The sequence below is a fragment of the Silene latifolia genome, chromosome 11, assembly GCF_048544455.1.
Source record: "Silene latifolia isolate original U9 population chromosome 11, ASM4854445v1, whole genome shotgun sequence".
NCBI lineage: Eukaryota > Viridiplantae > Streptophyta > Magnoliopsida > Caryophyllales > Caryophyllaceae > Silene > Silene latifolia.
In genome coordinates this window covers 75,053,886-75,125,974 of record NC_133536.1, presented here as the reverse complement: position 1 = coordinate 75,125,974, position 72,089 = coordinate 75,053,886, and the positions used below count along the sequence as shown (strand labels likewise).

At 37.7% G+C, this 72,089-nt stretch overlaps 1 protein-coding gene across 1 annotated transcript; it reads right to left on the bottom strand.

Moving 5' to 3' along the window:
* Positions 1-28,577: 28,577 nt before the first annotated feature.
* On the bottom strand, positions 28,578-37,992 carry LOC141613560 (uncharacterized). Its single transcript, XM_074432297.1, has 3 exons — positions 37,227-37,992; positions 35,632-37,090; positions 28,578-28,587 (listed from the first exon to the last, which is right to left on the bottom strand). The coding sequence occupies exons 1-3, from the start codon at positions 37,990-37,992 to the stop codon at positions 28,578-28,580; spliced, it is 2,235 nt and encodes a 744-aa protein (XP_074288398.1).
* Between the last annotated feature and the right edge of the window lie 34,097 nt (positions 37,993-72,089).

Below are 72,089 nucleotides of genomic sequence, written 5' to 3'. Positions count from 1 at the left end.
GTGAGACAAACAAATCAACACAAACAATTCTAATTCATGCGAATTCATGCAATTCTAATTAATTAAACCTAATTAATTAAACTAACATGTGAACAAGCAACCAAATTAAATCATACAAATATGCATAATATAATTTAAACAAACAAATCTCATGTTCATGCATTCATCTCATAAATCATGCTAAAATAAGAATTAAAACTAAACAAATTATTTAATTCAATTAATCATAAATTAACAAAACAATATAAAGATGCAAACTTTAATTATAAACATACTAATTAAACATAAAAAGCATTAAATAAACATAAATCTAAACATACCAGAATAAATCTAGCATAATTAACGATAATCATGTGAAAACAATTCATATAACAATATAAATCGTCTAATTCCTAACAGAAATTAATCCACACAATCAGGGCCTTCCATCGGCATATTCAATAATACATAATCTCGTTCTCCTCCATAATTATCAACAATAAAATAATTACCGCTACAATTGCATAATTAATACGATAATTAAATTAAAAGCAATAAAAATAATAATTAAAAAGGAGAAAGAGAATATTTGGCACCCTCGGCTTACATGTATCTCGGATACAAGCTTCTTGGTATGTCTACATAGGTTTTCAAATCAACAATCGAAATCAAACTTTGAACCACACAAACACGTTTCACGTGTAAAACCAATTTTGCGCAACGAACTTCAAACAATCACCACGGCTTCAATACTAAACGATTTTTCAAACCGAAAGATGTTTTGGAATTCTTGAATGACAAAGTTTTAACATTTGGCAATAAACCAGACTAAAAACACTATTAAAACATTTAAAAATGAAGCAAACTAGAGCTGGTCAGAAACTTCTGAAAACTGTGCATGGTAAAGTATCGAGCAATTTAATGCTCAAAACGTTACCAAGGGAGTTTCTTTAACGCACGAATCAATCAAGGGCACTACCTAAATTGTGTATGTCAAATTTGGTGAATTGTAATGTAGGTTTGATGGGGTTTCGAGGTGGTTTTTCGAGAGCTGCACGGGATGCTCTGTTTTCTGGGTTTTGGGTTGTCTCGAGGTTGAAGATGAAGATTTATACGGTTTTATGGGTGCGTGAGGCTATGTCTGCATTAGGTTTCTTTAGTCTATTATGGAGGAAGGCAATGAGAGCTTATATAGGTAGAGGAACTAGGGTTTGAGTCGTTTAGAAAGTAGGAAAGTCATATAACTCGATTTAAGAAAGCGATGATCTTTCTCTCTATCTTTTCATACGATTTATCTATCTTTTCTTGCTGGCTATGGAACTATATAAGATATCGGAATTACTTTTTCACATACGGATTTTACTCTTTCACATACATTTTGTCATTAACTTTCCATCTGATACCCTTGTAAACTCAAACATAATTAAATTAAATCTTATCTTTACCTTTCTCCTAAAACCTAATTTAATTACTCTAAGAACTCAATATTAACTCATTAATCAATAAAAAAAATTTAATTAATTATTGAATATGACTAATATCATTCGTTGCTATTTTCTATCAATTATTAAGAATTGTTTAATGTAATATGAAAGAATCCCTACCCTTTAAAAAGCCCCAACTTAAGCGACTGTAGCAATGAATAGTGGTTGAGCAAGTTATCCCCCTACCGTTGGATCCTCCTTAAAGATCTCCTCCCTCCATTTGTCCTTCAATTCACAGCCACAATCTAACCCCTTTACCCTGCCATTTCTCTTCACCGCTTATTCCTTTCCGTACTGGGTTTCTCGCGCAAATGGCGATTTCTATCAGCACAGCCTAGGTATTTACTTAGATTACAGATCTTCTATTTTTTGGTGATTGTTACACTTATTGCGTTCTTTTACCGTTGTAATTTATTGTTGTGTTGTTAACGTTTTGTCTATTGTGATTTTAGTCTTCAGATTTTAATTTAGAAGTTAGGAATTGTGAACTAATCATTTCATGTGCAGTTAGGAGTTCTGATTTGAACATTTCGTCTGCGATCTGGTTGTTTTACTTCCCGATCTGCCGTTCTCTTGTTTAATTATTGTTGTTATTATTTAATTATTGGTTTAGCTGTTGTAACTATACCGCTACTGCGATTGTGTTTGCTTTAATTACCGTTATTATGATTTAGGGTACTCTTGTTGATATATAGCCTTGGCGTTGAATTAATTTAAGGAGAACCGTTTACGGCGTGTGTCCAATGTTTGATTCTGCTGGGTGGTGTTTAATTTGTTCGTTTATTGGTTTGTGTACTCAGGGAATTCGGGGTGTTCCTGTGATGTTGCTTTGGCTCAACAGTTGTTAGAGAGTTTTCCTTTCTTAGTCATTTTGTTACTTGAATTTAAAAACTTTGAGTTTTAATTGCGCTTGATCGCTGTAGAGGTGGTTTCTAATTATTCATCTGTTTGTGTGGGGTATGTTGACAATTGTGTTCTAATTTTGACTGAACATCAAGTTAGTTGTTTATTTGTCCATTTCGTTTCACTTACCGTGTTGATTTGTGCCTTTTTTTTTCAGTGTGGGTTGTTTTGTTTTTTTTGGGTAATTTGTAATGATTAGTGTGCTTGGACTTCTGCAGGTGTGACCTGGGGTTGGCCCGTGGATTGTATATCGCAGATTCCTTCGGTGTAGCTGCCTCTAAAATGTTGTTGGCAGTTATTTCGGGTGAATGTGTTTTCTTTTTGGGTGTGTGCTGGTTTCAGGCTCGAGTTTTTGGTTGGGTGGTTATTATCCTAACTCTACTTGGTGGCGCTTTCCTTTGTTATTGTTTTCATTCCAAGTTTAGAAAAGGTATATTATCATAGGATTTTTCTATTTGCTTGCACGAGTGAGTTCTGTGTATACTAGGTCCTTTCAAGTCATAGTCCATGTTTATTCGTTCGTTGTGTACATTATTTGGTTTTCAGGAAACCACTTTTTGTTCTTCTCATTTATATTTTAATGTGTCGTGGATTACTAGGAAGGCTACAAGCTAGGCTTGGATTCTTGAACACGAGCTTGCCCTGCTTTTGACTTCGCCCTCATCTTAAAGGTTATTAGCGGTTCCAGCAACATTTTTTTAATGTTTTCACCTATGCTTACTGTACTCCATAACTAATGTGCTTGTTATACTCGTTGGCAATTTCCCAGAGCCCGCCTTTAGCAGGTCAGATTTCAGCGTGCCTCCCCTTGAAGGTGATTTACGCTTGCCCTCCTTGATTTCTGTTTTAACGTAACTACTTCCTTACCTATTAATATTTGCTGTAGTACAGGACTATCGTTCGGGTCACTGTTATTTCCGAAAGCCTCCAGTAGTTTAATCACACCTGCTTTCTGTCCTAAGCCTAAAGTTGGTTTTCCTTCGTCAAGATGGTTCTTATCAGTGACAACAATGACTTGGTTGCTGGTTTACTTTGGGCTATTAGGTGCGTTTAAAATTTTACATCTAAACCCAATGCTCGTGTTGGATTGTTCATAGGGTTACTTTATTACGTGACTGATTCTCATTTTGAAGCTTTATTTACAAATGACCTAGGCGTACTGTCGTCTACTGATATTTGGGATTCAATTAGGGTATAGGCTATGACTTCCAGTTTCCTTTTTTGGGGTTTCTTCTTTTTCTTTACCGGCTTTTCTTTCTATGCCTAAAATTTTACAGTTGAATTTCCTTCCTAGGTCCAATAGATTCTTAGCAGTGAAGCCAATATTTCTTTTCATATTTAAACCATGCTTACTGTGAATTCTGAATTGTGTCTCCTGTTGTCCTTGAAGGGCGTTGGTAGCCTCGCGCCTTATGTTTGGTGATTATCAAACTCCTCTTCCTTGGAGGTACCTTCAGTTTACTTATTTTCGCATGAGGCTTATGAACAATTCTGTTTACAAATTGTCTTTTATAATATGTTCTGGAATGCTTATACAACTGAATTACGTCTTCGTTTGTTCATTCTAAGTCATTGCCTGTGTTGAGCATAATTTCTTTGTTGCTAATTTGCCTATTTGAGTGCTTAATGTTGGTGGCCTTAGGTAACCTGTGAATATTCCTGGGCCATTGGTGGAGCATTTGTGTTTGGGATTTTGCTTTTTTCTTTTTAGAACCTCTCGGGTCTCTAGGGGTACTGCTAAGTGTCTAGCTGGTTACCACTTTCCGTTAGTTTAGTTTAAGTTAACACTGTTAGGAGTTAGTGAGGGTGTTGGGTTTAATCTTGAGGCATATGTTTTAATTGGAGCAATTTAGTTAGTTTAGTAGTCTACGACTGACATGCAAGTTTTAGAGTTTAAGGGGAAATAAGCGGCACTTAAGGGAAACTAAATTGCTTGAACTCAAACTAAACTAACGGATTAAACCATATGCCTCACTGCTAAACTGCTTGTTCTCGTGTGTGTACTTAAAGGTGAAAGGGGTAAGTTGATTTTCACACAAATACACCAAGGGAAATTTCTGTTTTTTTGTTTCTTCGTGTCTTGAATTACGAAGTGCTCGCACGGGTTTAAAAAAACATTTAAGTTATGAAATTGTCGTGGAGCTTGCATTGAACCACTATTCTTCGTTTACTCACGCACTGCCACGATCCCAAACTACTCGCTTACTTACCTTAGGGCAGCTACACAGTGCCTAACTTAATTCACTAGCCCGATAAGCTGCAGCGTTGGATTCATTTGCTTCACTTCTCCAAAAATTACCCACAAATAATTCGTTTTCTTTTGTGGATCTTAGGTTTGAAGGAGAGTTTGGTACGGCACGCTGTGTTGCGCACTTTCTGGAGTGAACTGCACCAAAGGCCTAGAAGTCATGGATGCTCATACATGTTAGTCAGGCCTACATTTTTGCGATGTTCATTTGATTGGCTTAACCTTTAAAGCGAAAAAAAAATGTTAAAATCCTGTTCCCAAAGTTTACCTCTTCAGTATTGCGCAGTTATTCTCAATTGGAAATGTGGCGCCGCATCCAGGGAGAACACTGTAGGCCATTGCACTTAGACGCCTCCGAGCCTAAACCACTGCACGACAGTAAGTATACAAACCTGTGTTTGCCTTGCTTTGCATCCCCCCCCTCCCCGCCAATATTTGTGTTATTACCCTACACGCGCACCGAAGAACAATAACCACCACACACATGTATGTGTTCGTTCCTCATTTTGTCCGAACATGAAACCACCTTTTAAACAGAGAAACAAAAGGACAACAAAGAAAAACAGTACAGGCTTCGTAGACTTCGTTAGTCTTGGAATGGACTATTTAGCAATGACTGTGTATGTAAGTGTAAATATACATATGTGTATGAATATAGATTTACGGCCCTTTCGCTATGACGCCGCTCCACGTGTACTTTAGAAAGACCTGCCAACCACGGCAGACCATTAGAAACATCTGAGAAAGCAATCGCCGTCCTGCAAGCTTCAGGGTCAGCAGTACGACCTTTGGAAGTTTGAAGTACACACAGTTCTTGTAGGCTATGTGTAGTGGCCATGCAGTTAGCCGTACGCTTTCAGCAACGCCAGGCGACCATAAACGCATCGACATGTGTCCTAATATTAGTCGAATTGGTAAAAAATACCACCACTTCAATATCAATCCAAATAAAAAGGGAACAAAAAGAACAAGCACACCAGGAAACTGAAAATATATTACATTTGTACTGATCAATTAAACGCGGCGAATCGTTTGTGCGTGGCTATTGCAGTGACAGAATAGACTGATCAGTGGCCTACAAACAAGGGGACCGAAAAACGCGCCAGCTTTGAACCGGTAATTTTCCACAGCTTTGCAACGGTGCACTAAATAGCGTGGTCCATTATTTAACACCATCAGTAAACATTTAGGTTGTTTTTTAGTCCCAAAAAAAAACCGCGGAAACGGGTTAGTAAACGTAATTAAACTGGCAAGTTACGATAAATAAATACTCGTCCGTTGCAAGTATGACCAAATTAAAGAGGACACTTAAACTGTCTTGGGTATTAATAGGCCCATAATTAAATAACAAAAAAGCAAAAAAAAAAAAAGGCACAAACTCCAAAATATAAATGGATAATCAGAGTAGGAAAGCATAACGTCAGGAAATCTAAGGAACTGAAAGGACTATACTGTTCAAGTTGTTGCTATTCCTTGCATGATATCATAAGTAACTCATTGACATGATTACTAATTAATGAGCTTGTCCCCTACTCTACTATATAAATAACCCCCCACCATTTCCTAAACTGCCATCACCATAACCCTGTTTAAACCATCACTACAACTCAGAAATTCCTACCACCACAACACCTCCTTCATATGGAGCCTTATACATGCACACGCCCTTTCTACCTAGATGAAGGTGACAAAGCCCAGTTCATTGCAGGCTACATTGGATGGAAGGAAGGTCAAATCAATTGCAAAGAGATCTTTACCAAAGTTGTTGTTGAGAAAGCTGTGGCAGAGTACGGTGAAACACCGCACCATCCAGCACTTGGTTTAAGGAAGGTTATGTCAAATGTATTTGATCGACTGGGCCAGCCTGAGAAACGGAATGTGGCTGAGGTTTGTAAGGCGTGGGCTAGGTTATTTCTTGTGGGTACCAAAACATCGAAGGTGCTTGTTGATTATAACAAGCAATTAGTGACAGAAAATGTTGAGGGTCTAATCACGGCTCAACGTGGACAGAAGGTGGTCCAAATGTATTGCGTGTGTACGGCTTTTGCTAATGATGGGGATAAATCAGAGTTTCATCGCCAACTAGAAAATGGGTGGTCAAGTGAGGAAGAGATGGAGGACAGGGAGGACTTATATGGGTGGGCTACTGAAGAATCGGGCAGTGAGGGGTACTATGATTCCGATTGTTAGGTTCTTAACAAATGCTTGATACTGGTGGTCGACTACTCTAATCTTGGTCATCTAATATAAGTAATAGTATGTTTTATAGTTTGGAGTCTAAGGTCTTCTTATGGCATATGTAAATTATAGTGTGGTGTTAGCGGCGCGTAGGAACCCTGTGCTAGAAGTGTCTATTTTGTCCTCAAAACTTTAGTTTCCCGCGTTCTAACATTTAGGTCGCTCGTGCTCTAGAAAGCACGGTTTCCTTTATTTTGGCAGTTTAGCTGTGCTGGTGACGGTTGTAAATTATGGTGTGGTGGTTGTTGTCTTCAGATTCCCCGTGGGCTTAACCTGGAATCTAGAGTCTAATATTTTGTACACCGTCAGCAACCCTTGTGTGCTATCGTTCTATAAATATTGTGGTTTTATGTTTTGCATAACTTGCCTGCCCATTTATCACTCTTTATTACTGCATTTGTTCTTGCTATAGTTTATGCTTACTGAATGGTGCAGGGCCGTAGTGCCTTATGATATTACGACCCATCTTTTAAAGTGCGAGCATACTACTATGTGCGTTCCTGAGTTTGCCATACCTGGATTTTGTGGATCTGATTGCATTGTACTTAACATGTATGCTGGTTTAGGCAAATGCACTATCTGAAACTTCTTACAGATTGGCTACTCCATTAGCTTTAACGTACACCCCTTGCATTGTCTTTGTGTTTTTTCATCATTCAAAACTTTCGTTTATGGAAAAACAGAAACTTTGCTGCCACGCATGAACCTTGCCATACACACAGTACACCCTCATACCTGTGTCTGCTGCACATTGTGCACCACTGCCAAAGTGAAACTGTTTATTTTAAATTACCACAAAACCCTGGTAACGCCGTTTGTACATGGCTTTTTTAAGCCATGCCACTTTAGACATAGCAATTGCCGCAGGTAGCGACAAGTTTCGCTTTACATTCCAACATTCCCGCTTCTGCACTTGATGTGCCTCACTACCCCTCCCTAAAATGAAAATTTGGCAGGGATGTAAAACTTCTAATATAGTACTGGCTACGTTACTACTTCGGTAGTCAGCATACAGTCCAGAATGATAAGTTACGTTCCACATCCCTCCCTACATCCCCACACATCAACACAGCCCGAGCTACGTACCTTAAAAGCTTGGCATGTTTATTATCAGCCCCAAAAATGGCTTATTAATACCAATCCGGCAACGTGACTGCAGAGCCTACTAAACATCCCCGCCCCCACAACCCAATACGCGCATGATGCCTCTACCCTCACTAAACTACCAATTAGGGTGGGTATTCCCTTACTAGCGTGTATGCAACTACATTCTACAGTCGTACAAAACCTAAGAAGTACTTGCGGACTTGTCATTCTAGATGGTGGGCACGTTGCGATATTACTATTTTTCCTATTAATACTACTACGGATAATATTTTTATCATTATTGTTGTTGTTGTAGTTCTTATTATTACTATTATTACTATAATAATCAGGATTATTTTTCTTTTTGCCATGCTTGAGTTAATTACTATTAGTCTTATTATTACTATTAATATTAACAACAATATTATTACGATTACTATTATTATGGGTATTATTATTTAGGCTATTATTATTATTACTATTTTTATTACTATTATTATTATTTAAATTAAACTTATTCTCAATCTTACTCTTATTATTATTATTATTATGACTATTTATTATTATTATTATTATTATTATTATTATTATTATTATTATTATTATTATTATTATTATTATTATTATTATTTTTATTTTTATTTGTATTATTATTATTATTATTATTATTATTATTATTATTATTATTATTATTATTATTATTATTATTATTATTATTATTATTATTATTATTATTATTATTATTTATATTATCATCATCGCCATTAAGACTATTACTACTATTTTTATTTTGTTTTAACTCAATTACCCCTACTATTATTATTGCTATTATGTTTTTTTACGTCTATTAGTTTGTTTGCAAATATACTCTACACATATGTCATTGGTGTGTCAACTTCACAAGGTTTGCATAACTTTAGCTCTGGCCCTACGTTGCTGAAAGACCACCTACATACAACTCCTAATAGTAATATCGCCGCACCGTCTCGCAACCGAAACAAGACGGTCTTGGCCACAACAATAGAACCGCTTCTCCGACTTAGTTTTCAAGCACAACCCGACAATTAAATAAATCTATAACAAAAAAAAAGCAGCACAGAAATAGAGGTCAATAAACAATTGCTGAAAAAAAAAGGAAAACACATCCCCAAAAAGGGGGCCCGATCTCAGGAATACAAGTACCATAGCAATTACATTAGAACTAGATCACACACAGCACTAAACAATGAAAGGGAAGAAAGTACCATTGTCATTACATTACAACTACATACACACCAACTACATACACACCAACAGTACACTACAGTGACGCTAACCCCTGAATTGAGTAAGAAAAGAATGGGTTGCAAACAATAGCTTGACTTTCCGTTAAACAAGAGTGCAAATAATGCCATTGATAAGACATAATAGGCCATTTTACTTTAAAGCCTAACAACTATTAGCACATCAAATTGCCCATAATTTCAGAAAATCTATTAAGAAGGGTCTTCTTATACAATGTTACAAGCAATCTTTAGTAGGCAAAATGAGTCCATTCTGCACTGCTTCCGTCTACAAGTGGAAATTGTTATTGAAAAAAAAAATGAAGTCTGCTATGATCTCAAACGATCACACGGGTCAAACTGTTCTCATCGCTGCCCCGACTTAACTAATTATTTGCGCGTGCTTAAAATACATGCTTTATTGTACCTGATTATTAGTTGCACGTTTTCATGTGCCAATGCATTTTACATCTATATGCGGTAGTATCCTGGACAAGTCTCGTGTTTAAAGCAATACCACAGATTAGCGGACATGTACGCAATTTGTATCAATAGGCCCGAATCAAAATGAAACTATTAAACACATCTATTCCATGTTAATCTGTACTTTGCGAACATAAAAAAAAAGAATTACAGTTTTTTCCTTTTGTTGAACAACAAAATTCTTATTTACATTCTATGCCTAATATTACATTGTACTTGATATATATATATATATATATATATATATATATATATATATGCATGTGTATAAGTATGAGTGCCTATCCTTTCAATTAATTTGTGTACTAATACTCTGCCTCACCAAAGGTGTGTTATACCTATGTGATTAAATCTTATTATTTGCCTTGCATTAATCAATATATACAGATTAACATATGCACTTCTGAATACTTTAACAAGACTTTATATCCTGCATTAAAAGTCACATTTTGGTGTGTCTTCGTGTTATTTGTTGTGCATATTATAGTTTCCTTATAAGTTGAATGTGTCTCCGTGTTATCTGTCGTGTTATCTGTTATGTGTTAACAAGACTTTATAGCCTGCATTATCTATTACTTGTAGAATGTCTGAAAGCGATACATAACAGAGAAAGACATCTGAAAACTGCACAAACTTGTCTACGCGTTTATGTGTGTAGCGTGCTTAACGTCTAACTAAGAATGTAAGAATATTAATAGTTACGGCTGCATAAAACCCACAATCTAAACTGATTTACTTAAACCCTCTTGTCTGTGAACTGTAGTAGTAAACTAACTTGTACTTAGAGTTTAGGAAGGTTCATAATATGTACCCAAACAGGCCAGTTTAATCTATTGGAACACCACACTTGATTTGGGCCTATAGGATTTCCACTAAAATGTGCATCTGGGATGAAATCTGAGCTTTGTCACGATGGCCATTCGTACCGCGCCTTCAAGAATAATGTCACTATATTCGTTCCAGACCAAAAAAAAAAATAATTCGGCAAAATACTTGACTGCAGCCCCACAGCTAAAAGAATGTTATATACCCCATTTGCGTATGAGCACCAAATTGTTCCACACAATAACCTGTTTGTTAACTTTGTAATTTGAACTTTATAGTTTTACAAAAAAAACTGGCACAATCAAATTACTTTGAAGTGAACTAATAAAATCACAGGTCATAGGTCTTGGACCCATACAAGTTGTGGTTCCGTTTCAACCCCTGCTAGAACAGGTAGCAGAATGCCTTTCTTTCTCAAGCCCTGAATATCGTTATGTGGGCACAAGCAGTAATAGCGTCTACCTTTCAGTCCGCCAAGAGGGTGCACCAGTTGCCTACATATACACTGCCGGCCCGGCCTTGATGCCTGAGGAGTCGTGTGAGCACGCAGCTATGCAGGCTGTACACGATCTGATGGTCAAGTACAATGTAACTGTCAAGGACTTCACCCACACCAAGAGGGTAATGTCTCAGAGGATGGGTGGCCTTTACAGTTTGAAATGTCTAGAGTTAGAAGGCCTTATGAAGGGCAATACAAAGCTCCCACTGAATGAGGAACTTCAGGTTGCCTTACCGGGTCCAAAGAAGGTGGTAACCCTTGACTACGTAACACTGTTACAACACCTGACTCAGAAATTCCCCATTCACTGCACCACATTGCAATCCCTACGCCATGCTCAAGAACCGTACACTGCATTTATTACCGTGTCCCTTCCTGGCGTGATTAGTGGGAAAAAGGATATAGTGAGTGACTGTTTCAAATTTCCTGAATCTGCAAAACATGATGCAGCTCAGAAAGTAATTGAATATGTTACCCCAATACTTAACATTGAGATCATAGATGCAAACTATGATACTCCCGCCACTAATCGTTTCATTCTTGACTGTGCACTAGAGCGAGAAACCTATCTTGCTTCAAAGGCAAGGCTAACAGGCATAGCAGAAGAGTTTGAGCCATCATGCGTACTCCTTGAGGAAGGAGCCACAACTCCACGTGCCAAAGCTTTCAAGATCCCTACACCTAATGGCCCGCCTCCACCTCCTAAAAAGCTGAAACTGTGTTCAACCTGCAAACACAAATCCCATGTCCGACCTGCAAAAGCAAATCCCCCCCCCCCCAAGTACTTTAGAGTTTCTAAACATGTGGAAGAGATGTTCGACCGTTTCAAAAAAGGATAATTGCATGCTATGTTAGAAATAGCATGAGAGAAGGGGGGTGAAGTCTGCAAAATGTTTGGTTTTGACACCGGGTACTATTCCGGATGTTAGTGTAGTTGACTACTTGTTTTTGCTTTATGTAGGCGGTAACTTGATGACACTATAAGAGTGTGCCTTGCTTTATGTATTTTGGCCGTTAAGGTTAGTTAGTGTTCTGTGTTTAGGGCAGTATGTCTTCCCAGTACTCAGTGTACTACTGTTGTTTAAAAATAAATTCTGTTGGAACCCGATTACTGCGTACAATTCACCTGGTATATTTGTTCCTAAATGCGATTTATTAAAGCACCCTTGGCCATAAATAAAAGGCACACAACCGCTGATAAACCACAATGAACACACGACAACCGCTAGGAATTAAACCTAAACACAGAGCAGGTCGAGGAGTGCAACTACAAAAGAAAAAAGAATACAAATAACTCCATTAACCATTCAAGTATAGTGGCTACAAATGCGGCCTGGGCTGCTTTAGGCTCCCCTCACCGAACAAAAAAAAATAAAATAAAATAAAATAAACATGGTCACTTTACAAGTTAGGTCACTCTAAAACCAGACAATCAAAAGTAGGTTAGTAACATTAACTAGCTATAGCTGGTTAGGTTAACAGAAAAAATTATTCTCCCTGAGGTTTCTTTGTTAAGGAAGGTTGTGGTTGATGCAGCTAAACTCCATAACTGTTATGTGTTGTGTTCCTTGTATATATGTTGCATTTCAGAAAATGCATTCTGCACTTATAGTTTGGTTGTCAGTCGTAGTTACGCCACTATGCCTATTCTCCCGGTCTGCTATTTGACCATTAGAGCCAACTCAAAGACAGCTGCTCCTGAAAGATAATTTCTTTAATACCTAGCTTTGAGAGCCTTATGTGTCACTAGAATCGTACGATGCTTAATGGATGGGTGTCTGGAATGTTTGCAACTATACCTACACCCCCCAACCCACATACACATGCTCTCACCACCAACACTATCTAATTGTATTGACCAAATCCTTTATATTGAAGAACAATAACACTACTATTAACACAGGTCCTAATCCCTGCGCAGGCCTGCCTGCCATCTGAGATTTGCAGGCCAGGAGGTCAACCACCTGTAGCAGTTATGCGCGCAAAGCGTTCACGAGCAACATTCCTACAGCCTGGTAGTCACAAAGCTGGGTATAGACTGAACCCTACGTGCCTTTAGACTTTTAGTTTATTGTTACAGGTTAACCCTTACTATCTCTTGCAGCAACAAACCTGAGACCCCGCCACAACGGCGGCCCAGTAAGAGGCAGAAAGCCCAAGCCAACCGATTACGTATGTTCTATTAACACTCTAAAATAATGTACCTGTGAATAGTTCTTACACACAACAAACAAAAAAACTCATCAGCTTTAGCATGCGTGATTAACAGGGTTACCGCTGGCACATGTTGGCAATCCATTGCCTATAGAACCACTGAAGTTGCCAGGAGCTCAAGCTTGTACTAAATGCCAAGCCAAAAAGTTTGCATATGAGACGGCTTTCTCCTGCTGTGCTGATGGGGCTATTCAATTGCCAACAAATGAATACCCTCTAGAGCTGGTTAGACTTTATACTTCTCCTGATGAGGACGCAGTACATTTCCGAACGTTTGTAAGGATGTACAACAACCTCTTTGCATTCAGCTCCATAGGCGGAACCTTTAAAGCAACCACCTGCAATGGCATTTATGTTTTTCAACTTCATGGTCAGATGTATCATCACATCCCCACATTGCTTCCGAACGACGGTCGGCCAAAATACCTTCAGCTCTACTTCTATGATGGTCAGCATGAAGCATTGAACAGAGCAGGCTGCTTCCCAGAGGTGAGGCCGGATATAGTTAACATCCTAATGCAAATTACCGAGAGAAATCCTCACGCACGATTTTTCAGATCTCTAAGAGAATTACCCGTAAACGAGAATACCCAGACACTACTAAACAAAAATACCACACTTGATCAACGGGTGTATAATGCACCCACGTCAGATGAGGTAGCTGTTATTTGGAGTGACAATTCGTCCTCAAGCGAATCCACCACTCCGCACATAACTGTTACTGCAAAAGATAACCAGGCACACAGAATTATGCACTATTATGGCTGTTATGATCCCTTACAATACCCATTGCTATTCCCATCTGGCGAGTGCGGATGGGTACAGGGCCTACGGAAGATCAATACAAGTGTGTGTGAAGGAGCAGTAAATAGACCGCCTGCCAGGAATCCCTTACAACTGCCACACACAGTTGAAGGCCTGTTAGAAGATGAATTATGCCGTATGTGAGCATAGGAGCATTGTTTAAGTAACTATGCATAGTCTAATTTACAGTGTAGCATGCCCACATACGCACATGACTAATATGTGGTGAACATTTTGTAAACAGGTGCAGAACAAGGTTATGGTCCTAAGGATAAGGTTATATCATGCCGCCAATATTACAACTACAAGTTACAGAATCGCCCTGGAAATATGCTATTAACAGGCGGTCGGTGTCTCCAACAATACATAGTTGACATGTACGTTAAGATTGAGAACACAAGGCTCGATTATTTCAGAAACAATAAAGAGACAATAAGAGCTGAATTATACCAAGGAATAATTGACACTGTTGGAAATGGAGAATGTCGCGCAACAAAAGTAGGGAAGCGGGTCATTTTACCTCCAACTTTTTTGGGTGGTCCTCGAGACATGAAAAAGAGATATCTTAATTCAATGGCCCTGGTACACAGATTTGGGAAACCTGATCTCTTTATCACAATGACGTGCAACGCTGGCTGGCCTGAAATTAAAGACCAGCTAGCTCCAGGAGAGGAGGCGCAAAACCGTCCAGATTTGGTGGCCAGAGTTTTCCGGGCCAAACTCCTAGCCCTTAAGAAACAAATTGTTGAGAAACACATCTTTGGAGAGGTGGCTGCTTATGTGTACGTTGTTGAATTCCAGAAAAGAGGCTTACCTCATGTTCATTTCCTCATAATACTTAAGGATGGATATAGGCTGAAATGCCCTGCTGATTTCGACAAATTTGTGTGTGCTGAAATTCCAAGCACGAGTAATCCTGCCTTACGCAAGACTGTGCTTAAACACATGATGCATGGCCCGTGTGGCAAGTTAAATCCGAAATGCTCGTGTATGAAGCATGCAAAAACTCCTGATAAGTGCAAATATGAATATCCGAAATCCTTTTCAACTGCCACTACAACCAATATTGCTGGGTACCCGGAGTATAGAAGGCGGAACACGGGTGACACAACCCTGATTCGGAAACACAAACTGGATAACAGATGGGTAATCCCTTATAAACCGTACTTACTTGACCTTTTCGACTGCCACTTGAATGTCGAAGTATGTTCAACAATGCATGCAGTTAAGTATATATACAAGTATATATACAAAGGCCACGACAAAATCTCTTTTAGTGTCACAGATAGTGATGAGCCTAAAACTATCGATGAAATTTCACAATTTCAGTCAGGGAGATGGGTATCTCCCTGTGAAGCAGCATGGCGAATCTTTGGTTTCGATCTATTTGAGACCCACCCACCAGTAATGCCCCTCCAAGTGCAACTACCCAACATGCAAACGATACGCCTAAGGCCTACTGATAACTTGGCTAATATTATCGCTGATGAAAAGAAAGCACGGACTCCACTTACTGAGTTTTTCAGGAAAAGTGCGGCTAAAGGCTGCCCGAAACTTTTATATGGCGAATTTACAGAACACTTTCGATGGGACAGCGAGACTAGAACTTGGGAAGAACGCAGAAACAAGGTTGTCGTCATTGGCAGGCTTGTTTTTGTAGCACCAGCTGAAGGCGAGAGGTTCTTCCTCAGGCTACTACTCTTGCACATCCGTGGACCAACGTCATTTGAAGCTTTAAAGACTGTGAAAGGATACATGTGTGCAACGTTCCAAGATGCAGCCTTACGACATGGTCTCCTAGAAGAGGAAGACGCAGCTGATTTATGCATGGCGGAGGCGTGTGCAGTACAAATGCCTGCAGCACTTCGGCGCCTATTCTCGACCCTGCTCATTTTTTCACATCCAAAAGATCCATGTTTGCTATGGGAAAAACATTATGCGTCATTTTCAGAAGACTTTAGTCACAAATACCCAAACCAGCCCCAAAAAATATGCCAAATGACAGCAAGGGCAGTGGAGCGGTACTTGGAAGCAATGGGAAAAAACATGGCAGCATTTGGTTTAGACCACCTAGATACATGCATCGATGATGAGTTAAGACGTACCAGAGATATAGTTGATGCACTTGATACACCAATTCCTGAGGACTGTAAATTGTGTAAGGCACAGCTTAATCCCGCCCAAAGAGAAGCGTTCACAACAATTATGGAACATGTTCAGGGGGGTAAACCTGGCGCGTTCTTCGTTGACGGTCCAGGTGGCACTGGTAAAACGTTCCTATACAACGCGCTCTACGCTGAAGTACGTCTTACGGGACAGATCGTTCTGCCAACAGCATCATTAGGCATTGCGGCTGCAAACATTCCTTCTGGGAGGAAAACCCATTCACGGTTCAAGATTCCTCTTGAATGTGAGGTCTCGCTAGCATGTGACGTTCCGGAGCAAAGTAGCTTGGCTGCATTGATTATAGCTACAAGCTTGATAATATGGGACGAGGCCTCAATGTCCAAACGGCAGAATATCGAGTCTCTTTACCTTCTCCTTAGGGATTTGTGTGACCCAGAACAGTTCTTTGGGGTAAGGTTGTCGTCTTCGGGGGAGATTTCCGACAAACTCTACCAATTCTACCCCGGAAATCCCCAAAGAGAAGTCGTTGAAGCCAGTTTGGTGAGTTCCCCTCTTTGGCCGCAGCTAATCAAATTCAGACTGACTGAAAACATCCGTGCTCAGACTGACCCTGAATTTGCGCGCTTCTTGCTTTCACTAGGCAATGGACAGTTGCAGTCCAAAGAGCATGAATATATTGAACTTCCTGCTGGACTTGTGAAGACATTGGAGGCGGGTAATGCAAACCCAATCAATGACCTGGCATCATTCGCATTTCCAGAACTCGACAATAACACCACATTGGATTCAAGCATTTTTTCTAACCGGGCGGTGCTAACACCATTGAATGACGATGTAGATGCCATGAACAGCGTACTCATTGACAAATTTCCAGGCCAAGCTGTAACCTACACAAGTCATGACACAATGTTAGATGACAACTGTGCAGTATACCCAGCTGAGTTCATCAACAAGCTTAACCATGGTGGAATGAGTCCCCACGAGCTTGTTCTCAAGGAAAACTGTCCGGTCATTTTGATCCGGAACCTCCAACCATCAATTGGTTTATGCAATGGCACCCGCCTGATTTGCAAGCAATTCTTGCCAAACTCGATTGAATGTGTAATAATGACCGGCCAGCATACAGGGGATCACGTGTTCATACCCCGTATCAAACTCCGGCCAGGTCCGTCAACTAACTATCCATTTCAATTTCAAAGGAACCAGTTTCCTTTGAAACTCAGCTTTGCAATGACGGTAAACAAATGTCAAGGTCAAACTTTAAGCCAGGTAGCTGTGTACCTACCGCGACCATGCTTCTCTCACGGCCAGCTTTATGTCGCACTATCTAGAGCTAGGAAAGCAAGTCAAGTTACCGTCTTTGCAGCTCCAGGCCCAGAATCAGTTCCGCCAACATTTATCAAAAACGTAGTGTCTTACGATGCACTTACTCTTGCTGGAATTATTTAGCAAAGTTATCAGTTCAAGGTAAACAAATATTACTCACTTCTTACACCTTCACATTCTCAAATCCCGTATTCCAGAGATTATAATAAATCGCACCAAATATGTGGTTGGGGCTACGACATTTGTAGGTTAAAGAAGACTAGGCGTAGCGACTATGATGTCCAATTTTCTTAGCTGCAGGATATGTGGTGGCCATGCAGTGTACAGATAAGATGGCTACATAAGGCCTGGTAGGCTTAATTTCCCACGTCCAACCGTCGTTACCGGTGCCCGCCCAATTGCAGCGTAACGCATATACTCTGTGCTACTAACTATTTTAAAAAGTTTGTTTAGTTATCCTTCGAATGTTTTAGTTTTTCTACCAAATGTTGATATTTAACTAGCTTACCCAGGATATGTTTTTTTTAGGCGGGGATGCTAGCACGCCAAACAAACGATGGCTAATCTCGTAGCGTAGTTAACCCAATCCACTTATTTCTATCTTAATAATTCCGCAAGTACCACGGAATCAAACTCCTTAAGTAATAGTCACTGGAAGAACAACAAAAACCCGAGCAACAACGGGCAAATAATAGGAAAAAGAACTAAATACACAAATAACAAAAAAACAAACTTATGCCCTAGGAAATTGCCTGTACTAAACTTCTTAAAAGAAAGACTAGGCCGTGTGAACAATAGCGAAATAAGAATATCTATTGAGGGCCATAGCTTGTTTGGATTGGAAAATGAGCCGTATTAAAGTCAGCAAACCTGCAATGACAATTCAACAATTCAGATGTTTAAATAAAAGACGATTAAGTAATTGCTTAGATATATTAGATTACATATATAACTTATAACTAAAAGCACTAAACATCTATCGAATTAAATTTGAAAAACAAAACACACAAAATATGAGTTATAGCGTTCATACATATTGCTAAAAAAAAGACAAAGTAAAAAGGAAAGAACAAAGAAAATGATTTGAATATGCGATATATCAATCCAGTACGAACCCCAAGAAAACCAACAAACACCAATTAGTTATAAATTAATCGTCGTCTGAACTACATCTCATCGTTTCCAATATAATCCTTCGTACACATACTAATTGTCCCGTATGGACTATGACACGGGAATTTAAAATTGCAATTACATAAAAAACTATATAGTGCTTCCTTCGTCCTGGTCAATTGTTGTCCTATGGTTTTGGCACAAAGACCAAGAAAAGAATAAGAGGCCAATTACTAAATGACAAGTTGAACAAATTTAGGATGAATGATCAAATTACTCATCAAATTCAATCTTAAAATAGAAAGGACAACAAATGACTGAGACACCCTAAAATGGAAAAGGACAACAAATTGATACGAAATTTGAATAGTTGAATGATTAGAATATTACTGTTTCGTTGTGATAGAGGTGATTTGTCCCATAAATTAATACACAAACAGGAAAAAAAAATATTTAGCTTCTATGAGGCTGGACAATTTGATAATTCATCCTAAATTTGATCATTATTCTGAATATGAGGAAGTAATAAAAAACAAAAACAAAAAAAAAGTTAAAAGCACATGCAAAACACTGTACAACAAAAAAACCCTTAATACACTCAATAGTCTATTGTCACAACTCTACTTTATGTACTCCCTACAGTACCAGCCATACCCTATGTGCCAAACAAATAAATAAAAGTGTACAACTTACCACTTCTCAATTATTCCCTCCAGAATACAAGATCACACCTTATTTTGCAGAGCAAGTTTGGGAAATTTGCAGATAGGCTTCGCTGGTATACCATTTTCCTAAAACGGCGGTATATTCTAGGTACGCTCTTCAAACTATTAACCTCTCCTTATATTATTTGCACATTTAGATTCCAAACAAATTCTGGCAAATCCGTCAGAATATACATGCTACTAGAATTTAATGGCGTTTGTGTATTGAATGTTACTAAGTTTCAGTTGTGATTAAACAGAGATACTTGTATGTTACAGTAGTTGAGCTCTTCAACTGTTTTCACTCACTCTGCATTTGTTAACTTTATGGATGCATTTCTTATGTTAATAAAAGAAAACAAATTTCTAGCACCCCCATCAATGAATGAAAATTATGAAATTTTAGGCGTATTTGGAAGGACAGACCCACAATAGAAAAGTACTTGTTACTTAATCCAATGTAATTGTGGTAATAATAGTACATTATAGTAATGGTTCAAGTTTATGTGGTAAATATCGCAACTATAGTTGTGATCTGAACTGCAGTTCCCTTCAAGTTTTAAGAATGTTCACTTGGTAATTTTAACACAAAAAAATAATAGTCTGGAAGGTATAGACAAGAAGGAGTATATTGGAGTTTATTGTACAGTTATTTGAGAATGTCATTTCTTACATATTTTATGTTAGCTATTGAACAGGGGAATATTATGGCAGACGGTAGGGTGTACTTAGACTCTCTCAACAGTATCAGTACGAATTATAAGGTGAAAGTCAAGGTTGTTCAGAAGGGGAAGCCCCAAAGGTCTGCAAGAGATGTTCAGTACCAAACTGTGGTCCTGCAAGATGATAAGGCAAGAACTTTTAAATACCAACACCGTGCTTTTTCAGAAATGTCGATTTACTACACAACTTTTATTAACAACCAGTGTTACCTTTGGTAGATGGTATGCTAGATACGCCTATATGGCATGTTTGTTTTGATGAATATCTTTTATGTGTTAACACAACCTTAATTGCTCATTGATTATGTTTTAAAGACCTGCGTTTTCACTACTGTTTTAAGATTTTCTGTTATTTGGTTTCCTGTAACGAAAAAATGAAGGGTGTGTTTAATGTAACATGACATATATTTGCGCTCGTAAACACGTACTATAAACATTGCGCTAATCCTGTATCTGTAGGCCTAATTTGTTTTGAAATATCTTCCATGGGTTACCCCCTATATGTTTACTTATATGTGCTTGCCAACTTAAAGCCCAACGTCTGCAGGGAAATAAAATGCGGGGCACATTGTTTGGGGATCAAGTATCGGGGCACGTAGACGCCCTTGTCTCTAACGGGGTTTATGAGATTGCAAATGCTCCCATAAGAACATTGCCAGAACAGTATAGGCGGGATTCAACTGAACTGCCGTACACAATGGGTTTTGGCCTTCAGACATTCATTCACCCACTATCTACACCGGAGGCATGCCTGCCAGAATACCTATGTGTCTCTCAAGTACCAAAGACGGCCACGCCATACGACATATTTGGTAAACTTTAGTTATGAGCAGTCGGTCACGTGCGATTCTTTAATAGTACATTTGCATTCATTTTTGTAATGAACCTTTCAGATGTGATTGGAACACTACTATATGTGGAACCGCTTGCGCGGGAGGTAACCACTAAACAAGGCCGTAAGAACAATGTCAGAGAAATGATCATCACTGACCACGGGTACTTTTTAAATAAAATTCCTTAGATAGGTAGAACTCTTACCCCACCTTCGTACTGACAATAATATACATCAAACAGGACTGATCAGCCAATTGTGGTGTCGGCGTGGAATGAACTATCTGATAACGACTGTGCACAACTTGCATCCTTGGTCACCTCATTACCAGTTATAGGGTTCACAGGTTTAAGGGTGTCCCCTTTCAGAGGTATTATTTACCTAGCGTCATATTTAAAATCAAACAACAAAATTCTTTGCCCGGACCTTATAATTGCTTGTTATCGGAACCTGCAGGTTTCTCGTTGACAAGCACCATGTCAACACTTATTGAAGCGAGCCCTGTAGGGCCTAAGGTAGATCACCTTAAAGAATGGTATGACACCTTTACTAGAACACCTGTTACATTTATTACAAGTCACTGTCATTTGAGCTTGCCCGAAACGTGCTTTAAACGTGCTATTGTTTGCTGCAGGGTTAGCCGCATCATGGGCTTCCTAACTGATCTACAAGCAAGGGTTACTAAAGTGAGAGATCCTAATACGCAAGCTCCTATTGTGAAACTCAACTATCTGAAAAACAAAAAGGTATTAACAAAACAAGACACAACTAATAACACTGAAATTATGGTACTCAACGCTTAAATAGACATTACCTAATACAACTAGGCAAACAATCCCCACACTACAACTGCTGTGTAATCATTTAGTTACAAATTAATAAAGCTGCTATCTAAAACACCTCCGTCAAAGGTGCATGTGTAAAAAACACTGATGTGTAAGTTAAACAGGCGAAGAACACGCTTCAGAATGAGCGCTACCGACTGAACGTAGCCGTACCTGTTCCAGAACTACAAAAGGTTAACGCATATTTAGGATGCTCCCACTGTGGCAAAAGGACTGAGTATGTATCTGGTAAAACTTTCAAGTGTGAGACATGTACCAAAGACAATGTGGTGTCTGAGCCAAGGTCAACTACCCCCCTTTCATAACAATATACATCCCACATACGTGCATCTCATCCATTTTTTACCTCTTTACCTTGTAATGCAGGATCACGTTCAATTGTGAAATATCTGATGGCACAGACCAATTGGAAATAACGACATTTACTTCAGACACTGAGACTCTGTTTCAGATGTCTGCAGCAGATATATTCCACCTTAAGCACTCGGTATGCAACTCATTTCAGTAGAAACATTTTCCGTATTAAATTGCACCTAGACGTACCGTCCATCTTTAGTTGTATCTGTTATAACACTATTATTAACAAATCCTTAAGCATGTTCCCCAACGGTGCTCCTTAACACATCCCTCTTAAGCTTTACTTCTCTTATTTCTTAAAGGAGGACTCCATAACATTTGGTAGAGTTTCCGAATGCCTGAAAAAAAACTCTTTCATAGTTGAGGTTTCACCAAAGACAGCACTGTCAAGAAACAACACATTGCAGTGGGCTTTACGCCGAGTCGTTCCTCGCCCTCCCCAAAGTGTGCTTGTTGAACAGATGGCACAATCGGCGCCCAAAGGAGCAGAAATAGCCGTTACTGCTGTTCAGCCGACTCCATCAGTAGCAAGACAGTTGGATTTTGGAGAATCAGTGCAACAACCCTCGGACCTCACACTGATTGAAATAGAAGTCAGTTCTGATTATCCACCTTTACGAAAACTTCCTGCCTCAATGACCCCAATTTCTGACACTGAACCATTGCCTACTGTTACTAATGAAGATAAAACAGGCCTCCCACAAACTGTTGTTTCTACTACAGCACCATCGCCTATAACTGTAATACTCCGTATTTATGAGTCTCGGGGTACTCTATCGAGTAGGCCTTACTCTGTCGAGTAAGGGTGAGTTGCGTTTTAAAATAGTTTATGACCTGTTGGGTACTCGATCGAGTCACTATGATACTCGATCGAGTAAGGGGGCACTCGATCGAGTACCTTAGCTACTCGATCGAGTAGCCGGTTTACGGGGAGTTATTTCTCGGGTTTTGTTAATTATGCGATTAAGGTATATAATCTTTTCCGTCATCATTCTAAACACTTTTCACAACCTAATTTTCTGTCAAAGAGAGAAAGCAAGTACGTTCATCCCTTTAATCGCATTGTTAGCAAATCCCGGAGATTGGAAGGTCGGTTTTCATCGTTTGTTATACCGTTGAGATCCTTGCGTCGAGGGTAAGATTTATGTACCCTTTTTACTGTTTTTCCTTTAAGTTGGTTAAACCCTAATATGGGGATTTGGGGGTTTTTGTGTAGATTGTGATTTGGTAGTGTTTATATGTTGTATGATAGGAGGAGGTTTTGTAGAAGAGGCTTTTTGATACAGCTGTAGAGACCGTCTGATAGTTGTGCTTTCCAGGTAGGATTTCCTACTCAGTATTAGTCCCATAATGGGATGATTGTTGATGTGTTGAGATTGATTGTTTAATATCGTAATTGTATTGTGACGACTGTGATTGTGATTTTGATTGTTTGTCTCTGGATCTCGAGATGCGTTCTCGGCTGAGTGGAGTCACTTGCGGGAGTGGCTTCACGCCCTAGTTTCGCCTCCTGTGGAACCCGCCACAGGAGGGATGTGCACATTAATGGACAGGGTTATCGCTCGGTATGATGAGTGTGGCTTAGGTGGGAACGGCTGCGGTCCCCCACTGGCGCGTAGGGTCCAAAGGTGGACGATCGGTGATTGAGATTGTTGGGATTGGTGTGATTGTGTGTGTGTGACGGTTAAGTCAATGTTCATTTATCGTATTGTTGATATATATAAGTTGTGTGATTAGTACTGACCCCGGTTGTTGTTTTGTAAAACTGCGGTGATCCATTCGGGGATGGTGAGCAAAGAATTGAGCGAGTTTGTTTGAGTTGAGTCACCGGATAGTGGGATGTGCCACCGTCTGACAATAGAAGTCTTCCGCTGTAGTTTTATTAGTTTTATAACTTTTCAGTTAACTCAGTAGACAGTTGGTTTGAAAATTTGTACCCGTATTTTGGGATTTGGTTTCAGTTGTACTTTTCACTAAAGTTATATCATTTAAAGTTGTTTCGTTATTGTCTTATGAATATCACGCCTCGGGTAACCGAGATGGTAGCATCCTTATACCTGAGTGGTCCTGGTAAGGCACTTGGAGTTTGGAGGTGTTACAATAACACTTTCCCCCAAAGCTGCTCAAGCTGGAATTACTGAAATTACTCCTGCACCAGCCACGCCTATTCTCAAAGCACCTCAAATGGAAAAGAAAACTGCTGCCACACCAGAAACCCCTGCGCAGAGCACTCCAAAGCGCACCAATGCTAAGCAAGCTGTTATGCCTCCTTCTAAAAAAAATAAGGGGGTCGCCAGTTCGGCGGTAAACAATTAGACCACTTCTGTGGAAACACCCGTTGTTTGCATACAGCATAGTTGTAAATATTAGCTATGTTTCCTTTTCCTACCGACCAGTACTGTACGGCGCACCTCCTTGCCACTTCTACTACACGGTGTGGTTTGCTAAAAGGCTATAGGGCGCCTACAGTCTTTTGGGAACACTTTTGAATATCTAGCAATGTGTTCCACCCAAAAGCACAGTTCTACCGCTTTTAGGTTCTAATGGCCACAATACATGTGGACTTTTGGAAATTATGAATAAACCACTTATTATTAATAAAAAAAACCCTTATGTATGGAACAACCTCTAAAACCTATTTACACAATGAAGTGCTACTAATCCTTTGACTACTTACTATAATCGCGTGCTCTCTATGAGGCTTACACTACTGTCTGCCGAACAGTGCGTACTTCTGCTTAGATGCCGACCACCTTTCATGGGTGGTGCTGTAATAATCTTGAACTCCTTCTGGTTTCCTTGTGTGGTCGTTACATTAACATTTGGGCACAAATGGTACCTTAATTACAACGCACTTCTAAAATGCCTGCAACAAACCCGTCCTATGATAACTAATGAACATTTCTGAACCACTAGGCCAATTGTTGTATGTACACAGACATAGTTAAGCCCGCAATATTTAGGTTCATGTCACATTTTTTTGACTAAGTAACGTGATCGCCTATCACGTAACTAATTCTCTACAGACACAGAGCAGAACAAACCAACTCATCCCATCCTATCTAAAGCATACCTACATCTAACCAGCAAGTTGGAACCTAACTGTAGGTATTCCCTTCATAACACAATCCCCTAAAATAAGAAGGTTATATGCAAAGCTCAACAAGTGGCCTTACTACCATAATTGTTGGCGTCACAATCCCCTCAAATAAGCAAATTATATGCAATACTCAACAACTGACATGCTAAAAGCAAATTCTAGAGAAACCATGAAGTCACCTTATAGGACACCCCTGCCTACATCCTAGATTGTATTCCCCACAAATATCTTGCAAATATTTCAATACATTTAACCAAGACAAAATTTGTAAAGTAATACCAAAACTATCCTTTAAATTGTTTGTCTTAAGCAACAAACATATATATATATATATATATATATATATATATATATATATATATATATATATATATATATATATATATATATATATATATATATATATATATATATATATACACACCTTGTATAGCATTAGCATTAGAAATCAAAACTTTATTAAACTGCTAAAAAACCAAAAAACTTAAAACAGTGTCCCTGGAACCAGCCATTTGTTATTGCCGCCTGAAGGTGTACCATGTTAGCTCTGTCGTTTGGTGTTAAAGCATAATAGTAGTTCAGCACGATCCGTTTATAGCGGAGTATAACAAACTAATTACGCTTTCCCAAACCGCCAACAACATCCTTTGCATAATTGCATACCTATATCATAAAAGCAACATAACTAGCGTATAATTAGATATGCTTATACTGTCGTCTTTCAACAATTGTTTGTTACTATGTTTGGATAACTACTATCCTTAATTGTTTGTCTTACACTACCTAATCTATGCAGCTCACCATGAGACCTCGACGAAAGTACATCAGGGAACTCTCGGGACCCACTGGTCCGTACACCATTAGAGCAAAAGTCATTGAGAAAACAAATGTACATTCTGAACCAGATGGCCAGGGCTTGGAGCTACAAATAATCACATTCCAAGATGAGGAGGTAACTTTAAGAAATTTAGAGCTGGTTTTAAATATTATACATTGTCTTAGGAACAGAAATTGTCGTAATAGAATGCAATATACTATCTTATTCTTAAGAGCATAAAAAAATATACTAGAGATTTACAAGATTCCTTAATAGTAAAACAAGACCTCGTTAATTATGTCGTTGTTAAGAAACAAAATTAAATAAGTAGACCAGCGTGGTTTTGAACAAAAGCGACAAACCATATAGATGCGACTTATTCGGTAATGAAATGTTTACCTAGATGCAATAGAAGCAAAATCAATAGTCTACACTACCTCAAAATTAGAAACGTTGAGAGTTGTGCACCCTAACGTTGAACTTATAATTATGTATAAACTATGTTTAGAACACGTTTGGCAGGTTCTTCAATTTAGAAATCTGCTAAAGTAGTGTGTAGCAAATGCTAAACACAACTAAAATTCCGGATAAACATACACAATACACACAACCTTGCCCAGATTTTAGTATTTATTCGGCAAAACAAGTTTACTAACTATGTTACATTTTGTAAAATACAATAAAACGGTTCCTTTGCTGCAGGGTACTAAGATGCGCACATTCCTACACGAAGATGAGCTTGAAATATTTGAGGACATGATCCATGACGACATGGAATACGATATCTCTACTGTCAAGCTAAAGTTAGACATCGATGTGTCTTCGAAAAGTCCTACTTGACAGATGTTCAACATGTATTTCAACATAAACACCATTGTCCAACCCGTATCTGCTGAAGAAATTCCTGCGACTTCTAATTACGTATTAATTGGATCAATACCCAGAAAGGTTAAACTGGAAGATCGCTATAGTAAGGCATAGTAAACTGTAATTTACAATGTCCTTAAATCGTATAACACCCCCCCCCCCCCCCCCTCTCACCGTCTTTAACTAAATCTTCAATTTTAGACGTGTTAGGAGTTGTTATCTATGTTGACCGACGCTGCCATACTACTGCCAACCAACGGGACACAGCAGATGTTTGTGAAGTTCTGATTGTTGATCACAGGTCAGAACAATCCTAAATTAAAGATAACCTACAAACTTTTGGGTAAAGAATCTGTATGAAACCATTTATTCTCACTCGCAGTTTCCATGTGCAGTCATGAACAGGTTCTAATATTAACAGCCTGGTCGGGGATGCCTTTGAAAGAGTGTTGTTCATTGCATTCCATAGCAACAAATTTTCCTGTTGTTGCTTTTACAGCTCTAATGCCGAGCTATCAGAAAGGTAATTCTGTTATCAAATTAAATCGATTTAACATCAGTAACAGCAACTATACATGAACAAAATAACAACGCCATTACCTTTAGGCTTTTCCCTTTCGACAACGCATTCAACATTCGTCATCTTAGATCCTCCAGGACAAGAGGCCGACTCACTTAGGACTTGGTAAGAGCTGTTGCATTACAAAATTTTAACTTAACCCTATTTCAGACACTGCTAACTAAGCGGTATTTACAGGGCCATGGAAAACAAAACCCTGCTTCATGCAAAGAGACAGCATGTCTACGATACTCGTCTTCCGGGAATTACGCGTGCCATCACAACAATTGAAGCGCTCCTCAAAAAGGGGGTACGTGTAATATACATCCTACATACAGAGCAAAATGTGTTATGGCCTCGTACTGCGTTACAAGACTTGGCGAACAAATTATGAGCACAGTCATATTCTGGGCATTTTATCCAGTAGAAATTGCTGACAACAACTTAATATCTTAAAAATACAGGCAAACAACACTTTACAAGAGGAGCAACACTGGCTACATGTGAAGCTGCATTAGTTTGATCCACAGGATGTCCACTTATACCTTGGTTGTAGTAACTGCGGCACCAGCAACGCTGAAGAAATAGGTGATGCATATATGTACCCTGGCTGCCTACAGGAAAACGTCATTTCCACTCCGAGGTATTAATGTAACAACCCAAAGACCCAATATCAGAGATTAAAACATTACCTCCATAATGTTTTGTGTATACAGGATGGCAGCAACTTTTGAAGTGGCAGACGATACTGGAGTGTACACTCTATCTGCATACACTGAAAATATGGAAAGTTGTTTGGAATTGAAAGCTCCCACCCTATACTCTATGATTCCACAGGTATTAGCCGTTTTTTTGTTGGGCAATACATGTAGAAATCCAGCAGGCCTATAGAGTTTTCACTTTAGACTTTAGCTAAACATTCATGCACACTCTTTAAATGCAGGACAGACAGTCCTACCTCGAATACATTGCATGTAGATTTAAGCAGAACAAACTGTACGTGCAAGTCGTACCAACTGCAGCTCTCAAGAGTTGAAGTGGGTGCTCCAGAAAATCTCTCTAATCTAGACGACATATATTCAAGTAACATTTTGAAGAATTTTGGATCAGATTTGTTGCCAGTACACACTACGAAGTATAAGCAAAAAAAAAACGTTTCGGGTTAAGTGCCCTTGAGACAGTTCTACAAATATCTGCAGTAGCAGGAAGAACAAACTGATCAAATCAGATTTTAGCGGGTGATTAGAACAAAAAACTACTAGACTACCCCGTGTTTGGGTGTATAACTATATAGCTTTTCCAGCAAACCTATGGCGTACTGATTGTATATATCCCTACCTATGTCCAAGTTGAATGGCGACAAGGTAGTTGTACTCTACGATTACCAAGCCCGCCAATGCTGTAATAAAGCATTGCCCTAGCCACAATTGCAAGGAACCGATTCAGTTCAATCTGTGCAACGGTGAAAGCCAAACACGTAAACTAATTCACCAGCCAATCTACAGCTACGCACGCTTTATTACACTCGATTGACGTGAAAATGATGTCAGGTGTTCGTTAAATTGCAGCTCCGCGCCCGAGAGGGCGCGGCGCAGCGACTAGTTATACTAAAGATGTTGACAATCACCAAATCACCAATTGGGGGTTGTGTTGCTGGAGTTCTCACTAGTAAGCTTTGCATTTTGTCTGGGAACATAATTCGCAATTGGCGATGCAAGTAAGAAATCATGGGCATATAAGATGCAACAACTACTCCATATCTTATTGTTGGCTGGTTTATATTATTCGCCTTTGCGCTAGTCTCCTATGAAATATCTTGCTGTAAGAATATTGGGTCCAATACTATTTATGTGGACACACTATTATACAGATTATATTTGTTTGCTATCGTTCAAGTTTAGCCCAATATAGCATATAATACGGGCATATTAAATTACGTGTTATAAAGTATGGGCCGGATATCTTAATTGTGTAGGTACCCATTAGGTTCCTAAAGTATGATGGGCGCATTAGATTAAGGAGACTATATATAAGTCACCTGGGTTATGGTCCCTGGTAGCACACAATAACCTAATATCCCCGCATCCCATCAGTAGAGAGATCCTATTGGGTATGTGTGTCTACTAGAAGACCTAACCTCGAAAACCGTCCCTTCAGGCGGTTCATCCCAACCTTTCGTCATGTAATCAGGTACGCTTCCGCTCTACAGTTTATACCGAGTAATTTAGTATGAAGTTTATGATCTTTATTCAGATTAATTCAGATTAATTCTAACAAGTGGTATCAGAGCCACCTTCATATTAAATTATTTGGGATGGATTTAATTTATACGGTTGTATACTTTTGTGAACTAGTCACAATTGTTATGCTTAAATTTATCATTTGTGATTCACGTTCAATCTATACACATGATTACATCGCTGAGTTGATGACTATTCGGGATATATACATTGCTTTCGGTAAATTTTATATGGCGATTTTCTGTTGTATATGTCAGCTATGTCATGTATGCTTATATGAAACAATTTGATTGTGGGATTATATGGTTTATGGGCATGTTCGCTGGATATTGGTATTATTTTTAATTAAAGAATGCCTTCATGCACTAAAGTTTGTGAGGGCGTAAAACTGGATTATTCTGACTTAGGTTGTGTCCCCTTATTAATAAGGTTATAGGATTCGGGCAAATAAAATACGTAATACGGCATTATTGTGTGTTTATTTTTCTATCAATCATGTAGTTCATGCTTTCGGTCTACATGCTTCAATTCTTTATGCAATTTGATTGGTCAATTTGGTGAGCCGAAATCGTATGCTCCCAAAAATAAGTAATAAAGTTCTATTACCTTAAATATATAGTAGAGGTAAGTCGGGTGTCGAATCCACAGGGGAGGCGATGTAATTAATGTGTAAAAAGTAAAGAGTACAAGTAACAATAATATGGGGGGTTTTGAGATTGATTATAACTAATGAACTAATAAGAAAAAGCAATAAGTAAATGAGATGAATTCAGATGGCTAAAAGGTCCCGAGTCAAGGTTTATCCACTACTAGTTAACAATTGATCGTCGACCGCTAATCCTAATTTATCATTTGAGTATCCCGTTGTAAAACATACAAGAGTTTTAAATGCTCCTTAGATAATATTACTCAGTTCGAAACGCGAGACTAAGCAACCTAATTAATGAACAATCTAATCCAAGCGTCTAGATTTAATTCATTAACAGCATGAACGAATAGAACAATCAATGGAAATAACGACCTTTAACACACGCGGTTATCGGTTCGAATTATATATTTACTAGATTTAATGCCCGGGCAATGCCCGGGCCAATTTGTAATATCTTATGGTTTTAATAATACTCTAAGGCCCCGTTCTTTTGCACTAATCTTTTGCACTTTGTTTTGCTGAACTTAACATACAGAAGGTGAATTGAAAGATTTACACTTATGAAATTGATAAGAGTTTTGTAAGACTTTATTGCCGGGTAGTTTTCACTTATGATAATATATCTAAATATGTAATGATATAGGGATTATTAGTCTCGTAAAATTATAGTTGTGAGTTACTCAAATCAGAACATAATTTAAGTAGTTTGCCTTTAAAACTCTCAAATAGAGTTTAGTAATAATAATTCTTAAATTGAGATATGAAACTAATATACACTAATTTAATCTAAATTGGGAATGGATATTATTTAAAAATACTAATAGAGGTGCAGTACTATTGTATTACTACGTACTTCGTAGTATTTATGTGGTAGTCTTGTAAATCTCTCTTGACTCTCTAGACATGCAGAGATTGTTTAAGAATTTCATTGCTTTAAAAATTCTTTTTCCTACGTTTCTTACTAAAAAGTTTCTCCGTATATATTTTGGAGTCAAGATCTTTTTCATTTTCTAGCAGAAATGGATGGTGGTCTATCTCTTTTTAACTCTAACTTTTTGCTTGAAAATGAAAAGATAATAGGTATAAAGAAAAAATTGTTATTATATGATTCTTAGAGAAGAAATAAAGAGGGTCCTTAGGCATATATTTGGTGGTTTAAACATTTGTTTTTAAATGCTTACGTCACATGTTATGCCAATATGGTTAATATCATTAATTTCTTATATAAAAGTTAAACTTTAAGGCCCATTAAAAAATGTAGGACTATGCTAATTAATACTATTGATCTTTTTGTCAATTTATCGTATGTACTCCCTGAGTATATTTATTAAGAGCATGGGGAAACCAACTTTACATACAATCATTACAATGATACGTTACACAAATAAGTAAATAACAACAATATACTATAACTTTACTCGAATCAACAAATCATCCTATCACATAAGATTAAGCACTTTTTTTTTAACAATGGAGCGATAAGGTTTCGAAATCCCATTTGGAATCGATATAGTTTGGCTTGGGTCAATTTCACATATTCTATAGCAGGATTTGGCCTATAAGGCGGTTTAAAAACCCAGTTAATGAAGGTTGAGGTTCGCTAATAATCTTATGTGTGAAATTTTACAACAATAATATTTTAATCTTTCTTAAATGAAAGAGAAGTTAGTTTACAAAAATTAGTGGTACACTCCGTACCTAGCTTCATAACAAAATTTGACAAATTACAATCCCGTCCTTCTTTCTCTTTATTTGAAATTTGAATTTCTCGTCAATGGTGATGCTTGAATTGAAGATGTAAGACACTTCGTTCCCAGACCATCTCTAGAAAGAACAAAGCAATATGACAACGTTAAAAAAAAACGACAATAGCTTGACTACAAATAAGGAGATAGAAATAATTTTTTTTAAAAAAAAAAAAAAAAAAGAGATGAGACATGTCATGTATATACACAAGAATAATTGTCGTAGACTACATTCGAAAATCGACAGTGGTATAATTTCATCGCCTCGTTTCCAGCGTTCATCTCCTCTAGTAATTTATGCATCCTACCAAAAGAAAATTACAAAGTCAGATCATGAGAATTTAATTATATTACGAAGTATATAATTACAATGAAAGTAACATTGAATTATAAGAAACATTCAAAAAAGAGCTAATGGAAGCAAAATTTGCGGAGCCATCAAAATAATAATATGAATAACAATGGCAGGCTAGGTAGCACCAAAACGGAAACGGACACGGACACTGACACGATACGGACACGCGACACGGTATTTCATGAAATTTAGGACACGGGACACGTCATTTAAATTTAATAAAATATATAATTTATAGTTATGGGTGTTGATTTTATTTTTGAAAAAGTATTAAATATTAAATTTAAATAAGTGAAGGTAAAACTTGACGTTAGTTATAACTCATTCTCATTTTCAAAACCAAAAACCAACTTTTAATCAATCAATTTCGACATTTCATTACTAGTCTAAAGAACATCATTTGCCCCCAATTCAACTTATTTCCCCACCAAATTCAACCATATAACAATTCACGCCATTTACCTTAAATTCAACTTGATTTCGTTTGAAAGTGTGTCCAAATACCATGGACACGGCTCAAAATAGCATGGTCACGTGACCAAATAAAAGATGAAAGTTAGACACGGCTTTACAAGTGTCCGACAAGTTTTGACGTGTGTCCGACGAGTGTCGTGTCTGACACGGGTGTCCGACACGGGAAGACCAATTAGGAGGAGTGTCCGTGCTACCTAGATGGCAGGACAAAGAGTATTTATACACATTCAATGCATATACGATCTATACGTAGGGAAGGAGTTATAAGTAGTCTTTAATGAGTAAGTCTTGCTTAAAACGGGTTGGATTTTAAGACGGGTTGTTGTGTGAGAGGAAATGGGTAGAGGGGACAAAGGTGGGACCTCCCATGTGCTCTCCACTCACCCTAAATGGGTATTTTGTGAGAGAATATGGTATCCGTCTTATTAATAAGACGGATACCTTGGTCTGAAATAAGAATTGGTGGTCTTTAATTAGAAGACTCCTTTTAGATTAGTAGTCTTTAATTTTCTACTTTAATATTTATCTTTATTTATCTTCTTTATTTATTTGATTATGAATTTATACGTAGGGAAGGAGTTAGAAGTAGTCTTCGATTAGAAGATTATGTATAGATTATGAATTTATACGTAGGTTTTTTTTATTTGATTATGAATTTATACGTAGGTTTTTTTATTTTTAATTTTCTATCTATTTTGAAAAGGAAAATTGTTTATATATTATCTTTTTTTTTCTAGGTAGTTCAATCTTGGAGACTCTAATATCGCTCGAAAAAAGCTTCCTTTAATAATATAGATAGATTCCCCCTTTTACCCAACTACGATGAAAGGCATACAAATAATTGGATTAAAGGTTGCAACTTTATCTAATGAATTGAACAATTACGGATTCAAACATATAGAATTGCAATAGATTGAAAGATGAAATAATTAATTGGCTAAATCAATTAAACATACAACAACCATAAATTATGAATAGAAAATAAATAATACTCAAGTATAAAATAAAGGATTAAGACGGTCTCACAATTGATGAACTCGTAGCTTCAAAGTACCTTGAATCGAGAAGGGAGGATTAGTTCCTCATAATTTGCATAAGACGAATAATAATAGGGTTCTTGAGTTCTCCCCAAAATTACAACTTGAATGAATGGTAATATGAATAATTAACCTAATACTACTACTAATAATAATAATAATAAAAAAGTAGATAGGAATAGGAAACACGAACATAAAGCCTTCCTCTTGCTGCGGCACGGGCGACCCGCGCGTAGGGACCCGCGACTCGCTTGAACGGTTGCCAAGAAACGCTGCATGTCGCACCGTCATTTTCTTCATGTTATTTCTATGATTTTTGGGCTTGTAGGTCTAAAAGGGGACAAGGCCATGTGACAAGGACCAATTAGTAACCTTTTCATTTAACTTGTTTGACATTCACTTGGGCTTCATTCTTGATTTCTCAATCCGAACAATGGAACCATTTTAGCTGTGCTTCAATAATCCAATAGCAACCAAAATCAATCTTCCAGCTCATTAACCCATAATACTACCCAATTATTCTTAATTTCAACTAACAACATTACATGAGAATTTATCCAATTACGCCATTTTAACTCCACAAATCTCACCAATACTCGCTTAAATCGACACTCTTATACTGTACTAAGCCCGTCTGATCAAACTTCCCCACACTTAGATCTTTACTCGTCCTCGAGTAAACTCAAAGGACATAATAGTAGCTCATACCAACACCGACCCACATAAGTATAAGAAAAATAATAAGACTCACAACGCTTGTACCCGACGGTCTTCAACATAGCAACGAGAGATCAAATAGCATCGGAAGAAGTTTTTCATTACCTAAATCTCTCATTTTGCCTAGAGCGCCCGCCCTTGCGGGTATTCGCTCTAGCTTTCATTTTTTTCATCTCACCTCTACTCTTAGTGGCACGCAACTCGATTCTTCATTTTACCCGGAGCGCCCTTTCGGGTTTTCACTCCGTCCTCGGCCACATCCCAATCTTGTATTTTCAGGTTTTTTTGTTGCTGAAATAAATAACTGGAATAAAAGCACACAATACAAGGACAAATAACTACAAATCGGAACGATTCTCCCTCCCCACACTTGAATGAAACATTGTCCTCAATGTTGCAAGGACACAATAAAGGGGAAAAAGAACAAACCTCAGTCAGACGACTCAATAGACATGCCAATCCTCAACACCGAGTGAAATAGAGCAATTCACACACCACACCACCTCCCCACACTTGGCCATTAGCATCCTCCAAAAAGTAAAATAACAACAAGGCCAACAAAATACAAGAATAACCGAAGAAGACTAATGCCCCTTATTACTCCAATCCTAACCAAAGACCAAATAGCACAGGGGGAAACAAGAGACAAGACAACACCAAGCTTATTTGGTCTTACCAATACGCCTTTACTCCAAATCAACAAACCATCCAACCGCAATAGCAAGGTGCCCACAACAACGCACCGCGGTTTCTCCACACCATAGCCTCTATCCTACCCAAGCAACCTTCTATGTCACCCTTCTTATGTCGCCAAGACCATAAAATATTCAATAGTAGCTCAAGAGGTTCCGATTGCTTTCTTTTTTTTTTGGATTTTCGTTTTTTTTTTTTTTTTTTTTTCAAGAATTGCACACACAAATCTATGGGTTGCCTCCCAGAAGCACTGTTGTTTTACGTCGTTGGCTCGACATCTCGCGGAGTGGTAAACCACCCGACTTAAGTAAGAATCTAGAAATTTACCTTACCAATGGAACGGGGTGAGCACTACTTGATTTGATATATATGACTTGTGTTGCCTTATCGGAGCCCTTCCGGCGAATTAGTTTATCAAACCAAGTCTTACCCTTCCTTTTACCATCCTCAGCATCTTTAAGATTCTCCCATAGAAGAATACACCTTTTCTTCTCTCTAGGTGGGGAGTCCTGCAAAATCTCATAATCTTTGCTCGGAAGTGGTGGCTTCCGGCTTCTCATAGAAGTATGGTTAGTAGCAATAGCACAAAGAGAATAAACCGCAGAGCTAGTCAAATTAGGTGGATTAATTTCAAATTTAACCACCCTCCCATTAAACTCCATAGTCAAGGAACCATTTGGAACATCAATTCGGGTTCCTGCGGTCTTTAAGAATGGTCGACCCAATAAAATTGGGACTCCATCGACCTCCTGTGCCATATCCAAAACATAGAAATCGGCAGGAAAAACCAGCTGATCTACCTTAACCATTACATTCTCTACTACTCCCCTAGGATGAACACTAGACCTATTATTAAGTTGGACTACCACCCTAGTACTCTTTAAAGGACCAAGTTTAAGAGATTCATAAACATTGAAGGGAATGACATTTATCGACGCCCCTAGATCTAACATGGCTATTTCAAACCGTGTATCGCCTATAGTGCAAGGTATAGTAAAGACACCCGGATCACTACACTTAGGAGGAGTCTTACTCTTAAACAAAGCTGACACAAATTCACTAGCTTTACCCTTTGGCCTTTTCAAACTACATTCCTTTTGATTTCTTTTAATTGTACAAAGTTCTTTTAAAAACTTTGCATACCTAGGAACACTCTTAATCAAATCAAGTAAAGGAATATTTACCTCGCATTTACGAAAGGTTTCGTAAATATCAGTGTCAGGCTCCTTCTTCCTTGTGTCCTTCAAAGCCTCAGGAAAAGGTGGCAGTGGCTCATATGAAGGCATGGATGGTGTCACCTCCTTTAAATTAGATGCATCTTCTCCTCCTCCATCTTTCAGTAGCTTATCATCTTCCACCACTAACTCCTCTTCTTCATGAATAGTCACCACCTTAGGCTTAGCTTTTGGCTTTTTAATCTCCACCAATTGTCTACCATTTCTCAATGACACATCACTCACATTCTCTCTAGGATTCAGAATTGTCTGAGATGGTAAAGCACCCGATTGTTTAGCTTCCAGCCGATTGACCGCAATAGCCAATTGACTAACTTGATTCTCAAGATTCTTGAAATTTTGCTTATTTTCTGCTCGATCTTGAGTGACACTGATGGTAAGAGCCCGAATCATGTCCTCAGTAGACATTGATGAGCTCGGTGTAGCTTGTGGTGGTGCCTGATGTACGGAGGGTTGCTCTTGTGGTCGCATAATAAACTGGCCTCTAGGAGGGCCAGATGATTGGTTAGCTTGAGAATTTCCCCAACGGAAGTTGGGATGAGCTTTCCATCCTTCATTATAAGTATTAGAGTATGGATCCCATTTCCTGTTTGGAATACTCTACCATACACCATTCACCGTCTGAGAATCACCCTCTTGCATTTGAGGGCACAAATCGCTAGAATGACCCTTAGTAGAGGCATATACCACAAATAACATCCATTTGTCTGCCAGATAACATATCACGGAGTGTGGAAGCAATATTATCAACCTTTTCCTCCAAGCCAGGATTAACACCCATAGCACTCACTCCTCTCCGTGAAGGTCTTCTCTCAAACTGTCTAGAGGTCTCAGCTAGCTCTGTGATAACCTCCCAAGCTTCATCTGGATTCTTGTTGGCTATATTTCCTCCACAAGTAGAATGAATCATACGGCGGTCATCTTGGTTCAGCCCACCACAAAAGTACATTATGAGATCATGTTCGGAGTAACCATGGTAGGGGCAACTGGCACATAATTGCTTAAACTTTTCAAGGTACTCGTACAAAGTTTCTCCGTCTTGCTGCTCAATATTACTGATGGCTCTTTTCAATTGAGCTGATCGAGAAGGCGGAAAATACTTCTCCAAGAATGCTTTCTTCATACCTATCCAAGTAGTGATACTCGCCGGTGGTAGATAGTTTATTAACCAGTTTCTCGCATTGCCTTTCAAGGAGAAAGGAAAGGCTCTCAATTTTAATTGCTCATGTGTGACATCAACTGGCTTCATACCGGTGCAGACAATATGAAAGTCCGAAAGATGCTTATTCGGATCCTCAATACTCGTCCCACTGAAACTTGGTAATTGATGTATCAAACCAGATTTCAGTAGAAAAGTAACTCCATCATCCAATGCTGGAAAAGTGATGCATAATGGCTGAACAACAAAATTTGGAGCTGTGAGCTCCTTTAATGTACGGGTCTCTCGGGCCATATTCTCAGTGGTAATAGAAATTTACGAAATATCTGAATCAGAGTGTAAATCCTCCTTGGAATCTGGGTGCTCGAAAACAACTAACTGGCTCCCACTAATATGCTTCAACCTGAAAAGTGTCCGCTCAATCTCTGAGTTGTAAGGCTCGAGAGGATGATTAGTAGAACGGGTATTATGCATAAACAAAAATAAAACAAAACTAAGACTCTATACTACAAAACACACAAATTAACTATTGCCTTCCCCGGCAACGGCGCCAAAATTTGGTGAGCCGAAGTCGTATGCTCCCAAAAATAAGTAATAAAGTCCTATTACCTTAAATATATAGTAGAGGTAAGTCGGGTGTCGAATCCACAGGGAAGGCGATGTAATTAATGTGTAAAAAGTAAAGAGTACAAGTAACAATAATATGGGGGGTTTTGAGATTGATTATAACTAATGAACTAATAAGAAAAAGCAATAAGTAAATGAGATGAATTCAGATGGCTAAAAGGTCCCGAGTCAAGGTTTATCCACTACTAGTTAACAATTGATCGTCGACCGCTAATCCTAATTTATCACTTGAGTATCCCGTTGTAAAACATACAAGAGTTTTAAATGCTCCTTAGATAATATTACTCAGTTCGAAACACGAGACTAAGCAACCTAATTAATGAACAATCTAATCCAAGCATCTAGATTTAATTCATTAACAGCATGAACGAATAGAACAATCAATGGAAATAACGACATTTAACACACGCGGTTATCGGTTCGAATTATATATTTATTCCCCCTTTTACCCAACTACGATGAAACGCATACAAATAATTGGATTAAAGGTTGCAACTTTATCTAATGAATTGAACAATTACGGATTCAAACATATAGAATTGCAATAGATTGAAAGATGAAATAATTAATTGGCCAAATCAATTAAACATACAACAACCATAAATTATGAATAGAAAATAAATAATACTAAAGTATAAAATAAAGGATTAAGACGGTCTCACAATTGATGAACTCGTAGCTTCAAAGTACGTTGAATCGAGAAGGGAGGATTAATTCCTCATAATTTGCATAAGAAGAATAATAATAGGGTTCTTGAGTTCTCCCCAAAATTACAACTTGAATGAATGGTAATATGAATAATTAACCTAATACTACTACTAATAATAATAATAAAAAAGTAGATAGGAATAGGAAACACGAACATAAAGCTTTCCTTTTGCTGCGGCACGGGCGACCCGCGCGTAAGGACCCGCGACTCGCGTGAACGGCTGCCAAGAAACGCTGCATGTTGCACCGTCATTTTCTTCATGTTGTTTCTATGATTTTTGGGCTTGTAGGTCTAAAAGGGGACAAGGCCATGTGACAAGGACCAATTAGTAACCTTTTCATTTAACTTGTTTGACATTCACTTGGGCTTCATTCTTGATTTCTCAATCCGAACAATGGATCCATTTTAGCTGTGCTTCAATAATCCAATAGCAACCAAAATCAATCTTCCAGCTCATTAACCCATAATACTACCCAATTATTCTTAATTTCAACTAACAACATTACATGAGAATTTATCCAATTACGCCATTTTAACTCCACAAATCTCACCAATACTCGCTTAAATCGACACTCTTATACTGTACTAAGCCCGTCTGATCACAATTCAATAAGTTGGTCGTGCAACCATGTCATGCAAAGCACCACTACAGAAATCATCATATTGATAAATCCTAACCTCTTTAATGATGTTAGTTATTGAAGAGAAGATCTTGGAACTGTGGGAAACCAGTTGTTAATTTGGAATTTTTAGCAATGACCATAATCTGGTTATTATGTACGGCTCTATGTATTTAATTAAGGTTTTCCGGGTAGAAATTAGTGAATTTGTTGCCTCCATGTTACTTCTTGTTCAATCAGGAATATTTGGGTTAGGTAATTTAATTTATGATGATATTGTTTTGGCATGGCAATCAAGAATTGCTGAGGTACGGATTTAATTAGGACGTGGATACTTGATATTAAGGTTACAATTATAATTATGAGTATGGTTATTTTATATTAGCTTGATATTTATGCCCTATTGTGTGCTGTTTCACGTCTAAATGGCAAATGATGGTCTTGTGAATTTGGATTTGTCAATTCAAGGAATCAAGGGTATATAATGTAGCTACACAACTAGTCATTTGATAATTAAGACATTGTTGTCGGATTCAGTAATTATATTGGCTATTTGGTTCTTTATATAAGGTGTCCTATATTTTGAGTTATTTAGTTGAAACAATAAGTTGTCAAAGTGACCTTTATTATATAGATTAAATAATTTAAAATATTAAGACAATTGTGTGTGATTGAATTTTATGCGGGTAATGGTCAGCCCAAAGGAAGGCTATTACTTGGCCGAAATTCAATTATACTTGTGGTAATAAATGTGTAACAGTTATTCGGTTTTCGTGTGAGTGTCAAGTCGGCCCAAAGGAAGGCTTGACATTTGACATGATTTTACTGTTAATATTTGATTACTACGCCAAGAGTATCACTTACAAGTCTAATTCTTGTCCAAAGATGAGGTTAGATGTTGTGCTAGGTATCTTGTGATGATGGGAATGCCAATATTAAATCTGAAAATTAAGTTAAGGGAGTATCATTTTATTTATGACACTCATAAAGATTATGCCCATACAGCGTTTAAGGTGAATAAATTAATAAATTCAATTTTTGGTCTAGTGTGTGTAGTTCATGCGAATAATGGTCGACCCAAAGGAAGGTCATTATTTGGCTTGGGTAATAAATATGTGACAATTATTCGGTATTTTCATGTATATATTAAGTCGGCCCAAAGGAAGGCTTAGTATTCGACGTGAGTTTATCGTTAATATTTGATTACAACTCTTTAAGAGTAGTGTCTGTCACTAATTATTTATGTTTAACAACTAAATTATTAATTTCTCAAAGACGCTTTTAACTTTTTGAATTTATTCAAAATATAAAGATATTGTTTTGTTCATTTAATTTGACATTTATAGTTATTATATCTGTCATTTCAGTTACATTCTCAATTCGGATAAAACTATTTATTAAATGAATGGTAAGAGAATGTGAATTTTATCTCGGGTTGCTTTGATCTTACCTTGCTCTAAGAATGTATAATTCTGCTTCTTATAAGGTAAAAGTTATCATAAGGACTAAGGTATATAACTTTGAGAAGTATTACATTCAAAATGCATGACTTTAGTGATTATTCGAATTTAGGGAAATATTTAAGGGCATTGTTTCAGTTAGTTCAGTTAAGTTAATTCAAATAATTAAGAAGTTGCAAAAGTCAAACTCTATGAAATAACAACAAACATAAGATTAGACTTTTTTAGTCGTTAATTTGTTAAGAGTTTTGACACATAAAGTAAATCTACTACCAGTTTTAACACTTGGCGTGTCGGTAAGGTTAAACTTCTCATTTGGGTTTGTCTAAGGTTAATCTTTGTATCCAATCATGTATGGTAGGTGTATTTGTTTTTTTCATCCACATAAGGATAATTATGCAAGTATAATGAAGATGCTACAAGCCAAGTTATTAAAGATTCGTCTATTTGGGGGCATGTTGTCATCTTAGTTTCAGAAAGTCAACTAACTTAGTTATCATTAATGACTTGTTCCTTTATTTGAATTTGGAAAATACTTTTGGTACCACCTTAGGTGGAGTTTGGGTATTTTTCATATGGGCAAATTTAGTTTATTGTCTATTGAGAAATAATCAGTTTTGTGTTTTCCTAATTCAAATAATGGTGAATCTATCATTTTAGATAACTTTTTATAGTTTAGATTGAAATATCTTTTAAGTAAACTTGCTTTAAAGTTCAGTGGATATAAAGAAAAATTAAGGAACTACAATTTCTCTTCGGCATGACACATTAAAAGGAAAATTAAAGTTTTGTGTCAAAATGAAATTGTTAACCCCCTTTACTTCGGATATTCAAATTTAAGGGGATAAAGACAAATTAAAGGGAGATTAGATATCAAAATTGTTTTTCGATGTCTTATTATTAACATATACAGATAAGTAAACCATTTTATACTTAAGTATTAATGGTTTAAATTATTACTAGTATAAATCTCGCGCACACGCGGTTTTTTAGATAGGGACATTAGAGAATTTAACAATTATCTAATAGTATCTAACTTATTTTAACTCCATTTGAAATTTTAGTATAGAATAAAACTTAATATTAGTAATGTTTTATATTAAGAGATAGAAAAAAGAAGGTTCAACACTGTTACCGTATATACAATTGCTGAAACTATTTTGTGTGTATCTGTGTTGTAATAAATATACTTATGTATATATTAAATAAAAAAAAATAAAAAAATAACCAAAATTTAAATGTTCACGCTGTATACAGTAGAAATAGATAGTATTAAATTAAAGTGTAAAAAAAAACTTATTCTCAATTGTTTCATTTTAGAAGTAAAAACAATATATGAATGCTCTTATCTTGTAGTAGGTTAGTTATTGTATGTAATTAATCAGTATTGGCCCAGTTGTAGACATATAAATGAGTAAATGGAATAGAATTATATGGAATTAAGCAGTTTGGCCCAATTATAGATAAGATATAATGAAGCCCAAATATAGAATATTCATTTAGGCGGAAAAATATTAGAGCTTTCTTATTCTTTTAGTTTAGTGGGGATGTTAATTTATAGATGATATTTAAGCATGGATATCTAAATCTCATTTATGAGAAGTATTAAGTTCTTGACATTTCAGTATTTTGACTGAGATATATTATTCAGTAAAGGTTTAAATTATGCCATTTTTTATCATAAGTGTAAATATTTTTACAAAATGACTATTCAGGGTATCAACGTCAAGGGTATTTTTAGAGAATTTTTCGATATTTTCGATCTTGTATTTGATATTATTACACCATATGAGGATTCTTAATATGGATGGTGTAGTATGTATGCAAACAAGATCCTAAGGTCCGGTAAGGAGTGTGATTATTCATACTCTTTTCCATATTACTTTGTTAATAAGTTCTTAAGACTGCAGCTTATATTTGGATAAATTTCTAACAATACCATTGACTAATTAATCATAGTGTAAACAATTTACATATCCGGTATGTCCACCTAATTAAAGTTGAGGTTTAAAAGCCATAAGGTTAATATTTGGAGTTAAGGACAGTCAATGAGTATTTTGTTGGATAATACTTAGAGTTTTAATAAAATAATGATCCCACAATCAAGTTATTTAAAACGGAAATTATGGGGTTCTTTGAGGATATGAGTTTGAGTGGGAGAAAAGGTTATGCACATTGTCTTAAATCTCCTTGTACAAGATCATAAGATCAATTCGGTTGAACAAACTCAAATTCCTCACGAACCAATTTACTAGATGATCCACTTAAGAAGGTTTAAATGCAATTACAGATAATTACATCGTTTTTATATATGGTTAAAAGGGAATAACAATGTAATGACGGACTAACAAGTTGCAGTAAGAGTTAGATAATGGAAGGTTAGAAAGTGGTCCAGTCACCATCTATCAAGCCATTGAAGGCCCTAACTAACATAGGTGGATTTGACGCCGTAAAGGAATTAAGTCATTTGATGGACGATGATATTTGGACACTGCTCCATTACCTAAAGTTGTGAAGTATGTTGGTTTCAAATATTTATTTGTTGCCAAGAAGGATTCAAAAGGTAATGTGGTAGTATATTTCATCTTGTCAACAATGACTATAAGGATATTTTGGCATATTCGGTTTTTCAGTTATATTGGATTAGTATTAAAGATATGTTGCTCAATTGTGACATTGATGAAACTATTCTGTGCAGTAACTAGAACTTTGATTCAATAGATTCAAAGTAGATTTTCTGCAAATTAAGGTAATAAAGCTTTAAGTAAGGTTTTCCGTCTAAGCTGTCTTTAATCTATCATGTTATCATCTTATTTCTGTTAGATGAACATGGCTGATTATTTTAGATAGTAAAGATTCAGTGGGAGTATGAAAATTATTCTAATTTCTTACTCTTTCAGTAAAAGAGACAAATGTAGTCCCATAATGCCCGAAAGGATTTATTTAGAAAATACAGTGATACTTAAATTTGTGTGTTTCAGGAAATATTTCATGTGTTTAAGTATTATGGTATATATTTAGTTTGTATGCGTTCGGATATTGTGTACATTCTAAAGTTTGTTTGACAGATATTAAGGTGATACAAATTAGGATCTTGGATCCATTAAGGGCAGACAAATATATTGTTGGTCATTTATATTTGGAACAAAACATTATTTATAGGAGATCGATTCAGGTTGAGATCATTTGGTATTTCGACTCCTAGTTGGTTATGAACATTTGTCATGAGGCTGCAAATTCAGTACGGTATTAAAAGACCATTTAAGTTATTTTGCGACAAATATACAATTGTAAAGTTTCTAATAACAATATAAGTGATGTATTGTTTAAGAAATAATTCAGAGTGAAAAGATGTCAATTATACATATTGATACAAACTCCATTTTGCGGATCCGCTTACTAAGGAATTACCACCCACGATCTTTCTTGAGCTAATTGCTCAAATGGGTGTTTCGGTTTTAAGGAAATTCAGTTTAAGTGGGAGTTTTTCATGTTAGACACATTAAAGTTTACGGTTATTAAGTTATGCAGAAATAAGGTTTTCGGTTTACGGTTTCACTCTGTGTTATTTTGATTGATCTCACTACGGTGGACCAGTTGGAAATATACATATTTTGGATCACATTTGGATGTTGTTTTCATGCTACGCACCTATATTAGATTCATGTCGTTGGTTATATTGGCATATGTGACCATTGAGGGCCATGTTACGACAAACTGTAGCAAAGGCCGCTTTGATCCTATGTTAGTATGATTGATGGACCGAATTGCATAAGACGGTTGGAATGTTGATAGCACTGTTGAGCGCGTAAGGTTATAAAATGAATACAATTTTTCAGGTGTCACACACTATCTGTATTTGACCCAAGTAGGAGATTGTAAGAATATTGGGTCCAATACTATTTATGTGGACACACTATTATACATATTGTATTTGTTTGCTATCGTTCAAGTTTAGCCCAATATAGTGATCCATCTGGATAATATAATACAGGCATATTAAATTACGTCTTATAAAGTATGGGCCGGATATCTTAATTGTGTATATACCCATTAGGTTACTAATGCATGATGGGCGCATTAGATTAAGGAGACTATTTATAAGTCACCTGGGTTATGGTCTCTGGTAGCACACAATAACATAATCTCCCCGCATCCCATCAGTAGAGAGATCCCTATTAGTATGTGTGTCTACTAGAAGACCTAATCCCGAAGACCGTCCCTTCAGGCGGTTCATCCCAACCTTTCGTCATGTAATCAGGTACGCTTCCGCTCTACAGTTTATACCAAGTAATTTAGTATGAAGTTTATGGTCTCTATTCAGGTTAATTCTAACACTTGCATCTTGTTTTAGGCTTAACTGCATGATCAGTGGCGAAAACGGGGCCGGGGATGAAGGTCTGGGGTGAGGGGTGAGGGCCGGAGTGGGTGGGTGGGTGGGGGCAGTGTTTTATAGGAGTTGTACTTGTATTATGTTGGGTGAGAAAGATGAGAAAAAATGACAAGGATAAAATTGTAAATATCGTATGTGAAAGAGTAAAGTTCGTATGTGAAAAAGTAAAACCCTAAGATATAGGAGATAGGTTACTTAGTGAGAAAGGTAAAAAAAGGCGGTGGAGGAGCTTGGAGCTCAAGAAAGAGCTTCAAAAGCTCACGCAAAAACAGGGTATGGTGCGGGTTGGGCTTGCTGTTTTGCGGGGTTGTTTTGAGCTGGGTTTGTGGTTGGCTTGGATGTGGGTATGAGTGTGGTTAATGCTTGACTTATTGGCTAAGCATAAGGAGAAGGATGGGCTAAATAGAGGGCAGAATTGAAGGTGTTTGGAGCGGGTATTGGAGCTACCAAAACAGGGGAACGAGATGGAGGTGGGCTGCATTGGATCGTGTTTTGGGTGTGCTAAAGGTGGAGATTTGGGCTGGTCAAGGTGGGGTTCGAACCTGGGTTGGAGGGGGAAGGTAATGGGCTCTAAGTTGCCTTGATAATCGTCCCAAAATGCGGCTCAAATCACGTGAAAAATAGCTTCACAAAGCGCATTAAAAACGGGTTAAAAACCGCTTTAAAAACTCAAAACTTCGAATTAAATAAAACGATAAATAAAAACCGTCACAAAAATTCATACTTCGATTTTTTGAACCAAAAATCAAAATTCCAAATTAAAAACTTTTAAAAACAATTTAAAACGATAATCGTAAATAAAAGCTCGCAATTCGAATTAAATCCCAATCGAATGAAATAAATTACATTTATTTCAAAAATCATCAAAATATTAAATAAATAAAATAAAAACTTGTATTCCATAAATTTTCAAAATCAAAATGTAAAGAAACCAAAACCATTTATTTCAAAACATTCAAAATGTCAATTTAAATAACCATTTAAATTAACAGAAACTGTCGACGTAAACTTGCTTGACATCCATGTGACGTATCCGTATCACGAGCACGTCATTTTGAGAATATATGTGTCCTATCGTCATCGGGTGGCTGGCGAGTTCTCTATAAATTCCAATATCGACAGATACGGGTATCTACAGAGCCCCCACTTTGACTGAGGCTTGGACATGGCGAAAGTCAAAGTATACCCCAAGTCTCTCTCGACCTTAGGATTTCGCGGGTCGTTTATAGTCTATTAGACTCGCGTACATAAGCTCGCCAGCCATAAGAAATGATCATACCTGAAACACGGTTCTGGATGCCTCAACTTCTGCAACACTCTTTCCTTTCGAATCAAAGGTGGGTTGGGCCTCGTTCAAGGCGGCCTATGTATCCGTTTGTGACGGAATCAAACCTGCATCGTAGTTCGGCAAATATTTATTTTTTTCGGACCTCCAGCTTGCGAATATGCGATGCATGAATCAGAAATACCCTCGGCTTGCGAAGGAATAAACAAACCAACCAGAATAAAACCTTCGGCCTGCGAAGGAGTCAAAACAAAAGTACACCTTTGGCTTGTAAAGGACTAGCAGAATGAACCAATATACCTTTATTCGGCTTGCGGGGAAATAACGAACCAAATTACATCTCCGGCCTGCGAAGAAATAATGAAACAAACTACGCCATCGGACTGCGAAGGAGTAATCAACTGAACCAAAATGAAACCCTTGGCCTGCAAAGGACTAAATAATCGGAATACACCCAACTAAACTGGATAAAATCTTGAGCTTGCAAAGGGGCGACAACAAAATTACACCCATGGCTTGCAGAGTAGTAATCAAATGATCACTAGCTTGTGGAGAAATATCCAACTAAATTTCCAACTTTGCGGATTAGTAGCCCAAATGATCCTCTGGCCTGCGGAGAAGTAACAAAAAATTTTCCTTCGGCCTACGGTGACGAACAGTTTTTCTCGGGTTGCGGAAATGATTTCAATGGGCCCCTAACTTGTGAGGAAATGAACAACTCAATCTTCGGCTTGCGAAGAAAGCCCCCAGCTTGTGAGAAAATAAACAAATCAATCTTCAGCCTATGAAGATATACAATCAAAGACGCCCTCAGCTTGTGAGGAAGTAACCGAGCCAGCCCCCAGCTTGTGGAAACAAAACATCAATAAAGCCCCCAGCTTATAGAGATGGATCATCAACAAAGCCCCCAGCCTGTGGAGACGTAACATCATCAATTGATGCTCGGCCCAAAATTCATCATTTGGTGATGTGCCCGAAATTCATCGTTTGGTGGCGCTTGGCCCAAAGTTCAACATTCGGTGGCGCTTGGCCTGATATTCATCATTTGCTGGTGCTTGGCCCGATATTCATCATCTTTTGGCACTTGGCCCGATATTCATCATCTGTTGGCGCTTGGCCCGATATTCATCATCTGTTGGCGCTTGGCCCAAAATTTTATATCTGTTGGGGCTTAGCCCAAAATTCAATATTTGTTGGCGCTTGGCCCGAAATTCATCATTTTCTTTCGAAATTTCTGTCTGTAATTGGATCATTTATATAATGATTTTCACTTGTTTCATCTTGATAACGATCTCTAAAGCTAACGGCTTCAGAACCCCTCCAGTTTGGAGTTAACCATAAGGTAAGGAGCCGAACTTTCACATATTTTTCCATTAAGGACCTCAACTTTAATTTTGTACAGTTAAGGATCTCATGGTTGGCTTCCGTCACTTTTGCCGTTATCTTGACATTGTTGTTCAGCTAAACACTAAATCCATTGAAAAACTTCACAATTTCCCTTTCACGCCTTCACTTTCTCATCCTCTTGGTTGTTTTCTTTACTCTTTGTCTTCTTTTTCGTTCTCGCTAATTGCAACAATAAGCATTATGGTCTTCTTCTTCTTCTTCTTCTTCTTCTTCTTCTTCTTCTTCTTCTTCTTCTTCAACTTCTGATCAATTCCATTAACTTATTTTCTACAGATTTTAAAAAAATTGCAGTCTTAATTGTAACCCCATCTCTTATTTAATTTTGGTAGTGCAAAAGGTGATAGCGTTTGAGCTAATTAGTCACTCGCAAGTTTTTTGTCATATAATTTTCAGTTTAGCGGCATAGACATTGATTCTTGTACTCCTTCCGTCCCAATCATTTGTCTGTCTTTGATAAAAACACCCCTCACAAATAATAGATACTAAAAGGGCAAACAAATGATTTGGACAAAGGTAGTATTTAACAAGAGAGTCTGTTTGCTCTGTCTAAACAATGAGCAACATACTTTAAGTCGCTACTAGATAATAGAAAGCGTGCGTTGATGAATTTAGATTGGGCGAAGAGCTTTTGATTCGGATTGTCGGATATTACTGTACCCATTGAGGTTGTCATTTTTGGAGACTTGGATGCATAGCCATGAATGAAGAATTGAGGTTGTCATTGTTGGAGACTTGGATGCTGACATGCAGTGGCAAAGCTAATGATTTCCAGATTCATGCTTTTCTGTCCTAAAGGAGTATAATTATTGAGATAACGGAAACGTTAACGGATTGACCAACTCAAGTCCTTAACTATACAAAATTAAAGTTGAGGTCCTTAATGAAAAAATATGTGAAAGTTCCGGTCCTTATCTTATTGATGTGACTCATATTTGAGCACATTTAGTCCCCGAATTAACCTCGTTCCTATGTTTTATAGTGCATAATTGGGTCATTTACTATCTTTAGTTTCCCATTTTGCATATTCTTTGAGGTTTTGTTTCCTTGGTAGGAAAGGAGTGCAAACCTTGCATTTTCATGGCGAAATGGAGCTTAATTGATCGCATTCAATGACCAAGCATCAAAGGGAAGACGATACTAGAAGGCCTATGTAGATAATAAAGTAGGTTGGGCAATGATGAAAGGATCCTTGTATCCTCAACAAGATACCCGCGGATTGTTGAGGAAAGAAGAAAAGAGAAGTGCCTGTCTCACAATCCGAGCGGATTGCAGCCAACCCGAGCGTCTCCCTGCCCAGCAATCCGAGCGTCCCGACACCAAGACGCTCGTCTTGAAGCCAAGAAATCCGAGCGTCTCTCCCATGATCCGCTCGGATCCCCTTACAGACTCCACCGTGCCAACTTCTTAGACGCTCGGGACGAGCATATCTTCGTGGGACTAGCAAAACGGAGATGCGCATCTCCTTGGAGAGGTGCATTTCCTCAACTTTTCTTAAGGGTCTTAATAGTTATTTAAGCCCTTAGTAATCCTAATCTTTGTACCTAATCTTTAGTATAAATACCCCTTTGTACTACCTAGATTAGCATCAAGTCTTAATCCAATATTAGTGTTATCCTAATACTCTCTTAATCTTGTAATCAACTCTTAATTTAGTCTTAATACATGTCTCATTCCTTAATCTTTCCTTAATTTCTCTATTGTTCATCACTCATTTTGGGTAATTAGAAGATTATTTGGGTTTATTTGGGGGATTGACAACCTTCCATCAATCATCAAGTACTTCTATTATTCTTTGCTTTATTATTTGGAATCATCTTCATAGGTATAATTCTCTCTTAATCCTTTTTAATTATTGTTAATCATTTTCATTTGTTCATCATGTTTTACCTTGCTAGTATGATTGACAACCTTGTTAGCATGTTAAACTTGATAATGAGTGAGTAGTTTCCTTAACTAGGGTTAATGGGGAATTAGGAGAAACCAACATGGGGATTGATTCATGCTTAATCTAATATGTTTTCATAATTAATTTGCTTGCTTGTTGTGATTCCAACTTATGCACATGTTATGTTTGATGAAATGCGAGCCTATGAATCCTTGCAATTTTTACCCATCACTTACCTTTTCAATGAGACTTGTAAGACATAAACCAACTCGAGTCTCATTAGACCATGCATATAGCTGGATTGGAAGGATTAAGTAGACTTGTAGGTGTTGTACAATCTAATCGATTTGGCTCTGTGACCCAAACCTTATTAGGGATTGTAAGATATACACTAACTCGATCCCATCACAACAATAAGTCCTTGCATCTAGTAGAAAAAAAGTTTGTCTGATCAAATCCCATGGATCCCCTATGAACCCATGACACCTGATGCGTGTCATTTATATGATGTTTTACATCTCTTTTTACACGCATTTCAGAGCTCATTTGTGTACTATTTGCTGCTTTTCTCCCTATTTCCGTCTACTTCCGTATTTTGTACTTTATTTCAGAAATGTGAAGAATTCGACGGGAAATCAAGCCAAATCTGTCCCCGAGTAGGCTGCATTGCAAATGACGTAAAGGAATTGCTTAAGGAACGAGCTTGGTGCGCAATCCAAGGCCCGAAAGACAAGTCCACGAATTAAAAGAAGTCAAGTAGCAGCTCATCCAGTCGATCGACTAGCCTAGTCAGTCGATCGACCATGGCTCGGGTTCCAGAAGCTACTGTTGCTGAGTATTCAGTCGATCGACCGCCATATTCAGTCGATCGACCAGACCTCGATTCCAGACGAGATTTAGAAAGCCCGTGAAGCTTAGGTTTTAGAGAGTATTGTTGCGTTGGTTGCTATATAACGTAATGTGAAACACATCGAATAAATCATCGAGTTTTTATCAGAGAACACATTAAGTTTCACATCACAATACATTAAGTTTTAGTTTTAGTTTGTTCGGATAATTAGGGTTTGCTATATCGATTCTTGCTTTGGAATTCTGCCTTGTTCCTAATCTTTCCTCTGAATTTTCGGTATTCATTCTGCCCTGATCCCGTTTATTGCTTTCTTTGTTAGTATAGAATTGATAGTTAGAGTTCCCAAGCCAATTATCGTTTCTTCATCATTGCTATTTATTTTAAGTATGAATTCCGTAATCGTCATGAGTTTTATTGTTGTTTTTACCTTCGCCATGAGTAGCTAAATCTGTAGTGCTAGGATGTAGGCGATTTATTGCTAGGCGGCATTAGATTGAACATGGACTGAACCCGCGTGTCAGTCGATCGACTGACATTGTTGGTCGATCGACTGACCTTGTAAGGTTATCTTCGTTTTAATTGTTTTTAAACTTGTATTTAACAAATCGAATGCATGCGACCAGTTAGATACCTATTTTGTGACCGACCCATTAGATCGAAAGGTAGGGTAGGTTATGTGACCGTCAATTAACTCGACTAAACTGTGCTAAGATCGAAAGATAGGTATAGTTTGGACCATTAGTCACTTTTCAGGACGAAAGTTAGTATTAGTGACATTAGGGACCTATAGCGAGATCGAGAAATGCTATTTGTTAGGAGTGGACCGAGAGGACCTCTTATTTCCCGCCTTACCTGTGTTTAATTCAGACCGACTTAGTTTGTCTTTCTTTGCCGTAAGTGTAATGACCCGACCATCCTAGTACCTTTCTTTTATCTGTTTAATCCATATCTTTAGTTTATTTTCTTCTTATTGTTATTAGCTATAGACCAATTCAACCAACCCCCATAATAGTTACCTTTGACCGATCATAGAACAACTAGAATTTACAACTGCCTCCCTGTGGTTCGACCCTGTTACCACTAGCCTAGGTTAGTCTTAATAGGAGATTATAAATTTTATCTTTGGTACTCACAACGACGGGTATCAAATTTTGGCGCCGTTGTTGGGAGGCAATAGTCCTAATTTTAGTTGTTTTTATTTTCGGTCTTTCTCGGTTTAAGGGACTTTTGTTCTTTAAACTTTTCTTATATTCTTGTTGTAGTTTCATCTTATGCGCAGTCACGGGGTGGAGAATTATTACCATTTGACTCCGAGATAGAGAAATCTTTGCGCGGGTTGAGACGAGCACGAAGGATATTGTCGACGAGAGGAAGAGCCGAGTACTCTGTCAAGCTATCTCGAACACGATCTGTTTGAGGAAGACCAACGATCTTCACCCACCTCTTCTAAGCTGAAACAGTTACCTCTCCGAAAATCTCGGTCATGGCCGAGGAAGCAAGTATAGCTAGTTTTTCCGAGCCGACACCGCCGACTTGTACAAAGGGTTCGAATTACGGAGAAGCCAGAAATTCGAACCAAAGCCTGCTTACATTACTATGGTTGAGAGAAACCGATTTGGGAGCTGCAAATGAAGATGCAAACACATGGAGACCTTCATTGACTACTGCAGCCGCCATTCCCCCACCACCGGCGTGACCCGGATCAAATCAAGGAGACCATGTTCATCTTTTCCCTTCGTGATGCCGCAAGGGAATGGTATAGGGATTTGGACAAGACCGTTCGGAGATCACGATTGGAATACATTGGCATTGGCGTTCTACAAGAAGTACTTCTCTGCTTCAAGGACGATCGCTATTAGAGCTCAAATCACGGGCTTTAAACAAGGGCCGGATGAGAATTTCCACGAGGCATGGGTCCGATTCAAGAAGTTGGTGCGGACCATACCGCACCATGGGATTGCAAAGTGGAGTTTGTGCAATCATTTCTACAATGGGTTGTACGACGATCGAGGGCCATTTTGGATGCTTTGCGCCAATGGGAGATTCGCTGAAAATTTGGGAGCAACCAAAGGGTGGAAAATCATTGATGATCTCGCTACCCACAAGGCCGAGTGTGGGAATTCGAGAGGGAACCAGAGGAGAGCTGCTGAATCTTCCTCTCGTTGCTTTGCACTTGAGGCTCTTACTGCAAGATTTGACAAGTATGAGCTAGGAGGAGTCTCTAAGGGTGGGATATACCAAGTCAATCTTTGTGTCGACGGTCCCTTCGTCTGTGAAAGGTGTGGAGTTGAGGGCCATGTCTCAAAAAATTGCCCTAGTCCATTTGAATCTTGCACTGCCTTCCAACACTATAGGCAGAACAACTCCTACTACGAGCCACCGCATCCGAACTTGAGTTGGAGGAGCCAGAATGTCCAAAACCCAACTCAACCTCCGCCACAAAGAGCCCATATGTTCCTCCACATCAAAAGCAACAAGAATACCAAAAGCCTCCTTATATGCCGCAGAAAGAACAATCACAAAATTCGAGTTTTCGAGTTTAAGAATCTGCTGCTAAAGGAGTCCCAAGCAAGAGAGGCCGGGATGAAGTTACTTGAGAGCCAAATTGCTCAACTAGCTAGTAAAAGTAACACTCGAGCTCCCGGACACCTACCCACTCAACCCGAACAAAAGGAGACCCTAAATGCCATCACCTTGAGGAGCGGGTCCACCCTTAACGGTCCCGCCATGGTTGAGGATGCTTTGTCGAGAAAGATGAGCCGGAAACAAGCCAAGAGAAAGCTTCAACGAACAATTCAAAGAAAAAGACGTCTGCCAGGAAAATCAGTCGATCGACTGATATACCTAGTCGATCGACTGATTTACGGGTTCCAGGAGCTTCGAATCAGCATTCCGATCGATCGATCGAGGAGGGTGGTCGATCGACCAATATCATCGCGATCTTTGAAGATTTTCGTCCTTTAATGCCAACTAATCTACGAGACCACTTGTTTCGGGTACCACGGTCCCGAAAGTTTTGGGGCGACCCGAGTCTTGATGGGTCGATCCCGGCTCCGAAGTTCGATCCAATGACGGTCAATGGGTCTCATTTGAGACGGTCTGAGGAGGGGTCGAGCTTCAACAAAGAAAAGGTGACGGACTTCCAGCCAAAGTCCAAGGACGCCGGCGCGCGCGAATTAGAGGAGAGGGCTAAGGTGCTCCTTACAGCCCCATATCCGGAGAGACTTGTGCCAACCAAGGAACAGGTATCTTTCATAAAGTTTGAGAAAGTTATCCGTAGTCCGAATGTGCGGTCCCCTTCCTTGAGCTAGTTAACCAAGTACCCGCTTACACCAAATTTATGAAACAACTGTTGTCTAAAAAGCGGTCACTTGAAACAAAGATTGCACACTGTCGAACTTACCAAGGAGTCTTGTTCTTATCTGTCTCACACTGCGCCCCTTAAGTTAGAGGACCCGGGCAGTTTTTCCGTCCCTTGTAGCATAGGTACCTTTTCTATCGAAAAGGCTTTATGTGATTTAGGAGCTAGCATAAGTGTCATGCCTTTGAGTCTAGCCAGGAAGCTTAAACGACCGGGTTTGCTATTACGAGATGACATCCGGATGGTGACCGATCTGCGGTCGAGCCCATAGGAGTCCTAGAGGACATACCCGTCCGATAGGGAAGTTTTCTTCCCCGTCGACTTTGTTGTCCTTGATATGCCCGAGGATGACCATATTCCCATCATTTTGGGAAGGCCATTTTTGCACACCGCCTTTGGTGCAGTCATCGACGTCGGTCTAGGTACTTTGACCTTCAAAGTGGGAAAGCACTCTATTGTTTTTGCCCAGTAGGCTAAGAAAAAGGATCCCATGTGGCCCGTCACTTGTAATACGGTCTCTGAAAAGAGATCGTACTTTGTACTTTCCGACATGCCTATTACTATCGCAGATAACCCCTCCGCCCGGATTGGGAGCAAGATGGAGGAAGAATCATGTTGCTTTTAAATAATGCAGGAGCTGGTTTGGGGAAGGGAGTACTACAAGTTGCGCCACCTGGTAAAGCGTACCGATCATTCAAAGAGGAGGTCTTGGATGCTTAAGCTATGGGACCGATGAAGAAGTAGAGGATGAGCCAGCCAAGGTGAGATGGGCTGATTTGGACTCCGATGATTCTGAGGGAGTCCTTGATTGGGAAGATGACGACGCCGATCACCGAATTCTCCGTCTGTCGAAGCTGAGAAGGGTGCAACTGACAAGATGAGCACCATTGAGGCTACCTCTAGTAGCCAGAAGCCGACGAAGTGGGCCATACCATGGTCCTTTTTGATCAACTATTAGTTGATCGAGTTCGTTATAAACTTCATTTTATTGCTTTCGAACTATTTTCTATTGCTTTTGTGTGCGCGAAAACTTCGCTTTTATTTTGTTTGCTTAGGATTTTTAAGTACTTTAGACTTCGTTCTGGGTTTTGCGCAATTTCGGGCGCGTACTATTGTGCATTTGCAGATATTTAGAGCTTATTAGCTCAAATCATTGAGCAATTACGAAGAAATAAGACACTCGCAAGAAGATGTTTCGATCGATCGGCCCCCTATTGGTCGATCGACTGAGTTGCGGGTTACAGGAGCTACTGTTCACGACCATCTGGTCGATCGACTGCCTCTTTAGGTCGATCGACTGCTGCTGCTGCTATATTCTTTCACGACCTCTCCCCTGCTGTGTTTGGTCGATATGCGGATCTAAGGGAGTCTTCTACTCCACTTCATTTTCCGTCGCATTATCTATTTCTTCTTTTGTTTCATTTATGCACAATTTTTACGTTTCAAAATTGTTTTCTTCGGTCTTACGCGTGGTAATTTATGTCTTTCAGGCACACTTATCGGTAGCACTGCTGGCTACTGAAACCTCCTAGCTCACGCTGGTTTGGGAGGTTTCTTTTGCTTTAACGCTTAAAGTCTTGTGAGTTCCCAAGTCTTTACCTTATGTCATTGTGTTTTATTTCCCTTTTCTCGCAAATTCCCGTTTTCCATTTTTCTTCATTACTTGATTTTGCACAATGGGGACATTGTGCGATTTGGTTTGGGGAAGGGTTTTGCGTCGCATATCATTTGCTTGCATTCACGTTTACATTTTTGCCTTGCATTGTTTATTTCATTCTCATATATACAAAATTCCAAAAAAATTGAAAAATTTCAAAAATTCCCATAAAACGCACGTTTATTTTAGCATACAGGTCGAGTCGGAACGGTAGTATTTCAAGGATGATTTTGCATTTGCACCTGTTTTGCCTAAAGCCTTGCTAACTGACATGTTATTAGTAGAATCGTAAGTGCATATCTACGAGTTTTCGTTACATTCTTGCTGAACTTGAGACTTGACTTTAATAATTGGCAACCTACATCATATTTTCTGAGCTTTAGAGCCCATAACTGGTGACATTCATGACCAGTTCATCTAGGAATGTGAGTAGTACTCCTTATGAGACATGTTTCCTTAATTTGCATGAATATGAACTTGATCTGCTTAATACCTGTATGCATTCGGTTTGTGGTTAGTTGACACATGTGGTAGAGGTTTCCTTTTCTCATTTTGCCCATAAGCTCCACACTGCCAAAAATATCCTTTTTGTCCCATTTGCTACATACTACATACAGCCTACCTCTGTCAAGCTAGTAGTCTTGTTTTTGGGATTGTTACTCATTTTTGGTAGCCATTGCTCTTTTGAGATGAAGTTGGGAAAATGAAAAGAAAGAGACAAAAAGAAAAAAAAGAAATGAAAAAAATGATTCGAAAAAGAAATGAAAAAGAGAAAAACGTCCTGTACTGTTCAGAGCAGTCGATCGACTGCTCATTTAGGTCGATCGACTGATGTCCGTGAAAGAAAAAGAAAAAAGTCAATTCGCATGATTTAATCCTTATCCTTTGGCGATTTTTGCTCCCATGTTTCATTTATATCCTATGGGGAGTTTTATTGATTTGATAGTTGGAGATTGTGAGTTTTGTGCTCGTTATAGCACTGTTTCGTTTGTTATTGAGCAAGAAGTTGGATGTTGTCACTTGGTTCCGTTTTGGTACTAGCTTGATCACCTGTACCTCCACTTCACCATAAAATATTTTGCCTCTTCTTACCCATACCTCACATTTCCATATATATACCTCGGCATGTGTCTTTGGTCATCTGTTGGTTGGAATGCATATGTACGGTCGTAGAGATCATTTTCATATTTTAATTGCTGGCATGTTTTCATAGGTCGTAGTTAGGTGAGAGTCACTACAAAATTAATTCTTCCTATCTTACAAATATATCACCTGTGCTTAATTGAGTGATTTGAGCGACCCGTGAGAGTCCAATTTGATAAGTCCCTATAGTCGGTGGTTCGTGATTTTCGACGACTTTATAATTCGTTTGCATGATTCACATTTCTAATCGATTGTTGGTTATGCATTAAATTGGTTTAGGCTTTACATTGTCAATTCGCTCGAGATTGAACTCGTTCCATTAGGTCATTAGATCGAGTCTAGTTCTTGCTTGGGGACAAGCAAGGTTTGGTTTGGGGAGATTTGATGCGTGTCATTTATATGATGTTTTACATCTCTTTTTACACGCATTTCAGAGCTCATTTGTGTACTATTTGCTGCTTTTCTCCCTATTTCCGTCTACTTCCGTATTTTGTACTTTATTTCAGAAATGTGAAGAATTCGACGGGAAATCAAGCCAAATCTGTCCCCGAGTAGGCTGCATTGCAAATGACGTAAAGGAATTGCTTAAGGAACGAGCTTGGTGCGCAATCCAAGGCCCGAAAGACAAGTCCACGAATTAAAAGAAGTCAAGTAGCAGCTCATCCAGTCGATCGACTAGCCTAGTCAGTCGATCGACCATGGCTCGGGTTCCAGAAGCTACTGTTGCTGAGTATTTAGTCGATCGACCGCCATATTCGATCGATCGACCGGACCTCGATTCCGCATTTAGATTTAGAAAGCCCGTGAAGCTTAGGTTTTAGAGAGTATTGTTGCGTTGGTTGCTATATAACGTAATGTTAAAGACATCGAATAAATCATCGAGTTTTTATCAGAGAACACATTAAGTTTCACATCACAATACATTAAGTTTTAGTTTTAGTTTGTTCGGATAATTAGGGTTTGCTATATCGATTCTTGCTTTGGAATTCTGCCTTGTTCCTAATCTTTCCTCTGAATTTTCGGTATTCATTCTCGCCTCGATCCCGTTTATTGCTTTCTTTGTTAGTATAGAATTGATAGTTAGAGTTCCCAAGCCAATTATCGTTTCTTCATCATTGCTATTTATTTTAAGTATGAATTCCGTAATCGTCATGAGTTTTATTGTTGTTTTTACCTTCGCCATGAGTAGCTAAATCAGTAGTGCTAGGATGTAGGCGATTTATGGCTAAGCGGCATTAGATTGAACATGGATCGAACCAGCGTGTCGATCGATCGATCGACATTGTTGGTCGATCGAATGACCTTGTAAGGTTATCTTCGTTTTAATTGTTTTTAAACTTGTATTTAACAAATCGAATGCATGCGACCAGTTAGATACCTATTTTGTGACCGACCCATTAGATCGAAAGGTAGGGTAGGTTATGTGACCGTCAATTAACTCGACTAAACTGTGCTAAGATCGAAAGATAGGTATAGTTTGGACCATTAGTCACTTTTCAGGACGAAAGTTAGTATTAGTGACATTAGGGACCTATAGCGAGATCGAGAGATGCTATTTGTTAGGAGTGGACCGAGAGGACCTCTTATTTCCCGCCTTACCTGTGTTTAATTCAGACCGACTTAGTTTGCTGCTGCCGAAGCTGTAATGACCCGACCATCCTAGTACCTTTCTTTTATCTGTTTAATCCATATCTTTAGTTTATTTTCTTCTTATTGTTATTAGCTATAGACACATTCAACCAACCCCCATAATAGTTACCTTTGACCGATCATAGAACAACTAGAATTTACAACTGCCTCCCTGTGGTTCGACCCTGTTACCACTAGCCTAGGTTAGTCTTAATAGGAGATTATAAATTTTATCTTTGGTACTCACAACGACGGGTATCAACACCCTAGTGCTTTTAATCAATTGTTTACATCTCATTTTAATCATCTTGCTTGTTTTCATTACTTTATTTACATTGTTGATTAGTTTAGTTGATCTCCTATCTCAACGCAAATTGTGACACCCTTAGACACAACAATTTGCAATTGAAAATCCTACATCAATACCCGTCCCTTGGGATCCGACCTTTACTTACCTCTTTACTAAGAGTAGAGTAGTTTGTGAAGTTATAAATATTGTTTTAGTTAAGGTAACTTTTGACAACGAGTAACAAAACCGACGAACCAGATGCTCTTAAGGATCTTTCCTTCATCTCTTGATATTATTCCTAAGCAATGGTTCTACTCCTTGGATCACAAGAAAATTGTTACTTGGGACGATAATGCAATTGAATTCACCAAAGAGTACGCAGATAATACTGAATTCAAGTCAATATGCGCACTCTAGAGGTTCTTACCCAAAATGAGAAAGAAGGTTTCACCGACTTCCTAAGTAGATGGAGAAAGACTAGCACACAACTCGTTGAACGCCTAGACGAGGCTACTATTGTTGAAAAGTCCGTGGACAATTTAAGGCCAATCTATGCGAACCATCTAAGGTACCAAAACATAAAGTCTTTCAAAGACTTAACTGTACCAGGAACAAGGATTGTAGACGACATCCGTAAAGGACTCTTGTCCAAAACGATAGGTCGTGGATATCAAGGCACAACGAGTCGTTCTTATGGCTCCACTAGAAAGACCGACGAGGTCAACCTTGTCGAATCATCTACCAAGAAGAATAACCCGCGAAGGAAGTTCACCAATATTGGTGACTCGTACTCCAATGTTCTAAAAAGATTGATGAAGCAAGGAAAACTCCAACTCATAGGACCTACACCTGACCCGAAGAAGAAGTTTAGGTTCTGGGATGAGAATGCCTACTGCGAGTACCATAGAGGCAAAGGGCATGATGCAGAGAAATGTTTCAAATTGAAACATGCCATTCAGGATATGATTGAAGATGGACGCTTGCCTATACCTCCTGCAAGCAAACCTAACAATACTCAGAATCCTCTTGGAATTCTGATGATCACAGATGAGGAATCCAACTTGGATTGCTCACACCTCATTTCCCCAACTGGAGATGAGGTCAATACACTAGAAAATTAGGAGAGATAGTCCACCATCTCTCCTACTATCGCTGATTTCGTCGCATGGGCAAAGAGTGTAAGTAGACAAGTCTCAGAGCTAGAAGCTGTAGTGGCATCCCTATGCAATCCAAGCACTATACCTAGGGAAAACATGCCAGTGGTTCCAATCTTATCTCAAGAATCCACAATGCAAGAAGTGATCGCAGTGACCGACGATCTAGTCGAGCAAATAATCAACTTAGAAGCTGAAATCATAAGCTTGAGAGAGTTAAGTACCATCAATGGAATATGGGCAGGTGATGATGAAGATGTTTACCTCCAAGAACACCCTCTAGTCAAGGCTAGTGAGGATCAAGATGTGGACCACCTAACTCGCTCGGGACGACCATATCAAAATGTCACTCAAGGACAAACCAGTGGTCTAGTTGCTACTAACACCAATGTCATCACACCAAATGACGACGAAGATACATCTTCTGACCATTTATTGAAATAACTTCAAAAGACAAAGGCTGATCTTTCAGTCTGGCAACTAGTTGCAAGTTCATTTCCTCATCGCCAGGCTTTACTGCAAGGATTGGCTAAATTGAACGTAACACACGACTCTACACCAGATGACGTCGTCAACCTAGTCTTCCAATACTCAGTCAAGCTAAGTAACCCAGTTACTTTCTCAGATGAGGATCTGCCTCCCTTTGGCGTCACTCATAACCTCGCTATATACATCAAAGTCACATGCCTGAAGAAAAACATACCAATGACTTTGGTGGATGATGGCTCCGCAGTCAATGTCATGCCACTAAAGACAGCATACAAGTTAGGCATGAAAGAATCAGACTGGACTCTTACTAACCAGGGCGTTCGGGCATACGATGGAACGCGACGTAAAGTAGTGGGGCTAGTTAATCTTACTGTGGCCACTGGGCCAATCGAGGGAAAGGTTAATTTTCAGATAGTGGACATCGAGGCATCTTTTAATATACTTCTGGTTAGGCCTTGGATTCATGCTTCCAAAGCAGTAACATCCACCTTACACCAAAATATCAAGATCCCTCTAGACGGCAAGGTAGTGACGATCACTTCGTCACCTATCAAGGCAGTAATAGAGAAAATGTCAAGAAACCAAGTAGTTACAGATCCACTGTACGAGCTTGGAGGATTTCAGATCATAAAACTCGTAGAGAGCGAGCTGGATCCCTTATACTTCAACCTGTACTCCAACTTAGTGGTCAACCACATGCTCAAATCCCAGGGATACTTCCCAGGAATGCCACTAAACCCTATCAGAAAGAATACTTTTGCACCTTTCAAGGAAGGTAACTCCAAAAGGATACCACTAGGCTTGGGGTACAAGCCCACGAAGGCCGAAACTCTGGAAATGTTTGCTCAAGTTCGGAATCGTAAAAGTAAGGAAATCCAAATGCAACCTTATCTCCCTACACTAAATGGATACTTCGTCAGAGAGGGGGACTATGAAATTTTTTATGGATTTCCTGAACCTTGGAGATACAGTGGAATTTAACTAGCTGGAATCGAGGTCTTCCTCGATTTCTACTTCATTCCTCAAGAAACGGTTCCTACCGTCAAAACTCGTTAGGCACCTTGTCTCGACGAATAGGCTGTTAGCCTCCCATTTTGGAGAGGATCGATTCGTCAAGGCAGCACAGGATGAGATCATTATCATGATACTTCAGGATGACCATTTCAACCCTACAACACTGATCACTGACACCAGCTCAAATCAGCAGAAAGGATGGAGAAAGTTGATCAAATGGACCAATAATCAAGGAAGGCTCTTCAAGCTCACAACTGGAGAAGGAGAGATGTTCAAAGGAGAACCCGAAGACGATGAATTCGAGTCAGGGTCGGAATCAGAGTCGGAGTTAGAACCTAAGTCTAGAGAAGTCGCTAGAGATTCTCCTCCTGTTGTCACTCCCCACCTTTTTGTTTCTCCTAGCTTAGCATCGCCTAGAAACAGTAGCTTGGGGAATGCCCCAGCAACTGTCCCTTTACCGCCAATGGCTACTGCACAGATGGCTTCTTTGTTTCAGCTGTTTTCAAACTTTAATATGAAAAAATGTGATTCTGCTTACTCCATGTGTTATTCTGAATGCAATTTTGTTTACGATGATAATGAGGATGATCCAGACCCAGACTCAATCGAATTACCTCCCTATATAATTAAAGAAATACTAGAAAAGGGGGAAGGGGCACCAATCATAGAAAATACCGAACCTATCAACGTAGGAACGGTATTAGAACCCCAAGAACTTAGGATAAGGACGACCCTAAACCCCACTGAAAGGGCCAGCTTCATCGACATCCTACACGAGTTCAAAGACGTCTTCGCTTGGTAGTACAAAGACAAGCCAGGGATCGACAGGGATATTGCAGAACATCGCATTCCAATTAAGCCAGGTTTCAACCATGTAAAGTAGAAGCTTCATCAAATGAGGACAGAAAGGGCTTTTAAGATTAAAGAAGAAGTCGATATGCAATTCAAAGATAGATTCATCAAAGTTTCCGAGTATTCAGACTGGGTCGCTAATATAGTCCCCGTACCTAAAAAGGATGGGCGAATCCGGGTTTGTGTTGATTTCAGAGACTTGAACAAAGCGAGTCCTAAAGACGACTTCCCTCTACCACACATCGATATATTAGTAGATAATACTGTTGGAAAATGTGTCCTCAACAATAGTGCGATCACATGATTTAATATCATAATTTAATCTCATATAAAAAATACGTAAGGGATGATTCATTATATAGTCAACTGATCAACATTAATCGGTAACGATTGGCTTGCTAGAGTTTGACGTTACTGTCGTGGGACGGTGGTGGTCAGTTGATCCCTTAAGGTCACACCTAAAGGATGATGTCCTTATCTGTAAAGTTGATTAATTGTATGACGATTAAAGTTGATCAATTCCTTAAAATTGAACAATTCAATTGTGAGAGAGAATATTAATATCTTATTGTAATGGGATTAAATAAGATTTATTTTAGTAATTGAAATACTTTATTACTAAAATTGTTTAATGTTTGATAAACAATAGAGATAAGAATGAATGGTTAATTATAATTACAAGATGTTGTGAATTATAATTATATGACCCATTTTATTTATGTGATCAAGTACCACTAGTCAATTTGTTGTATGTAGTTTAATTAATTTATAAAAATGATATTTATGTGATAAATATGCATTAAATTAATTAATAACATGTAACATACTACATGTGACATATTGTGTGACAAATGACAAATTGACAAAATAAAATGATAGTCCATTTTACATGAATGGACCGAAATGTAGGAGGTATTAGTGGGTTGTGCTTATATTATTTTATGTGATAAGATTTAAATAATAAGCCTAACCTACTCATAGCTTTACACTACCTACATTTTGATCAGAGAAAAAGCATAAAGGAGATTTCATTTTGGCCTCTTCTTATTGCCTCCCACCGGTTGCATGCTGCAAAGAGGAAAACTTTTGTTCTCATTTTTGGTTGTTCATTTCATTCATACATTTCTCACATGCAAAATATTCTCTAGTTCTCTCAAACTCTCTAAAACAAGTTTTTAGAAATCACATAAATTGTTCCAAAGATATTACTAATATTATTAATGTAATATATGAGTATTAGTAATCAATTTTAAGTAAACTACTAAACAAATATCAAGCACATATTATTTAGTAGAGATAAGGGATAATCTTAGGTGAAATCAAGAGGAGTGGCTTCTATACTTGAAGTATTTGGAGGATCATCATATTACTCATCATAGCTAAAGAACAAGTGAAGGTAGGAGACCTTACTTGCGCCCATAAATCCGAAATTTACAATGTAAGGGACATTGTTTTCTAATAAATCTCTTATTTTGTTATGCATGCACTAGATCTAAAGAACTAGAAATTAATATGTTAATTTGTTCACTATTAGAAGAGTCTAATAATAGGTAAGTAAACCTAACAAGTGGTATCAGAGCATAAGGATGTTGCATGCATAATCGGTTATTGTTTTTCCGAGTTAAAAGGTTAACATATAAAACTAAAAATTTGTGATTTATAAGTATAAGCCACGAAATCACCATGCATGTTATATATTATGGTCCTAAAATGTTTTTAGGTCATTTTTATGATTTATGGATATTTATTGCTCATTTTAAGGATTTTTGGTCATTTTATTACATTTTTATGACTAAAATGGGAATCAAAATGCTAAAAATAGTTAAACTAAGTTTCTGACCTTGAAAATTTTATATGACCTCACATGCATATTTTACAAGTTGTGTGTAAAATCTCGTATTAATTGGATTAATATTGCATGATTTATGATTTTTATGAGATAAAAATGGATTAAAAGAGGTAAAATGGTTAAAAATAGTTAAATTTCGAATTAGGCCATGAGATTTTAATATGTTGTCACATGCATAATTTACAGAGTGTATGTAAATTTCGAGATTAAAATATCTCATTTAGCATGATTTATGAATTTTTAGAGTAAAAATGGCATAAATAGTGACTATTTTAGCATAAATAGCTAAAGCGATTTGCATGGCATGAGAAAATTATTTTAGGTTGCATAAATATCCCACTTATCAGATCTAAAGTTGTAAAATTAACGGGAGTAATTTTTGGATTCTTTAGATGTTTTATGAGATAAAACCGATAAATTGCAACTATATTTTCTCAAAATTAATTCGAAAATTTTAACGATGAATTTGACATCATGAGTGTCATAGAAATATTCCAGAATGTTCAAAAAATTTAAAATTCAAATTTTGAAATTTTATAATTCAATTTGGATTTATTTCATAAATATTATGATTTTAAGGTAAAAAATGAGCATAAAATTAAATCAAGTTGAATTATTGTCAAAAATTGAGTGATGACTAATTTTTGAGTCCTAAAAAGTGTTAGGATAATTAACTTGAGCTTAGATGTGATTTAAGTGTTAATTAGTGATTTTAAAAGGTTATTATCACGCATTTCCATACAACGGGGTTATATGTACGACATAAGTTAAATAGGGCGATTTGGCACATCATTTGGCATGATAGGTACATATTATAATGCTTCATATTTCAATTGTTGAATGTCTTTTATTTATGTAATTTTGAATTATGTAATTTTATCTTAGTATGGCCTTAGTTTTAATCGATATTACCCGTAATAAAAGGGAATATTGATTCAGTTGTAATTTAATGTGATCTCGTATCACTTTTATTTTTATTTTTATTAGTTTTTCCATTTTACAAATATATAATAGGAATAGCTTTGTATTTTTATTATTATTTGTAATTATGGAGCATCTTCAAAGACGGTGCCATTCGGAAAGGTGATCCGACGAAGACGGTGTTCTTGGGAGGCGTGCCAATTGAAGATTCAAGGGACCAAAGGTGTTGGTTTCCGAATATGTAATAGATTATTTGATTTTCTATTTTAGGAAGGTCATACTAGGGATTTTATTATTGCTTTGCATTTCTTTTAATATGTTACATGCATTGCCAAATCGCCATAACTACACATGCATATCATATCGAGTCATCGACCGTGTCAATTATAATTATCGTAGTTCACCGCTTTAGTTCACTTAAAACGTGATAGATAATAAATTGACAAGACCTCTCATATATAATAATTGAGATATAGCCTTACCAAATAGTAGAACCCATGAAGTACCAATTTCATAAGGGAGTTGAGCCGGCTTTACCGTAATACAAACCTTGTTACATTGGCGAAGTGGGGTAGTAAAATGTTATTACATCGAAATTTGGATTGAACTCAACGGAAGTATTCGTGACCGTAGTCGCATGTGTTCCGGGCTAAAGATGAAAATTAGAGTAATTTTTATCGACCGAGAGTTCTAAAGGTAGAATCGATTAAGAGGTTAATCCACCGAGTTATATTAATAAGGGATGACTCGGCTTACCGTACCCGTATTAATATGAATTTGGATCTCGGAATCATTTATATAGTTGGGTGGAGGTCATTATATAAATGCAATACTTGTAGTGAAATTTACGAGTATTATTAAAACGATAGATGTTTATTAGTTCCTTCACTTCCTATTTTTGTAGTCGAAATCGTTTTTACAAATTGCAATGACAACTCCAATTTCATCTAATAATCATACACCGATCACCATTAATTCATGGCTCCAATCATTTAATGAAAAAAGCTTCTCGTATATCGACGACCTGATTAGAGTATTACGCATTGACATTGGTCAGGAAGGAAATCTTTGCTACTTTACTACTTGTACACCTCCCACTCCCATACTCATGCCCACCACATCCTTGGTAAGAGAATCATATGAGGAGAATCTTACAAATTCCAAGGTATCCTTGTTTGATGAAGCAAGGAGAAATGTCAAATTGAGTGGGAGTTCTAGCAAGAGTGTCCTTGCAACTGAAAGAAGTATTTGTATTATTAAAGGGAAGGCAAAGATGGGTGAGAAACCCAAATCCGATTGTGAATTGGAAGTTGATAGTGAGACTACCACAACCAAGACCAAGAAGGGTGCCCAATCTAATGAAAAATGTCATTATTGTAATGTCATGGGCCATTGGAAGCGAAATTGCCCCAAGTATTTGGGAGATATCTATGTTGGACTTATTACTCCAAGTGGGACTTGGAAATGTGGAAAAGCTAAACAAGAGTGATATGAATCTTCGACAAGGAAATAGAGCTAGGGTAGCCGCCACTTCAAGAGAGACTTATGTACTTGTTTTAGCAAACAACTTTGAGTTGTAATCTACATAATTGTTATTATGTACCCACCTTGTCTAAAACATTATTTCCATTTCTATGTTAGACATGAAAGGATTTATTTTGTTGAAAATAGACATGGCTGTGATCCATGTCACTTATCTTAAGATATACTTGTTTTAGACACTTCCAACTCAAGCAAAGATATCTTCGTAAATACAAATCCAAAAGACTCATAACAAGTGATTCAAATGATTTGTGCATTTGACCTTTTTCGATTAGGTTACATAAATGAGAAACGCATCAAAAGGCTAGTGATGACTAGATTTTAAACCATTTAATTTATCAAATGGAGTATGCGAATCTTGTCTCCTTTTCAATATAATTCGTACTTCCTTTAGTGGTAAAGGAACACGAGCAAGTGATTTGTTAGGACTAATACACGCCGATGTATGTGGTCATACGAGCATCATCGCAAGGAGAGGTTATGACTACTTCGTCACTTTTACCAATGATTTAAGTAGATAAGAGTATATTTACTTAATTAAATATAAAGTGAAGCATTTGAGAGATTTGAGAAATTTCTAAATGATGTAGAGAATCAATTGAACAAAGTACTAAAGCATTACGATCCGATCGTAGTGGCAAAGATCTACGTAATAGATTTGATTTATTAAAGATGGATTATGACCTTGTGTCACTACCCATAAGATCATTCTAATATGAATTAGGTTGAGTTGTTGAACTCACTTTTGGGGAATTTATTTTAATCTGGAGGGTCAACCTGGAGATACCTAGAATAGAGAGTCTATTTAACAATTGACATGGATAAGACTCGTATATAATGTCTGCCGTAAAACAGCTGGTCTTTTATGAGCTAATTCCAGTCTAGAGGAACTCCTAGTACTCCACTATATATATATATATATGTTTGTGTCTCACAAAGCTATCTCTTTAGAAGATAGAGGCATTTCTAAGAGATAGAGTGGGAGTAGATGAGATCGTCACAAACATGTCTTATAGTATTACTTTGTGAAAGTAATGAAACTATAATCTATAAAGATAGAGTGGGAGTATAGCTAAGTGGGAGTTTAGCTCACATGTCTTGTTGTTAAAATAATGCTTTGAGAAAGTAATGGTATTGTCCTAAATCGACATTGTTACATACGAGTCATAGCATTACAATCCGAAAATAGTTACTCAAGAGTAGATTTACATAAAGGCGAGGGTCTCCTTAAAGTGAATAGAGCTCTAGAGTGCTTAAAAGCATAGATTAACATGAAGATGTTGATCAAGATTAATTATGTTAGGAATTGCCGCATTTCATTTGATGATGAATGGCAAATGAAATTTATATTCGCTTTTCTAAATTTAGAGAAGGAAGTGTTTGAAACACAAAACCTTAGATGAAGATCTAAGAATCCTAACATATTGTGCGTAGCTATCTTAAGTGATCACAAGATGGTCTTAAGCTAGCATTAAAGGATTATACTTTTCGTTCATGTGATAATAGTGAATGGTTTCATTCACATGATTGAAGAATCATGATTATACATGAAGTTAAGTGGGAGCTAGAATTGTTTCTCCATGTCTTATATGTTGATAACATATTAATTATTGAGAATAATGTTCCAATGCTCTCTTCTGTCAAGAGTGATTGGGAGACTAGGAAAGGGTGCGATATATTCTAAGATTTCTGAATCTGTGTGAGAGAATATTGGCATGGGGTTAAGAGTCTTATGATGATAAGATCTTTCGTATCTGTTGTACATCTACAAGGTTGAATGGGTTATTCATGATGATGAAAGTGGAATTACTATGATGGAGTCATAGTCGTTCACTGAACCTATTAAGTTGTTGGCTACATGAAATCGTTTGCTAATGTTTCCGCCATAAGAATGATCATGTATGCCAACAGACACACATGTCATGATGTGATATATGCCTAGGGCATGATGAGTCAATAATAAGATAATTCCCATGATATGGCTTGAGAAAGCCTTAAAGAACAATTGAAGACTTGTTCATATGTTTGGATGATAAACTAAGTTAGGTGTTGAAGGGTTGCACAACCTTTAGTTTCCAAACCAAAAGGGATTTGTCGAAATCCTAGGCTGCTTTATTGACTAAGGAGTAAGAAACTAAGAAAAGTGTTTTAGGTTCGTGCATTGCAAATTCTACAAAAAGGAATCTAAGTAAATTGTGATAAAATCGTCAATGTAGGGATTAAGGGTGAATCTCTCTACAAATGATCCTGTCACATGTTATGCGATAACAGTGGGAGCATCTTTCAAGTTAAAGAGCGCAAGTCTAGTAAGATGTCTAGACATATACTTAGATAAATTCATGTCATTAGAGATGACATTGAATGGAAGGAAATAACAATTAATAACGTTGGAATATATGGATATCGGGTATATCCATTTGCCAAGCTTGTATTGCATTTTAACTAGTGTTAATAATACACTAAAGATTATAGAATATGAAGTAGTAATAGTGTATTGACTATTCATATGTGATAATCGCATTTATCGTTTGAGTTTCATTAAACTCACCCGCTACCTTGTCGTATCCGAATGGGTTGTAGAGACAAATTGAACCCCATTAAAGTGAACTGGATTGACATGGTATTCGCCCCTAGTTACTTATATGAGGTGACGTCTCGAAGTGACTATAGTGTGATGCGATCGATGGCAAGTTCAAGTGCCATAAAGTCATATGGGATGACTAGTCGATCACATAGGCAGACTGTATGGGACACTCTGTCGGGCAGTGACCGCTTATAGAGTTCTGGTAATTCATAAAGCCTGGTCGTGGCAAGAGCTACTATAGTATTCTTATGAGTCAATTCTTTTGACTAGAGACTATTCGCCCAAGTTGGTACAACTTCTTATTAGCTTTGATTTATACTCTACGATTTCGTATATGAGGGCAAACTGGGTATATTTTGGGTTATGAAGGACTGTGGCTGAACGAAGAGAATAGGGCGATAGAAATTGTCCACCCCTTGTCAGGGTTGTTTGAAATCTCAAGGCCACTCGAGGAGTAGTTAACTGGAAATGCGTGGCCACGCTCAGAAGGTATCTATGGTAGATAATTCCGGTCAGACAGTTACTCTCCAGATCGAGGAAACCACTCAAGATATGATCAAATGTAAGTACGACCTGGAAGACACCTCGCATTGAGTGGGAGATTGTAATAAGACAAGCGAATTGGTGACGCACACTTGTCTCGGACAAGTGGGAGATTGTTGGAAAATGTGTTCTCAACAATAGTGCGATCACATGATTTAATATCATAATTAAATCTCATATAAAGAATACGTAAGGGATGATTCATTATATAGTCAACTGATCAACATTAATCGGTAACGATTGGTTTCTAGAGTTTGACGTTACTGTCGTGGGACGGCGGTGGTCAGTTGATCCCTTAAGGACACGCCTAAAGGATGATGCCCTTATCTGTAAAGTTGATTAATTGTATGACGATACAAGTTGAACAATTCTTTAAAATTGAACAATTCAATTGTGAGAGAGAATATTAATATCTTATTGTAATGGGATTAAATAAGATTTATTTTAGTAATTGAAATACTTTATTACTAAAATTGTTTATTGTTTGATAAACAATAGAGATAAGAATGAATGGTTAATTATAATTACAAGATGTTGTGAATTATAATTATATGACTCATTTTATTTATGTGATCAAGTATCACTAGTCAATTTGTTGTATGTAATTTAATTAATTTATAAAAATGATATTTATGTGATAAATATGCATTAAATTAATTAATAACATGTAACATACTACATGTGACATATTGTGTGACAAATGACAAATTGACAAAATAAAATGGTAGTCCATTTTACATGAATGGACCGAAATGTAGGAGGTATTAGTGGGTTGTGCTTATATTATTTTATGTGATAAGATTTAAATAATAAGCCTAACCTACTCATAGCCTTACACTACCTACATTTTGATAAGAGAAAAAGCATAAAGGAGATTCCATTTTGGCCTCTTCTTATTGCCTCCCACCGGTTGCATGCTCCAAAGAGGAGAACTTTTGTTCTCATTTTTGGTTGTTCATTTCATTCATACATTTCTCACATGCAAAATATTCTCTAGTTCTCTCAAACTCTCTAAAACAAGTTTTTAGAAATCACATAAATTGTTCCAAAGATATTACTAATATTATTAGTGTAATATATGAGTATTAGTAATCAATTTTAAGGTAAACTACTAAACAAATATCTAGCACATATTATTTAGTAGAGGTAAGGGATAATCTTGGGTGCAATCAGGAGGAGTGGCTCCTATACTTGAAGTCTTTGGAGGATCATCCTATTACTCATCATAGCTCAAGAACAAGTGAAGGTAGGAGACCTTACTTGTGCCCATAAATCCGAAATTTACAATGTAAGGGACATTGTTTTCTAATAAATCTCTTATTTTGTTATGCATGCACTAGATCTAAAGAACTAGAAATTAATATGTTAATTTGTTCACTATTAGAAGAGTCTAATAATAGGTAAGTAAACCTAACAAATACAGCATATCACACATTGTTATCCTTCATAGATGGGTATGCAGGGTATAAGCAAATCTAAATGGCCAGAAAAGATATGCAGAAGACATCCTTCGATACTCAGTGGCTGGGGCGGATCTCCACTTAGGAGCACATGGGCCAGGCCGCCCCCCCTAAAATTGTCGGTAAATACCAAGAATGCAAAGAGTTCATGAGAAAATATTATATAAATAAAGTGCTGGCCCCCCTTGAAATCTGGAAAAGTTTTACGGAGTAGAATACAAAGAATGGAAATATAGAAACTTTGAAAGTTACCTCATTTTTAACAAACTAATTAAATAATAATTCCCCTACCCCACCTATATACCACTTCTTCCTGAAATATTGTGTTAATCAAATTTTCTAGAGTCTGTACTATGATTTCCTTCCTACTTAGAATTAATCTGTACAAACTAATTAAATACTATTTTCCTTTAACTTTTATCAATCCATTTTCCAATATATGTGAGGGGTATTATATTGAAATGGGGTGATAAAAGTTGAATGAAGGGAGTAATAACTTACAGTTTTCAATGATTAAAACAGGAAACAAAATATTTCCCTATTTCTGTTTAAATACATTGTTTGTGATAGCAACCGAGTACTGTAATGGAGATTTGCAAATTTCGTCAGTTATTCAATAGTTGGTCGGATATTTATTGGGTGAAGTGATTATTGAGAATTTGAGGTTT

Coding starts and splice junctions, on each gene's coding strand:
- LOC141613560 (XM_074432297.1), bottom strand. CDS start 37,992: ATGGCCCGAGAGACCCGTACATTAAAGGAGCTCACAGCTCCAAATTTT. Junction 37,091..37,226: donor ACAAATGGATGTTATTTGTG/GTATATGCCTCT, acceptor CTTATAATGAAG/GATGGAAAGCTCATCCCAAC.